The sequence below is a fragment of the Sylvia atricapilla genome, chromosome 1, assembly GCF_009819655.1.
Source record: "Sylvia atricapilla isolate bSylAtr1 chromosome 1, bSylAtr1.pri, whole genome shotgun sequence".
Lineage (NCBI taxonomy): Eukaryota > Metazoa > Chordata > Aves > Passeriformes > Sylviidae > Sylvia > Sylvia atricapilla.
Window position 1 is genome coordinate 14317412 of NC_089140.1, and position 72089 is coordinate 14389500.

At 39.1% G+C, this 72089-nt stretch overlaps 1 protein-coding gene and 1 long non-coding RNA gene across 3 annotated transcripts; one reads left to right on the forward strand and one right to left on the reverse strand.

Moving 5' to 3' along the window:
* Positions 1-2291: 2291 nt before the first annotated feature.
* Positions 2292-45900, forward strand: ITGB1 (integrin subunit beta 1). 2 transcript variants are annotated; one of them, XM_066315179.1, is made up of 17 exons: positions 2296-2459; positions 21970-22039; positions 22287-22372; positions 23879-24101; positions 26155-26325; positions 26643-26881; positions 28103-28258; positions 29268-29363; positions 30190-30279; positions 30917-31057; positions 31187-31389; positions 32356-32594; positions 33994-34216; positions 34987-35219; positions 37359-37525; positions 38240-38320; positions 44629-44683. In XM_066315179.1, exons 1-16 carry the CDS (start codon positions 2451-2453, stop codon positions 38312-38314), a joined length of 2421 nt encoding a protein of 806 aa, XP_066171276.1. In that variant the 5' UTR covers positions 2296-2450; the 3' UTR covers positions 38315-38320; positions 44629-44683. The 2 variants fall into 2 exon arrangements, with proteins under 2 accessions (XP_066171267.1, XP_066171276.1); XM_066315170.1 differs by lacking the exon at positions 38240-38320 and having other exon boundaries at positions 2292-2459; positions 44629-45900.
* An 18413-nt stretch (positions 45901-64313) lies between these two features.
* Positions 64314-66398, reverse strand: LOC136359080 (uncharacterized). The gene is made up of 3 exons (XR_010743222.1): positions 66056-66398; positions 65160-65559; positions 64314-64324 (listed from the first exon to the last, which is right to left on the reverse strand). It is a non-coding gene; the product is annotated as an uncharacterized lncRNA (long non-coding RNA).
* Positions 66399-72089: the final 5691 nt, after the last annotated feature.

Here is a 72089-nt window from a genome sequence, read left to right on the forward strand (position 1 = left end):
CTCGTTAGGAGCTGCTGCAGCTTCTCCTACCAACCAGTTCCTGCTTCTCTGGAGGCAGTGGCTTCCGAGGCACCCAAGTGACCCCCACTCCCGAGGTTCCCAGCCAGGCACTGGGAGGGATTGCAGTAGAGCTGTCTGGCACAGGGATTCTCAGCCCCAGCCCCGGAGCTGCAGCAAGGCACCCCTGATTTACAGAACTGGCTGCTTTACAAAGGCAACACTGGTCACACCAAAACCTGGTTTGGGATTCATTTTGTATAGAAGTTATAATGAAATCTGTATCTGCAAGGTAAGTTAACAGTGAACCAAACACTTCTCAGCTTCCCACTCAATCCGTAAACCCTCATCTTTTCTAGAGCCCTCCTGTGCAAAACTGTTCATTCATTCTCCCAAATGTCATGTACACTGCAGTATAGAAACGCTACATTAAACATTTTGACATCACCTACAATTGTGTCTCCTGGCTCAGACACTTCCAGCACTTCTTTTTTTTTTCTGACATCTTTAGTACTTCAGAAGTGTTGGAAAATAACAAATGATTTCCATACCCATCTGTGCTCTCCAAAGGAGTCCAGAAAGCAGCCAAATAATTCAGTGATTTTTTTTTTCCAGCCATTTGTGAGACTTTTTCCTGTCGATTTCCTATTGCTCAACACAGTCAGCCACTGGCAACTTGACACCATAAGATCTGAGCAGAGCATTGGGTAGCACTTGAACCAGTCTATTGAGCTGTTTTATTTACTCCTCAGAGCCCCAGTGATCTCGGTAGCACATTTTTACCACCACTTCTTTGCGGTACACTCTAGTGGATGGGTGCTCACTATTTGCATATTCTGGCAAAATCACATAATATTCCAAGTTAGAAGAAACCCACAAGGATCAGAGTCCATCTCTTAAGTGAATGGCCCATACAAGGATCAAAACCCACAACCTTGTCATAATTAACACCAGATATGCTTTTTTCCCCCACAATAAAGAAACAGAGAAGAATATCTTGGATAAAAGTAATTTTTATCTTCCAATACTTAAATTTCCTACATTTTTGGCAGACCACTATTCCTCTGGCATTTGCTTTTACTTTGCATGGCATTAATTTTTACCATTTTTAGAACTTTGGCTTTCTGGTGACTTTCTTCTTTCCTGACAGTACTAATATTATATATTGATTTACCTGTTGAAACATATAGTCCCTGCTATCCTTATTTCTGCATGTCAAAGTTATTTATCTACTATTTCATTTGTCCAGTGCTTGCTTTTGATGGAGCTGCTTGGAGCAGCAGTCTGTCGTTTCAATCTCATCTTCCAACACCACTATAACAGTTTTGCAATTACAGCTGTACCAGCATTAAAAGCTTCTGCTAAAACAGCTGTTACAAGACTGCACCCTAAACCACTACACTGCCCAAGTGGAACACGGGGTTGAATCACAGGCCACACTTGAGTAAAGTAAAAACATCATTCCTTTCTTATTTCAAAATGCAGATGGAAAGCAAGCAGGGGAAAAGTGACTAAAACTATCAACAAGTTGCAGCACAGCTGGTTAAGTTAACAATACAAAAACAAGAACTGACACAAGCTCCAGTTGTCACACATAAAGGCACAGTGCTTAGCGCTCTGAGCTGTGAGTTCATAGCTTATGTTTCCCAACACCTCACCTTCAAAAAGGTGTCGAATGTCACGGTTTTTACTTTTTTTAAATCGGTAATTTCCCAAGTACCCACTTTAGGGAGCACTTTAAAATACCAAGGGCACGCCCCGAACACCAGCGGGCTCCGGCCGAGGGTCTCGGGGAAAGCCACTTTTTAGGTGGGAGAGTGTGTTAGCACCAGACAAGCCTCACTCATCGCTTAGTGACTTCCACATCCATCAATCACTTAGTGACTTCCACTGCTTTTGGAAACAGCTTGCCACCAAGAGAAACGGGGGATCCTCCCTTGCCCACATTCCCCGCTGTCGCCGCGGTGGAGCCAGGCAGGGAAGGGAGCAGAACACCTCTGGAGAAGCGCTGGGCTCCGACAGCCCGGCGGGGCCCGGAGGCCGCGGGCAGCCCCAGCGCCGTGCGCACCCAGCGGCCCGGGGGCTGCAGCGCCGGCCCGCTGGCAAACCCCGCCAAATAAGGCGCTGGCGGGCGGCACGGATGGAAGCGGGCACCGAGCCCCGCCTCAAGCGCGGCTCTCCCGTGCCTGCCCGCCGCGCCGCAGACGCCTCCCCGGCCCGCTTGACGGCAGCGAGGAGGAATGTGTTTCCGGGGCGGGTAAGCGGAGTGCGGACCTCCCCTCCCCCGCGGGCCGGGCTCCGCAGCGGCGAGGAGCAGGCGGCGGCGGGCAGCCAGCGAGGAGCGAGCCCGGGCGTCCCGCCGCGCCCAGCCCAGCCCAGCCCAGCCCAGGACGCCGGGGCGCAGGGAACCGCAGCGAGCCGGGCGGGCCGGAGCGCGCCCGCTGCCCGGAGCCATGGCCGAGGTAACGGGAGGACGGGCGGGGATCGCGGCCGGCCGGAGCGAGAGGAGCGGTGCCAGTGGCCGCCCCGGGGCTCAGCGCCTCGGGCGGGCTCCGGCGGGCGGCTCGGGACCGCCAGCGCCGCTTCCCGCGCCGGGAGCCGCCGCCGCCCCGTGTGCGGGTCCCTCGGCGCCCGTCCCGGGCGGAGGACGGAGCGCCGCCTCCCGCCGTGCCTGCCCGGCGCTGTGGGCGGGAAGGTGCCGGGCCCGGCCTGAGGCTTCCTGTGGCGGCGGGACGGCGGCCTCGGGCCTCCCGTGCCGCCGGGGCCGGCCGGGCCTTTGTGCGCTCGGGGCCGGCCCTCCCCGGGCAGCGCCCCGACCCGAGCCATCCTCTCCCAGAGGGACGGAGCCCGTGCCGGTGCTGTGCCCTGTCCCGGCCGGTGGTTCCCGGGGAAGGGGCAGCACTCGGTCGGGAAAGTTTCGGGCGGCTTCCCGGGAGGGCGGGCGGCCAGAGGGGGAAGGCGCTTTCCGCGGGAAGCGGGCGCTGGAGGTGCAGGAATGGGAACGAAAGGAGTGAGGCCGTGCAGGAACTTGTACCCCGGGGCTTGACCCGCACGTCTCTGCAGAAGGCGAGCGCCGAGAGCGGGGTATGGTCACTTTGAATGACGGGATGGTCGCAGTGCAGCGTTTGCCTGCTCCATCCGTCCAAACTGGCTCGGAGCCTCTGTAGCTTGCTTTAAACTTATGTCAGGATGGCAGTGGGAATGTGAGGCCTCTATGTCTTGTCCCGCATGGGGATTTCTGAAAAATCTTTCGGCAATAGCGCAGTGCTTTGTCTCCTGTTACTGCCTTCATTTACTGGCGGCTGGAAGGAAACATGAAGCGATGGGAAAATCATTCTGACTCACTGTTCAGGCCCATGTCAGATGTCTTTATGTTATGGAATAAGTATCTGACTGCCTGTTAAACTCATTAGGTAGTCTTTGTGACTGTTTATGAAAAAAAAGTTGATCAGTATTCATGTTTGCTTGATTTGTCCTTGATAGAATACAACAGTCCATTCATGCCAGCACATGTGCACGTAGCTGTTGGGTGAAAATGTTGATTTTTCTGGTAGATTTGTCATTGCTGCTGCAGTCCTGTTCATGCCAAGATACACAAACCTTTAGGAGTAAGGATTGTCTCCATTTAGATTAGTGGAGCCACTCACGGCTAACACTACTTGTGTGCTAAGTTGTTGAAATGAAGCAGGACTTCGTGTATGTGGAAACAGATTTAAATAACTTGTACTCCTGGCGCACAGATCTTTTGGTAGGTGGTGGTGGTAGCGTGAGAAAAATTAGTTGTGAGAAATGAGACCAGTTGGTACAGTGAGGGGAATTTTTTGTTCTTGTTTGTTTGTTTGTATGGGGTTTTTTGAAGTAGTATACTACTAGAAAGATGTAAATTAGACTAAATTAAACAAGACTAAGAGTAGTAAAGACATTCATTGTCCACATCCATCCCAGCGACAAAACCGATGATTCATTCTCCTGTCACAAAAAATATTACTTGCCTCTGGGAAATGATTAAGTAGCATTTTGCAAGCTTGCCTAAGGCTCTATTTATAAGGGTTGCAAAAACAGTGAGCCATTGGCAATAAGTTGGCAAGACAAGACAAGTTTAATATGTGAACACCTTCAACTTTTGTCCTTTTCAAAGATGTTTCAGCTGAAAGGTGAAAAGCTGACAGGCATGCATAATCTTACCTTGATCAAAGTTGGAGCTGTTAAGTGCTGTATCTGTTTGCCAGCCACATGATAAATAAACCATATTTATTTCAAAATGAAATGTCAGCAGTTAAAACTCTGGTGTTCTTTGTGGGTGCAGCCAAGGAGCTCATTCTGCTATGGTCAGGCGTCTGATGTGTACCATCTCCCCAGTAATGGCCACCCTTGTGATGGACTGTTTTGGAGGATTGCTTGTCTCTCTAAGAATATGCATGAATTTCTGATGGGAGTGCAGAATTTCAGTGCTTTGTCTTGAGTGTTTTAAAAGTCTCAAGTGGTTTGCCTTATACCACTTCCTTTGGGAAGTGATTCCCAAAGCTGAAAAAAAACTCTGAGAACTTTTCCTGCTGTTCTTTCTCCCTGATTCATGATTTCGTTCGTCTCTCTATACCTCTCATTAAGTAGCTCTGCTGTAGTTCAGGTTTGAAAAAAGCTTGTTTGCTATAGCAGCAGCTCAGGAAGTAGATAACTTGGGTAGCAGAAAGGCAAACTTGGGGAGAGCCAAGCACACATGGGGTGGGCACGTGCTTTGGTCGCCCTTGCCCTGAGTATAGTTCCCTTGCTACTGCTGGTATGAGTGCCCATCAGTTGTTTATAAATTGTTGTCATGCCTACCTTTCCACCCAGTCTCAAATTAGTTGAGTTATGTGATGCACATTTAGCTTGTGGTTCTCCCAGCCTCTCATCAGTCTGCTGTAGGCTTCATGGTTGTCTGTGGTTCTTGGTACTGAAACAAGGTGCTAACAGGCTGTTAAGTACCTTCTCTTGGTGGAACCTTTTAGTAAGCAAAGGTTCTGGTTCTGCATCGGGCTCCCATTCCTTCTGGTGGACAGCAGTGCAGAGCCCTGTTGTTCCTCTCCTGCAGGTGGTCCTGGGGCCTGGGTTTCTGCAGTGTGGACCTGCTCATGGTGCCTCGTGCAGCCTTTGCTTCTGTCACCTGTCATTGCTGCACAGGAGGTGGATATGTGAGCTGTGCTACTTTCTCTGGTAGTTCTCCTCATGGTGTGGGAAGTGGGTTTTGTGGAGGAGGAGGGCTGCATGGAGTTTGCTGGCCATTGGTATACCTGACCTTCCTCTTCCTCATTCCTTTCCTAATGTGTGTTGTACCCCTTCCATGTAAGACAGACTGTTGTAATCAGTGAGACATTGCACAAATGAAGTTAAATCAGTATTAATCACTTGCTTTAAGATTGCTCATGCCACCTCACGTGGCACTTGGAAAAGCATAGATACTGAAAAGACAGAATCCATACTTTACAGTAGCAGAGCCTATTCTGCCTCCTTTGTTTTTCTAGAACATCAAGTGATTTTTTTTTCCAACTTTTTTTTAGGATGGCCAATCCCCTTGGCATCCTTCTAATTCCTAGGAGCTGCCGTCAGCCCTCTAAGAGGGAATCCTTGTTGGGAGTGACTTTTTTTTTTTTTTTTTTTTTTTTTTTTTTTTTCCTTTTGAGCTGCTTCTATTGGTAGAGCTCATAAAGCAATTACATAAATTAAATCAATCTTAAAAATGTAATTAAGGCTGTATGTAGTTAGATTTGTTTTGGAAGTGTCATTAAAAAGTACTTGCCAGTATGTGTGCTATTCCCCTGTGACTAGATTTTTAAGTCAGCTGCTATATTCTGTGCCTGGTAGAAAATTTCCGGTCTCCCAGCAGCAGAAAACTCGGAGTTCAGTCTGTTTTCCTGCCTCTCATCTCCCATCTGTCTTTATATTGCTGATTCTACAAATTTTTTCGCTCACCCTGCTCGCCTTGCCTTGTAGTCAGGTTCTAATAGCAGCGTTCTCTCTGCCAGTTATAACATTGCTGGTTTGATATAGTCAAGGTTTTTCAGGCTTCTGCTCTGGCATAGGTGTGCAGGGATGTTTTTTAGACAAACGCATCTCAAAGCTGCACATGACAATAGGTTTTTGTTGTACGGGGGAGTTAGCTGTTTTTTTTCAGAAGAGGATGTTTGTTTGCTTTTCAAGAGGGAAGGTGTATCACAGATTTGAGAATAAATGAATAGATGAACAAATTCTGCAGCTCTGTCTCCTGGACATATACTGGCAATATCTCTGTCTGATTTAATGTGTCAGAAAATTAAAATCTGTTGGATAGTTCTAATGCTGCTGAATATTGTCATTTATGGTTGCAGATATGTTCTCCTTTTTTCTGTGTAGTTCCTCCTTGCTCTGCTCTGTGGTGTATTGTGTTGCCAACTTTCTAAAAAGGATGATGTTTCTTGTCATGCGGTAACCAGAAGGGACCACAATATTGACCGGTATCTGTCAGTTTTTGTGGTTTTGGCGTTTCTGGGGTAGCCTACAAAGCCATTTGTGTGTTTACCCACAAATGGGAAGACAAATTCTATTTCTTTTTTTCTTTTCTAATTTGTCTTGCATAGGTGTGGTCTAGTAACCTAAACTCCTAAAACTGTAACTCAGAATAAATTTATGAAAAGCCTCTTTCTCTGAACTTTTTTCTCTCCCACCATGTGGATTATTATCATAAGTACCAGTAAAAAGTAAGCTTCATTGTAAGAAATTGTCGTGTCCTTTAGCTGTGTGAGTTTCTAGCCCGATTTAGGACACATGTAAGCTTGCTGAACGGCTTCTGTTGGGAATGCTACACAGAAAATGAAAATTTTGACTTCTGTGAATGAAAAATGAGATACAATGCACCTTGTTATGTACATCACTAAATAATATGATTGCCTTTTTCAGTATTGAAGGTGCTCTCTTTAGCAGAATGTTGTTAGTAAACATCCTGTATTTTTGTAATAATCACCTTCTCTTACTTTTCTCTTCATAAACTAGTGTGGCTAGTGGACTTCCTGGGCTATTGTATTCTCCCATTAATGGATTGGATATGTTCAGAGAGATGGTAAAGTCTCTAACCTACAACAAAATTTGCACATAGCCAAGCACATGGTAGGGGAATTAGCCTGATGAGACTATAATATTAATGTTTTCTTTTGCAAAAGGTGTTAGAATTCCTATTTGTAACCATTTTTGGGTTGTCACTGAGCAGAGGCTCTTTAATATATTAGTGATTTTTTTTTTGCTATATCTTTCTTATTTCTCTTTACAGTCAGCTGCAAAATAGGTTATGAAACATGCTTTCTGTCTTAAAAGCAGTTTCATGTTCTTTTTTTCTTTTCCAACAGCAGCAACAAAATACCATTAGTATTCTTGTGGTTTTATTAGAGGGGAAAGTTTTGAGTAACAAAGCTGAGGCTGGAATTTTAACTCTGTTACTGCATGTAAGAGCTAAGAAGATGCTGATCTTTTCTCACCATCCTTTTCGTTCCCTTCTATTGCAGGAAAATGCTTTATGAATCTTTGTTAAGTTAATGCAATTCTCACATTTTGTCAGCAAATTATTAGAGTATAAAAGTCACTTTCTCAAAAATTCAAATCTGTAAGACCATGTTTAAGTGCAGACTCCTCTTTATATTGCTCATAAACTGCAACATACATGATATCTAATGCCAGTACTTCCTCCCCCAAATGATTGGCATAATATCTGTAGTTCTCTTATTTGTGCTCTGTGTTTTGTATGACATCACTTACTTATACTTAACTTAGTCCTAGTTTTGATTCACTTAGTTTTAACTTCTGCTCTTGGTACATTCTAGTACAAAAGCAGGAAGAAGGGCTGTTGTTTGTATGAATTCTTGTTTTAAACTATAAATTTCTCTGCTGTATTTATACTACGATGCAGTACTTGCATGTAGTTAATTTTCTTCTACAGCTATTAACAATTTTTTTAAACTTTATAAATGTACAAATAAAAGCATTTTTTATATGGAAGCTGAACAGTGAAAGGGGTATCTTTCTTCTTCTCTCATCCTTTGTGGTAGAATGAAAAACAGTAATTATATATTGGGCTGAACTGAAACACTGAACTTACCCTCATTTAAAGATGACTGATCTGTGGTTATTTAAAAGAGAAGAAAAGTAATTGCGTTAGATGCATTTAGAAGGTGTCAGTATTTCGCTGAGGAAATGGTGATGAGTCAAAGGTGGTATTTTGGATATCAGTGCATACTTGGTCTCCGGGAAACAAACCTGAAACTGGGATGTGTAGTTTGGCATAATCTTGCTCTTGAAGTAAATATTGAGATAAGGATGTGTCCATTCTGCAAGGGGAAAAGGAGGTTAACCTGTCATTCTGGTGTTTCTAAATTTTCTTTGGTGGAATTGTAGTTTAATGTATCTTAACATGTGCTAAAACCTTGGGCAGTGGCACTGAGAGTCACATCTTCCCCTTGTGCAGGAAGCTGCTCTACAAAGCCATCTGATCTGTCCTCATCTGCCCTGGGTCCTTGTAGGCTGGCAAGACTTGCTGGGAATGATCTTCCACAAGGCAGAGGATGCTCTCCCAGTGAGCAGTGGGGTAACCAGAGCATCCTGGGGACCATAGGAGGTCGTTTGAAGGACCTGGCATTCTAGCAGCTTGGCCAGCATCCTCCACAAATTCAGCTGCTTAAGTATTAAATTGGCAACATCCAGCTCTGCCTAGACCCTCAGCTGTCTGGTTTTCCAGATCTTGGGTAAAGAGGTTTTGTATAAAGATGAGTACAACTAGAAGGAAGACCTGTTTCTGAAGTGGAGATAAATATGAAAGAATATAATCTTTTTGATTTTAAATCAGAGCACTTTCACAGATGTCAAAAGATGACACATTTTAGCAGTTGGTTATCAAGAAATTTGGACTTCTGATGGTGACTTCTGATATTGCTAACACATCTTTACGAATTGAGTGGCTGAAGACTTTATGGTTGTCCAGTCAGCAAGTGAAATGCTCCCTCTTCTGTTAATGAAAAGGAGAAATGAAGAAATCTTTGCTGTCATTATCCACAAGGTTGGCTAGGGTGAGCATGGTTGATGTGCTGCCAGTGAGTTCTGGCTGGGCTTTTTTCTTATTACACTGATGTTTTATTTTCTTGTGTTTTAGGGAATTAGTTTTAGAGGGCTTAGTATAAAGTCAAGAATTACCTTCTCAGAGGTTTCTTTTGTGCTTTTGCAAAGTTGTATTTAGTGTGTGTTACTGTGCTGACTCTGTGATGCCAGGTGGATATTGTCCCAAAGCTGAAAGGCATGCTATAGCCCATCTGCATAAAATAGAAGGCTTGTCAGTTTTTGAATTGTCAATTTGCTGATTTTGTGTCAGAATAAATTCAAAATCTGTCTTTCAGTTACATATGAATATGACTTACGTGCATTTCCAAAACATCTGAAAGTGTGACATTTTAGAAGATAACACTTGTTCTTTGCTTTTACTGTGCAGTTCAAAAATGGAGAGTGATTTTTTTTTTTGTGTTGTTTTTGTCACTTCTATGCAAATACAAATCAGTGTGAGAAATTAATGTACAAGAACTTCAGTGTAATTTTTCCTGGGTGTGGGCTTCAGCATAAAAAAGGAAACAGCAAATTTCCTTTTTTGGAAGAACATGCTGTGCATATCAGCTATAGGTTGTTAAAAACGCATAATAAAATCAATAAATAGCAATAAACATTTTTTTTCTATGTGCTATCTCCCTCCATTACACATGTTGTTTACATAACTTTTCAAAGGCTAGACTGAAATGTTACACAGCCATGTTACAGATACCTTGTTTCGGTGAAAAACTCAACTACAGCTTTAAGGAGACTGTGTAAGATTGCTGCCGGCATTTTTACCACTGCCAGCTGTCGGGTTTGGAGTGTATCTGGATAGTAATAAAAGTATTTGCACAGATACTGCCTCTTTTTGGTGCATAATTCACAATGCAGTTTCGCTTTCTAAATGAATAATATCAGTATTTAATATGATTAACATTTGTTTGTAGCTGGAAGCAGTTTTACTGCTGCATCTCTGCAGAATTAGGAACAAAAGTAGCTCGCTCATTAGTGATAACTCAAAACTTGGTTTTCAAATTTACCAAAATGTTCCAGTGGCTTTTGAACCATGAATTCAACTAAAATTGTATTTAATTTTCATAGGAGTCTGCAGCAATTTGTACCAGCTGTAGGTCTCAACTGTCCCTCCTGCCTGTAGCTGTGCAGCTTTGCCATCCTGCTTGCATCAGCTGTGGAGGTTATAGGGCTGTACCTTGAGATATTGAAATAACTTTTCTGGTTGAAAAATAGCTTGGCAAAAAATTAATTTTCAGCTAGTTCAGCTTTTGCAGCTGGGAGACCACATGCACTGTGAGGGACATGCTTCAGGGCCAGGGGAGGAACGGGAAAACCTGCAACTCATAGCGAGAGCGTGTGGCACTGTGGCAGTGCAGAGATAAGTTGGCATAAACTGCCGTGGAACCGCACGGCATCTGCTCGTGCCTGCTCTAGTGCTCTTCTGACTTGAGTAATCCATCTGAACTTGCTAGATGAGGTGAGAAATCACTCAGCAAGGTGTTATTGCTCAGCTTGTTCCACTGGCTCAGCCAAGAGGTGAAAGTATCATCCGCAGTTGGCACCAGAGAGATGAAGGGGGCAAAGTGGGGAATTCTGGGGTCTGGAGAAGTTGAACTGTCACCTGGGTTCACTGGTAGCAAACTGGCACGTGTACTTGGCTACTACGAGAAATCTCATCTTTTATTATCTTTTGCAGTGCTCTTAGAAGCAGGACTCCAGGCTTAAAATCTTGCTCTGGAAAGCAGCAGAAGTGTATGAATAGGCAGATTTTTCAGGCAAGGACTGCTTTTTATGAAGTACTTTGTCATGAGTCTGGGTGGGTTTGGGTTTGATTTTTTTAATTAAAAAGTCTTTTAAGGTTGAAGCTATGTTTTTTTTCCTGAGATCGGTGAGCTTTTTGCAAGTGCTCAGATTTGCATCGAAATCTGGGTGAAGTCCACTGTTTTTTTCAGTTTGTGCCTCTGCCTAACCAGTTATCACTGCCGTTGAATTAATAATCATTGTTAGTTATCTACACAAAAATATATAACATATGTACAAAAAAATATATATAGAATTAAATTATATTCAAAATCTCATAGATACAGGTTTATAAGGCTGTATGTAGTTCTGTGGGATGACCAGTTTTTTTATTATTTCTGCATGATCATTTTTCTGGACACTTACCTGGCATTAAAAGAATGTTGAGGATGAGAGTTGTTTCAGTACAAGTCTCATTCTCAATTGTGTTTGAATAGGGAATTTATAGTGACTCTTTTTAAAAACTTGATGTTAGATATTTGAATATTATCTGTAACTATAATTTCGTGTGCTTGCTATTTAAATTCTGAAGTAAAATATGAACAAACAAACCTAAAATGCTTCAATATTTTGTTCTTTGCTTGTGTTATTTTTTTTAGCCAAGTAATTTATTCTGATAACCTATAAAAATAAAATCAGAGTAGTTCCCCAAACTGGCTGGCTGTGTTATGGAGCATTTATAAAGAATTAAGTCAAAGATCAGCTTAGGATAGTTGGCCTGTGACAGCCTGAATTTAGGCTGGTTTAGCAGCAGAGAACCCCATGTAATTTTGAAGGGCAATCAGTCTGACAGCTACCTGCCCCTTCTTAGAAGCTGTTTCCTCAGCACTCCTCTGTCCATGTGGAGGTCTGGTTTTCACTGAGGCTTACAGAAAGTGGCTTTTGACATGGAGGGGAAGGGCTCAAGGTCCGAGTGGAGCTGGCTTGGGGTAGAGGTGGAGGAGGTCCGTGAGTGGTAGTGCAGAGTCAGAGGTTGCTCTTTCGGAGATGCTGCAGCACTGCTGATACTTTCAGCTGCAGTTAGCTTTCATCTGGGTTTTGGCTGTTGAAACTGTTGTACCCTGAGTGTTAATGATAGCTCTTGGTGGGTGAACTCTGCCATGTAACGACAGGCGAGTTTCCGCTGAGTTTGCTCTTTGCGGTGTGCCAGCTGCTGGCTTCCTGCAGTACCTGCAGCAATAGCCAGCAACACGTTTGCAATTGTTTTTTCTTAAAGAAATAGATGAGCAAGACATTGCATTTTTTGAAATTCTCTAGCTTTTTACTTAAGAGCATACTTGCCTCTGTTCTGCTTTCCCTTTAACAGAAAAGCTTGGATTAAAGTAAGTTTAGCCAGATGTTGTGGCAGTCATGGAAGCCTCGGAAGCATCAGTTACAGTCAGCTGTGTAAGAGCTATATTTACATGCTTAACTAAACTTTTCATTTCCCCATGTGGATAAATGTGAGGTTTAAGTTGCACAAAATTAAATAGTGTCTTTATGGGAGTAGTAAGTGGTGCAGAGTGTGCAGGAATTTAATACCGCCACACAGAACAGACCCCCATGTTTTCTACTAGAATGGCTCAAATTATTGTGTGGTATTCCTGATTGTAATCTGCCTGTGCTAAACTTAGCCAAGAAGTCTTGTAGGCTGAAAAAAAAACTACGTAAACAAGTTGAATATCCAGTTCACACTTTCTCCCACAAAAAAAAGGGTGTTATATTTAGACTAGAGAAGAGATTAAGTTAATTATGGCAAAAAACAACTCATGGTTCTAAAAGCATTTGAAAAGTACTGAAACAATAGATTTTTAAAATTATGTTTAAATCAGAGTTATGTGAAGAGATGCTTGTAATAATAAAATCCTGAAATATTTGTTACAGAAAAATACTTACTCATAATAGCAAGATTGAGTAGGGTGATAATTCTTACAAATTTCTGGAGACAACATGCTTTGAGTCAGGAAGGTTGTGATGAGCTATTGGAAGCTTATGTTTGAAAGAGTATGGAAAAGGGATATTTTTGACAGTGACAGTTTTAAAGGGGAAAAAATTACATATTTTTGTTATTGGCACATGTACACATTGTATATTTATCCTTCAAGAGGAAGCTTTCTAGGTGTGCATGTTCAGAGGTGCTGTAGATGCAGCAAACACTTTCAACCACAGTATTGGGGTAGCAATGGGCATGGTGTGTTTTAGTGGTTTAGGTTTGGAGAGGTGCCTTTGCAGGGTTCTTGCATGCCAGCATAAGCAGCACAGGAACAGATTTTATTGTTTTGTCCTTTCCTAAAACTCAAAGAGCTTCATAGTATCCTTGTAGGAATCCCCAGGTTCTGTGGGCTGGGTGTACCAACATGGGATTTCACAGGCACAACAGCTTGAAAAGTGTAGAGCAAGATGTAATTGCAAACTGGATTGTCAGAGATGTAAATGTTATAGCTTAAACTAGATATAAGCCATAGGTAATTAACATGTAAAGCACATTGCTGATGTTTTAATGAGGTGTAGCTGCAAGTCTGAGTGCTCTGATGGAGAACATGCAGAGTTGTATTTCTCTCCTAATTTAGTGTTGAACAGTAAGCACAGTACACCTGTTTGTTAGTCTCGTTTTCCAAAAGGACCTGTCAGAGTTTATGTTTACGAGTTTAAAATTGCAGTTTGTGGATAACTGTCTGGTAAAAATATTTAAATAAAAAGGAGTATTTTCATGAGAAGGAGTACCTGACTTGGCTCTTGAACAGTTTCATATATGTGGTTATCCTGCACAGGTTGCTTGTTCTTGTGAGCTGTGTCTAAGTACTACCTGCCTTTCAGGTGTTGAGGTGCTTTCCAGAGCAGCTCCTGAACTGTGGAATCTCGGCTTCAAATTATGATTCAACAGGTCAGGAAAGTGTTATACACATAGGCTTTTCATGTGTGTAAAAACCAAGCCAGGGACAAAGATGGTTAATACAGCAAAGTAGTGTTCTTAAATTAGTAATGATTTGTGGTATGGTAGTACTGTGAAGATATAGTCATGAATTACCAGCTGTCTGTGCATGGCAGTGTGTACACACACTGTTTGAAAAAAGGTTCTTCCTTCAAAAGTAGTGCTGACTAACCAGTGTTAATCCTGCCTCCACCACAGTGCTCTCCAAAAGGCCTGAGAACAAAGGGAAGAGATCAAGGTTGCACTTGGGGTTTGCTGACTAGAAAGAGGAAGGCTCTTTGTCAGTGACTGCATCTTCAAGTTGGCCCTCGTGCATCTTTTCCCCATTCTTTTACCTCCTGTCAAAATCGTTAGCATGAAATTTGGATGTGTGTGTTCTGAAATAGAAATATGTCATGAAAAGACAAATCATGATGTGATTCTTGGGACTGTCCTGTGTAGGGCCCGGAGTTGGACTTCGGTGGTCCTTGTGTGTCCCTTCCATCTCAGAATATTCTGTGAATAAATTGAGGGGGCATTAGTAGCAGTAGTCTTCTTTACAGTTTGCTATGGCACTTGTTTTTCTTGTGATGAGTATTACTTAGGTATGCAGCTGATTGCAGGAGTTGTTATTAAGAGAAATTATCAATAGATTTTACTACTGAAAACACAGAAATACAGTGAAACACAACTGAAATACCATGAAATCAGGCATGGTATGTAATTTACCCTGCCTTAATAGGTTTGCTGTGTTCCATAAAAGTCTACATTCTGTAGGCTTTTCTGGCTTCTGGAAGCTCCCTGGCTGCCTTGGTTCCTTGTATTCACTTTTAACTTAAGTCCCTAGAGAAGTCCATATGGTTTGGATTGGTCAGGTCTGCAGGTAGAGAGAGATTTCAGCCCAGTGTGCACTGGTCAGTCATCATCCATGACACAGGAGGTTTGCAGTTGGGGCTCTCTTATGTGTTCGAGTGTGAGCATATATCTGTTTCCCTTCAGTTTCCTTCAGGGTAGAGAGCATTTGGTGGGGGGAAAAAAAAAAAAAAAAGTTCATACTCCAAATTATGAACCCAAGTCTCTGTTTTTTCTGATGGACAATAGACTGTAAATCTGTAAATATTACAGGGAACAGTAATTGGAACCCCACTTATGCCTTTTTATCTACCTCCTGCTATATGAGCCCTGCTATATAGCCCCTCCTGTTATATCAGTAGGTAAACTAGACAAAACTATCAGTTCGTTTTCCATCTCTGCCTTTTGTTCTGTGTAGCAGCTTTGGTTTAATTAAAGCTTTTACTAGTATATCCTAGGATGGATAGACCATTCCCAGGAAATAGGAATGCAAACCCTCTGGGGCTGAGGAGGGACCTTTTAAACCCTGTTACCTTACATCCTGTGCATGCCACAGTACTGTAAAATATATGGGATCCATTACCACCTTCTGTCATTTCCCAACTGGATCCACTGCATTTTATTTTTCTCATTGTGGAGAGATGTCAGATACCAGAAAACTTTATCATCTGCAGTTGTTCTAAAACCACTACCTCTGTTTTTTTCTGATTATAGATGAAATTTATGTTTTCCATTAAGAAAAATCTTCCCCTCCACAATTTCCTACAGCCAGGCACCTAACTTGGGCAGATGTTTCCATTCTATAATTCAAATCAAAACCAAAAAATACTTTGCATAAAAATGCCCAGTTGCTTTTCATTCCATTGTTTAGAACTGTCAGAAAGTTGAGAGCTGCTGTGAAACCCAGACACAAATACCAGTAAATTCTATGTAAAAGCAGCAATGTGTTCAAACCATGTAAGTGCTTGTGAAGTTAGTGGTTCAGTCTTGAAGCAGCTGTGTCCTGTATAAACTAACAAACACCCCATACTCCGGGGACACAGGATGATACCATGAAGAGCCTTCCAGTTCTGTTCTCATGAGCTGTGGCCTCAGCCTGCTCATAATTGTACTTGAACATTTTCATTTATTCTGCGAAAGAGGCTATGTGATGTAGGTGCCCATGCTGGGATTTCAGCAAAAGACACAAAGTTATTTTAGAAACTAACACCTACTGATTTTTCCCCACTGCATTCAGGCCTTTTTGGTGAATTTTAAGCTCTTTGATTTTGTGGGAAATTTTTTTAGAGCTGTATGAATAAGTGGTGGGGTAGTAATGTAGTGTAACTCAGTCTTAGCAGTTGCATTACTGTTCATGTTTGTTGACCTTACTGGGCACAGAAGCGGGGCACAGTAGTTTCGATGTCAAACTTGAGGAATTGTGATATCTTTTCTCATGGTTTGGGCATGCAGAAATATGTATTCTCATCTCGTTTTGGAATCCCAACCGTGCCAGGGGAATCTTCTGAACTAACAGTGACATACACTAGTTGTGGCAGGTGACCTTACAGAGCCATGCTGGAATGGAGGAGCTGGTCTCCCTAACCTAAGCAGAAAATCAGTTTTCTGTAGATTTTAACTCTCTTGTAATTGAAACTTAAATCCTAATTGGTTTATTATATATTATTTTAATATATGATGCCTTGATAAAGCAGTGTTTGTGGAAGCGATTCTCATAAATATCTGGGGACTTTTTTTATTCCATTAACTTAGAAATAACTGACACAAGTCCAGTGTGAAATACTGTTAATTTTTTATGCTGTAGCATCATGGTAGCTGAAGTGGTTATGCATTAAAATTTTCTCAGGAAACATTTTGAGTAAGCAGTCTTGATGTGCTGAACTTTTTGTGTAAAAGTTATTTCAGTGCTAAAGAATTTTTTATTTTGCACTTCAGTCTGGGATAACGTCCCATTCCTTCCATATTACTGCAAGCAGTTCAAAACCTGCTGTGTTCATGTCTGTGAAGTTACCAGGGACAGAAGGAACATTGTGGTCTTGAGCTGTGCTGTTAGGCTGGTAGATAGATAGGCTGTTGAAGGAAGGCTTACCTCTGGCATTCCCATTTGGATTGGTGTGTTGCAAAGTCCAGCTCTTGGGACTGCACTTCAGTTGTCCATCTTGACTTTTCCCGTCAAATTCACTTTCCCTACATGGTGGTGCTCTGCTGGCTCATCCCTGATGATGCAAGGTCAGGAGCTGGGCCTCTGTGCAGGGCAGCCATCACAGGGCTGGTCTGCATCCAGGGAACAAACAGTTTTGCAGGCTGAGTTTAGGATTGGGTTCTTTGATTAAAAGAATTGCTGGCAATTCAAGCCCAGTTTTTATCCCAAATCTCTGCTTGCTTAATGAAGAATGCATCACGTAGTTTCTTAATGGTGGTCCTGGAATTTACTGTGCAGTGTGTTCCAACTATACTTCAGTATCACAGTAACACTTGATTAAGTAAATAAGGTAGCTGTGAAAGTCATAAATGAAAAATTACCAATTAAAGATTTGTGGGAAAATCTATACCACAGGCTTGAAAGCTTTCATCAAAAGTAATTCCATGTAAAACTTTTTTTTTTTTTTTTAATACTGGTGCCTTACTCAGCAATATGCTTCTCTGAAACAGAACAACGAGATACCATTTTACTTCTTTAAAAGTGAATTGCTTCTTTACAGTACAAGCAAGTATGTTTAGAGTTGTTTCATGTGCAGGCAGCTTGGGAATTGTAATTACTGACATCTGTTGTGGGAGTTCTGCTGTCAAGAATATTTGCAGGTCATTGCTAGAGGTTTATAGTGTCTGTGTGATTGCTGTCCCATGTCACTAAGGTTGTTTGGTTCTTCAATCCCTTCTTTTTCCCGATTTTTTTTTTTTTTCCAGAAATGTCAATCGGATTAGTTCTGCCAGTCAATAAAATTCACACTGAAAAGTATGGCCCTCAGCTAATGCCAGGAAACCTTCTGGAGGGAGGGAAGAAGGAACTGTTTTAGCAGGGTAGCCATCGAGTTCTGAAACAGGCATCTCCAGAGACTATTTCATTTTGCTTATTTTAGAAACTTGTCTCTTCCTGCTCTTTTTTTAACCAGAGCCTTCATGCCTGGGGGTGGGGGCTTGGCTGTGTGACCAGTGCAGTCCAGCACACAACCACAGGCTGTGGCTGAGCAGCACGAGCTTTTGCTTCCCCACTTCCTCCAAGTTCTCTTGTTCTGCATCCTCTTCTTACCACTTCTGCCACACCAGGATAAGAGATTTTGTACCCAGGTAGAAGAAACAAGGCACTTTCTTTGTTGGATTAATTTCAGAAAGATCTTTTCTTGCTCCAGCCCTCCTGGTGGCCGTAGTAATGCTGGCATTGATCAAAAAGGAAAGCAGTAAGAATAATCAGCCAGGAGGCTGGTTAACAAGAGTGAATAATCAACAGCGAGGACGGGGCAGCTCTCCTAAGTGACTTTCTATCCTTGCACTACATGAGAGTGGCTGTAAATGTAACATCAGCTCTAGGAGGAATCAGTTCCGTGCAGAACCAGGATTTAAATCCCTGAAAATACAGCTCATGCTAAGAGGCGTCAGGCTGCGGGAAGCACGAATACGAGTCCAAAAGTGTGAGTTGTGTATTCATTCCTAGGTTTATAAGTGCAATTCGAGTGGTGTGTGGGGATATGAGTAAGCTGACTGTCTGGATACTGCCTCAGAAAGGTGGTATGTGCACAACAGCTCAGCTCTTACTGCGCACTGAAATGTTTCCCCCGTGGTCTGGTTGCATGTTTCAATGGAAAGCTTTGCAGCAAGGCACAGTTCAGAATGCAGCAGGGGCAGATGCCATGCAGTGTTTTCCTGTGCTTGCCGTCAGCTTGGTGGGTGCTGCATTACTGGGTGAGACGAGGAGCAACTCAGCTGAGGGGAATAATACTGCAGGAACTTAATATGTTGTTAATATTGCTTTAATATCTGTATAAATTGTGGCCTTGTGGCAGTGCTGAGCTGGAGAGTGATGAGAGGAGAGCAGCATAGCCATCAGTATTTCATTTCAAAGAAATAAATGTGTGTATAGCTCTTACCTTTCTTCCTTGATCCCATTTGCCCAGTTAATTTTCTGCAGGGATGCTATTGCATTCTAATAAATAAATTTTAAAAGGCTTCAGTACTGTGGAGTGGTTAATTTCTTAAATATCTCTTTGATTAGCAGAATGTGAAGGTTCTAAATACTTAATTTACAAATTCAAAATTCTATGGAGAAATAATCCTTCCTTCTTTCTGTTGTCACTTATTGAGTCTCTCATCTCAAATTAAAAGCTCCAGAAGTTTCCATCAAAGCTGACTTTATAAATAAAAAACCTTCTTCAAGCATTACTGTGTCAAGACAGTTAGCAAAAAAGAACAACTTGGAAAGCATTTAATCTAAACATTGAAGGTTATGTCCATGTTTGTTTTTCTAAAATATTTAACAAAAATAGAGTATGGTTCACAAATGTGCAGAAATTATTTTAAGATCAGTTTTTCTATAGCACACCGTTTGCAGACTTTTAAAAAGGATCCAAGTGGTGATACAGTTTTTATTAAAGAGATTGCAATCACTTAGGCTTTGAGTTGCTTTTTATTCAGGGAGGAAAAAACCCACTTTTTCAAGGATTCTGTAATACTTTTCAAAGATTTAGAAAGAGGAGAACAAGTATAATAGAAAATAGTTACATGTTGCATAAAAATCGTTACAAGAAATAAATTACTATTGGAGTTTTTTTTCTATTGCCGTCATGTGTAGTTGAATATTGACACGACATTCAGTTGTAGCCCCACCAAGGATTTCCAAAGGCTTCCTTTGGCCATCCAGTGTACTCAGGAGTTATTTGTTTGAGTTTATTCCCTCATGGAAAAATCTGCAGGAGGGCAGTTCCCAGTGCTGGCTGGGGACTTGCAGGGGAATGCATCTGACACTGCAGCAGCTGGCAGGAGGGTTGGAGGATGAGGGTGTGCATGGCTTTGTCTGCATGGGACAGCAGTCAGGGCTGAATCCAAAGCAGCAGATCTCTGCTGATGTTTTCCCAGCCCTCGGCAGCTGGAAAAGCTGTTGAGCTGTGGAGGTGAAGGAAGCGAGCTGCGTGCGCCGCTCCGGGAGAGGGATTGCCGCAGCCAAATATGGAAAAGGACATTCTCCTTGTTAACTTCACCGGGACTCTGCCCAGAGCTGCATTCGTCATGCGCCTGCATTTCCACTGGAACCTTTCTCTTCCAAATGGTCTTAATCATAGCTTGAGCACTGTGTCACATCTTTGCTGATTTATTTATATAGTCTGTGTGGACTTGCTGCGCATCCACTCTTAGTCTGCCCTAAAAAGGTGAACTGTTTATCATTTTCTCATCTAGGCTGACAGAAAAGATGATAATCACCTGTTGCCAGCAGCTTGGCTTTTTTTCTTACTGAACAAACCCACCCCATTCAGGGCTGTACTAAAAGCAAAACTGCTTCTCGAGCAACAAAATACCCTTTCGCTTGAGGGGAAGCAAGCTTTGCTGAACACAACATACCTACCATAAAGCCAGGAAAGAAGAACCTAAAAGTTGAGCAACCTGGTAAGGACTTGCTGTCCAGACTCCTGCTCTGGTAGGTGAGCTCCTAACCATTTAACCCCTGACTTTCCAAGCCTTGGTTCAGTCCCTTCATCTGTCTTCCACCTGCTCTTGTTCCTTGGGTCACCATTCTCCTCCAGTCGAGGTTTGTGGTTGCACAGGTTGAATTTAGGTGATCACTTATAAAGGAACTCTGTAAAATAGTGTTCCTGGAAGAGGGCTTTTGTGAATGAAGGACTGGTCACTTGCAGCAGAGTGCAAAAAGAAATTTGAGTTGCATATATGCAACAAGTAGTGTTCAAAAGTTAAGTAAGATGCAATTTGCAGTTCAATTTTTTTCCTCTTTTTTAATCAGTAATTTCTTTTGTGCTTATGCATAACATCTATCAAAGTAGTTCAACAGCATATTCTCTTAATTCTTCTGTGTCTAAACTCCACTGCCTGTCCTTTCATCATAGCATCCACTGAAAAGTGAGCCAGAATGATTTATCAGAAAAATATGAGCCATCTGATACTGTTGTTGGATACAATTTGTTAGCAAAGGGTTGGCTTCTGTTTGAAATGTTCCCCATCAGATTTTGGAGCGGCCATCCCTTCTTTGATAGGTCTGGCTGGATGTGCAAAGTAAAAACCATGTTTCAGTGTGTACAAACCAAAGCTCAGCTGCTGTGCTAATTTGAGCATTGTTTACTTTGTTGCTAATTATTACGAAAAGTAATACCTCTTCTAGAAAAATTACATGTTCAGGTTAGGAGATCCTGCCAAATTCACTTTTCCTTGGCTATACTGCAAGATATTTTTTAGAACAGAAAGTTATTAAGAATACTTTTGTTTCCAGGATGTCTGGAGAGGCTTTAATTAGCAACATTTCAGGGTGTTCAAGGAAACTGGTCGTTATCATCTTAAGTTTTCAGAACTCTTATAATGAATAAAAAAGAAATAGAATTTAAAATAGTATCAAAATTTAAAAGACAACTGACCCTGGCTGATAACCAGCTATTAAGGTAGAAATTATTTTTTTTTTATATTTAGCCTTTCATTTATACTTAAAGCACTGAACAAAGTGGTTTTTTCTTTGACATGGGTGGTATCCATTAATTTTCTGTTGTCTAAAGAAGAAAAAACAGGTAGTTTATCTCAGGGATGGATGCTTTATGTGCATATTTTGAAAGGAAATTTCTGGTTTGTTGTATAAAGTGCAAAGTTAATCTGTAAAATGCCCTTTGATGATTCTGAAGAAAATGTTTTGTAAAAGGCCTTGGTGTTTATCTTGAAACAGAGATGTGGGTATAGAAGCTCTGTTTCCGTCCTGTATTGCTGTGGTAGCTTTATTTAGAAGTGTCTCTCTGATAACATTCACAGCATAAATACGTTTTTATAAGGTGTTAAAAGATTGGTCTGGGTTCTTTCCCCCCAAGAGAACAATGCTCTTCTGCAAGTAAACCAGCAAGCTATGAGATATTTATCTCATAGCTTGCTGGTTTAGCTAGAGAAGAGCATTTCAAAGTAATTTAAGAAGCTGCCCTGTTTGATGATGTCTTCTAAATACGGTGTAGCCCACAAACATGGTTTGTATTAGGGCAAAACTGTCCAGCTGGTACAACTAAGGTAATTAGATTTACATTTGTTCCATGTTCCTTGTCTCCTCTAAAACACAGTTGTATGTCCCCAGCTTCGTGATTTTTTTTTTTTTTTCACTTACTCATTACGTTTATTCATCCAGTTTGATTTCTGGTTTTGTCTTCCAGACTAATTTCAAATTGCTCACGTGTGCTGGCGTCCTCTGCTGTTTGATATGGAATGGATTTGCCCAGCAAGGTAAGGCACTTGATTGCACTGCAGTAGTTAATTGCTGCTTTAAAACTGTATCTGTTTAGCAGTTATTTGTTTGGATAAATGCAACCTCATTAGACAAATGCTGATGGCAGTAGGTCAGTCATATCTCATGTTAATAACCTGTTTGTAGTGGGAACTTAGTTTACAAAAGCAGAGTGAACCAAAATGAAATGCTGTTGTTGTAAACACCTTTTTATAAATGAAGTGACAGATTTGTGTTCCTCTCTAGGTGGAAGCGACTGCATAAAAGCTAATGCAAAGTCATGTGGGGAATGTATACAAGCAGGACCAAACTGTGGCTGGTGTAAAAAAACAGTAAGTGTTGCAAAAATCTTTTTATGGTTTGGTTTTTCCCTTGGTTTCAAACTTCAGTGAATACTTTACCCGTATAGAAAGTCTGTTTTCATTTATAGTAGTTTCCTCTAGTTCCTCAATTCAATACTTATCTGTACTTAAAAAATCAAATGCTATGATTTTTCTGATTTGAGTAGAAATTTTTTTCACAATGTGTTTACTTCTCCTTTTATAAACCCCAAGTGTATACAGACCCTATAGGCTGTCTCATAGTTATTTAAAATTACTCCAATGTGGGCTCTGTCTGAGTATGCTTAATAATATTCTGCCAGTGACATTAGAGTAAGAGCTAAATTTAGACAGATGTAGGTGGAGTAGGGAAAGAGATTGAAGGGGTTTTTTCTTCTGAAAGAGAGATTTTCAAATTTTAGTTTTCTGTTGTTCGTAGACTTGAAGAGTAGGAGATAGGTTTGTGTGGGTGGATAGTTTGTTTCATTACAAAACAAAAAGGGTATGTTCTTAGGTTAAGAAAAATTAAGTTCGGGAAACTAAAAAGTATAAGATATAACCAGTGTATGCTGACATATCTTCTTCAGGTTAGAAACATTTTCAGAAGAAAATGTTTTCTATGGCTCTTCTTTGGTTTGTTATTGGAAACTGAGAAATTTTCCTGTTTCTTTTTAGGAGATGATAATTTATCTTTATTTCTATCTATTGCCTACTTACTGTTCTCCAAACCAGCTTATAAATTTTCAACATTTTATTAAACTGACTGATTTTATAATTTGGCCTTGAGCTATCAGATTTCTTGTAGGTCTGTATCACCAAAAACTGACAAGCTTTGGTATACATTTATTTATATGCATGTTTTGGGGAAGGAGGCAGAATCCGAATCAGCCAAGTTTCTCAGTTAGAAGCCATATTTATTTATATTTGAGGTTAGAACTCTTTAAGGTTTGAGGTAATGATACTTTGTTGTTCAGAACAAAGTCAAGTGTTGGTTTTGCTTATGGGTGTTACTTTCAGATTGAATTTCCCCAAAATAAGAGTTGTCTTTCTTTGCCCTGCTCTGTCAGCATACAGCTATTACTTTGTTGTGGAGTACCAAGGTACACTTATATAATCTTAATTAAAAGGAAAGAATGTTGAAAGCAGGCTGTATAAGTAGGTTCACATTTCACATTATTAGTAACTATGTGAAAATGAAAGATTTTCCTACTTGCAGTCACTTTTAGAGTAGCCAATTTAAACAGATGTCCCACTTCTGATGGAGGTGACAGTGGGCTTTATTTTTGTTTTTCTTCTTACTTGCATCTTATACACAGATAAGTTTAAGCAGACGCAAACTCCTGGAAGTAAGTAGTAATCACCGAATGTATGTAGTGTCATTTCATATATTTCAAGACCTTGTGTTTTATTACTGAACTTTGGAAAAGATGTGATCGTTGTAGAAAGAGCAGTTGTGGGTACAATATAACAACTTGCACATAGCTTTAAACTAGATACTCCTTTGCCTGTATTTTCTAGGACTTTTTGCAAGAAGGAGAGCCAACATCTGCCCGGTGTGATGACTTGGCAGCCCTGAAGAGTAAAGGCTGCCCTATGGAGGATATAGAAAATCCCAGAGGCAGCAAACAGGTGCTCGAAAATAGAGAAGTAACAAATCGTAAGAAAGGTGCTGCAGAGAAGCTGAGACCAGAAGCCATTACACAAATCCAGCCACAGAAATTATCACTGCATCTAAGAGTTGGTAAGGACAGTTTCGTTCCAGTTTTGGGATGATTCTTCTGTCACCACCACGTCTGTGCATTTTTTGATTTGAGTGCATAACCATTTTGTTACAGAAATGACTATTTTTCAGATAATGTGAATGATAGCAGAGCCACTCATTTCAGCTCCAGGTGTTTAGGTATGCCAGATACTGTTTGATTTTTAAGAAAGATTAGATACTATCACTTGTTCTATTTTCTCAATAGAACTGAGGAGAAAATTGATACAACATGGATTGTTAGATATATCAGGAAGGTAAAATTGTTTTGTTGTCAGTATTTTGTAGCTGATTTTCTACAGTGTGCCTGTAGGATGAAAGTAGAGGAGTCAGCAAGAACTTTGAAGTTATGAGAGCATTTACTTTTGCTTTAAGTACTGCTGTTGACTGAAGTGTGCGTGTCTGAACAAAGTGGTTTTGTAGTTATGCAGCACAATTTTTGGATTGCTATGTGAAATACCTTCCAGAGGCTAAAGATGTGGACACAGAACCACAGTAATGAAAAAACAAAGTAGTTATGTACCATTTCTAGCCCCTAAAGAGAACTTTATCTCATTCAAATGAGGGGCCAGGGAGGAGCAGGGTTAGTGGCTCACTTGAGCACAATGGAGATCGTCCTCTAGGAGAGTTCTCAGGTGCTGTAGAACCATTGAAGAGCTGCCTTGTATTTTCCTGGAAGAAGAGGTTGTACTTGGGGTCAGCTGCTTGTGGTAGTTGCAGTAATAATTGGAAGGTAGGAAGAGAGGAGAGTAATGAAGTTTTGGTATGCAGTTTTTTAATGCAGTTTTGGTATGGCTCCTGTTTATTTCTAATGTGAACTTTTTTGTTTTAAACCAAATTATTGTTTCCTGTGTTGACACAGAAGTTCTTCATCAGAGCATTGCAGGGACCTGGGCAACCAGAATCTAATTATCCAAAAGATATTTGTAAGCACTTGCATTTGTGTAAGTTCTCTGAAAGGCTGTGTACTTTCAGAGGGGGATACTTGGCTTTCTGTACAGGCTTTTTGAAATACTAGCTGAGGAAAATTTAAACAGATTTTTGCGGTATTTTTTGTATTATGGCATTTTTCCCCTTTGTTTTGTTGCTTGGGTTTTTTGGGTGGTTTTTTGTTTTGTTTTGTTTTGGTTTGGTTTTTTTGTTTGTGTTTTTTTTTTTTTTTTTTTTGTTGTTGTTGTTGTTTTTTGTAAAAACTATGTTATACAGCTATGTGATCCATATTCTATTCAACTTGACCATTTAAAGTTTTTCTCACTTTACTAATTTTGCTGATATTACAAATGTTTCCTAATTATTAGGCAAACTTATATAGCAGCAATACTACCATTTAAGCTCAATGACAGAGGGAAGTGGGAAATCCTGTTGATTCAATTCTTTATTTCATGTAAAATAGGCAAAAGAATATGGTTCCAGTTTCTGGGAAAGGGGATGTGTGGTATGTGTGTGTAATCCTTCTGCACTGCCTTTCAGCATTAGAGTAAGACTACATTCTGCTGTTGGTAAAATGCAGGGTGTGGTCTTACAATCACAACAAATACTAACTTGTTATTTCTGGGCTCTGAGCTTGGTAGATGCAAAGTAGCTTACAGTATTCCATCCAGAACTAATTTTTCTTTTATAAGACTATTAAAACAATGTGGATTTTTAACTTTTGAGAATTATTGAAATCATCTTGGATGAAAATAGGTGTTGAAATTTGTGCTATTAAGTCTTACAGGAACCTTGTTAGAATGATTGCAAGTATGAAGATTTGAAATTGCAGCAACTACAAGAAGCTTGGGTTTTGGCATGCTAATTTTTGTGGGGGGAGATAAAGAACCTCAGAAATATGAAGTTGAACATTTGAAAGAAACACTTGTTGACATTTTTCCATCATAACTTGATTTCATTTCAGTCAACAGGAGAAAAAATAACTTACCTGTAATTCAAAACCTTCGTAAGGACTTACAAGCCTTTCCTTAGAAAGGCATTTTTCTTGCCAGTGCAATTATGGAATTTGTAATGGTTTCTGTTTGTTGTTTTATCTCTGAAACAGGGGAACCCCAGACATTTTCATTGAAGTTCAAGAGAGCTGAAGACTACCCCATTGACCTTTATTATCTTATGGACCTCTCCTATTCTATGAAAGATGATTTAGAGAACGTGAAAAGTCTTGGAACAGCTCTGATGTTAGAGATGGAAAAAATAACTTCAGACTTTCGGATTGGTAAGAAAGATTTGCCTGTTCTAAAAAAAACACAAATTAAGCCCTCCAAGTTTCCTTCCTGATGTTTTTCGCATGATTGTATATAAGAGTATCTTTTTTTCAGTTTGGCAGTAGTATGGCAGATGTTCTAATAAATAGGTCCTGTTGAACAGCATAGAAGTATTTAGCATGGGTGGAGAAGGTGGGACATAAACAGTTTTAAGAGCTATTTTTTACTATTATCAGTTCAGCTATAATGCATTTGAATTCTGTTGTGAGGTAATAGAAATGAGACTTCCACTCTTCAACTAACACAGATTTCATTGTTCTTGTCCTAGGCTTTGGGTCTTTTGTGGAGAAAACTGTGATGCCTTATATAAGTACAACACCAGCCAAACTCAGAAATCCCTGCACAGGGGACCAGAACTGTACAAGTCCATTCAGCTATAAAAATGTGCTCAGCCTTACTAGTGAAGGAAACAAATTCAATGAACTTGTAGGTAAACAGCACATTTCTGGGAACTTAGATTCTCCTGAAGGTGGATTTGATGCAATAATGCAGGTTGCAGTTTGTGGGGTAAGTGGTTTTTGTTTTGTTTTCTTTCTTTTACTGTTCTATTAGATGAAATTGTTTGAATGCAGCCTTTGTGTTTCATGGTGGCTGGCATTTGAATATGTAACCTCCTGCAAGCAAGACAGGGTAGGTGAGGAGGAATTCAGTGAGTGAATGAAACTGGGAAATGTGAAAGTGCTGAGTAGAGGTCCTGATCATAGCACGTAGAGAGAAAGCTTTTGAAGTTTGCTGTAGAGGAAGAGTCAGGTTCTGCTTAAAAGTGTATGAGATCCTGAGTAAGCAATTTTTCTCACATTATTTTAAAGATCTGTAAGCTTCTTGTGGTTGTGGTTGCAGAAATTTGGTGTATTGTGACTTCTACTGTTTTCTGAGAAAGTAGATAGAAAACAGGTTTTTTACTTATTTTTGAAGGCCTAAAGATTGTGTCTGTCATTTTGACAGACGTTTCTATGCACCTGTACAAAATGGACTCCCAAAAAAGCAATACCCAAGTTTATTGCTTTGTTACCGTATTATTTTTGCTGTTGAACAATGGATTTGAGACTTTCTGAAATGATCTGGAGCCTTAATTTAAAAGTACAGTGTTTATCATAAGCCTTCTAGAGTTTTTTTTGGTGGTAACTGTCAGTATATGACACTTTCACATGGTCTTCTTTTGTTAAATTAGCTATGGCTTCAGGTCCATGGAAAATTTTAAAGAAATAGGAAAGGCCAGTTTACATAATCAGGCCCTGCAGTTGTGAGCCATGATGCTCATGGGCCAGTCCTCTGGCAAGCACTGTGCTGGGTGCAAATCTGCACTAGGCTGCCAAAGCCTGATGATTCTTCAGAGTCTAACGCTGGGCAGGTCTGTACTGCAGCAGTGCTGCACACCAGTGTCCTGGGGCTGCTTGGTCATGGGAGTGGAACTGGCACTGAAGAGCCTCATTTCTAAACCCTGTCACTCTCAGATACCCCAGTGAGAACTGAATAGGGTCTGTCTCGAAAAGAATCTTTTTGCCTTTGATGAAAAACCTGTGGCAGATGTTTTGGAGCAGACATTTAATGAAACACAAGTGTTTCCAAGGTTTGCATGAATTAATGTTTTCCAGGGTGACACTTTTGCAATGTGGCTTCTCCTAAGTCCGTCTCCTTTTCCATGCACTTCTCTCTCAGCTGTTGGTCCTCAATGCCTTAAAATAAATTGGTATGAAATACCAAAAATCTGTTTGTGTTTTTCCCAAGGAGCAAATTGGCTGGAGGAATGTTACAAGACTATTAGTGTTTTCCACGGATGCTGGATTCCACTTTGCAGGAGATGGTAAACTTGGTGGGATTGTTCTGCCAAATGATGGGAAATGTCATCTGGAAAATAATGTGTACACAATGAGCCACTATTACGTAAGTCTTTATATCATCTTTTAGGGAAATGAATATTTTATGAAGCTTTACCTCAAAAGAATTCATTGGGTCATCTGGTATAGTTTCAGATCTCTATGTCTTAGAACATTTATCTCTTTACATAAAGTGACTTCAGCTAAACAAAAGCAAAAGTGCAAGAATTAATCCAGTCTTAATTGGAAAATATCAAGAAATGGCAACTTTCATGCTGTGATTATGTGTTTCTGGATTGTAACCTTTCTGACTAATAATCCTGTATGCCACACTGAGTCACAGAATATTCTGAGTAGAAAGCGATGCACAAGGGTCATAGAGTTCAACTCCGAAGTGATGGGCTTGTATGTCCACTGGAAAACTGTGGTGACTTGTTTCCTTATTTTATCATTTCACCAGTCTTCATTTTCAGAATAGGTTAATAGTGAAAAATATTGTAAAATATCTGCTTGAATAGTTTTTTGAGACTGAAATCTTACGATGCAAAGTTTATGGTAAGAGTATGGTTATAATTGCCTTTGTGTTTTACTGGAAGGGAGATCAGACAAAAAATGCAAAGAGAAACATTTACCAACTGAGGTAACCACAATAAGCTTTACCAAGTTTGTGTGTTCATATATTCCTAACTTTGAGCGAAAATTGTACAATAAAAACCTGAAATTAATTCAGTTTTATTTCATCATTTCTTTCTGAAACAGGGCAAAAAGTAGTGGATTTGAGGGACTGAAGATAATTTTTCGAGAACATTGAGATTAAGGATTTAACCTTTTATATGACATAGAATTTGATAATGTCCATGTGACGAAGTTCCTATCTTCATGAGGCATATATGAAATCTTACCAATGTCTGTTTTCAGAGGTTGTTTTGCTTCAGAGCTGTGACATGAACTGGGTAGTTAGGAATTGTATGTATGTTTCTAAAGATGATTTGTATTTATGATGTCGGAGTCTTTTTGATTATTTTCTAGCAACATGTCTCAAATTTGAATTTAATTTTATGCTTGATTTTTTTTAGGATTATCCCTCTATTGCTCATCTGGTACAGAAACTTAGTGAGAACAATATTCAGACAATCTTTGCTGTTACTGAAGAGTTTCAGGCAGTCTATAAGGTAAAGAAATTACTCTGAAGTAATTAACATTGACTTAATTGAAATTAAAGTAGTTGTGGAAGTAAGTGATCATGGAAGTAATATTTTGCTACCCACATACTTTATTATTAAGCTTTTTTTTTTTTTATTTCTTCAAATCAAAATTTACTCTGTGTGTAATTTCCAGTGAGAAAGTGCCCCTTCTCCTTGCTGCTGTTTATAGATATGAGTGAGTGGAGAACACATTTGCAGTTCTAATTTTTGTGAACATTTTTACAGCAAAATAGCTGAAGGGGGTGTGGACACTAAATCAGGGGACACACTGGTGAAAGAACATATTTTGTCTCTTGTGCTCTATTTATATACACCATGTTTAAAATTAACTAAACTGCTGGATGTGATTGTGCAATAGGAAATGACTGTGAAGGGCATGCATATTTTTCCTTCTTTTAACCTGTTTTTTTGGTTTTGGGGTTCTTTTTCAAACTGTGTTCAAATGGTTTTTTTTTTCCTTTTTTGTTGGAAAATGATGCCTGCCTATTTTTAATGAATTCCAAGTGTGGTTGAAGAGAGATTGTAGTCAACTAGTACAAGAGGAGGGCTTAGTATTCTGTTGCCAAATGCAGAGTTAGAATGCAAAAGAGAAGAAAAGACTGGGTGTTCATTTATGCTAGTAGGGCTGTGTATAACCTCAAAAATTATGTTCATTACTGGCAACACAGCTTTGTTTCCTGAAGTACTTCACTAGTTAATCCACTAACATATTATATTACCATTTATACTGTGAATTATACTTTGTTTGGTAGTAAAACTGTACTTTCCCTTCTGGTTTTCTCAATATTGAAAGGAACTGAAAAATCTGATACCAAAATCAGCAGTGGGAACGTTGTCTTCAAATTCCAGCAATGTGATTCAGCTGATCATTGATGCATACAATGTAAGTTCAGATTTTATGTATTAATTTTTCTTGCTCCTAAGTTTTTCAAGCAGAGACCCCAAGGTAGATTAGTTAGTATTCTACATTATAAATATACACCATTGCTGTAAAACCGTACTAAACATTCAGACTCTATGGCAGTAAGAGGTTAGATGAATAAAGATATGCTCTTAAAGCCATTTAAAATGACACACAGAGAAAACTTACCATCCACGTTTTCCCTTTCAAAAGATAAAATTCACAACTGAAATCCACACTGTTTCTTCAGCTTCTTCACTTTCAGCTTCTTTCCAAGTGTTAGCAAAAAAGGCCATTTTACTGGCCCCACAATATTTTCTTCACTGCTGCATTGTGTGTAAATGAGCCTCACTTCTCCTTTGGAGTACATGGCATAAACGAGTGTCTCCAATCTGTGGAAACCTCTCCAGACCTTGTAACAAGTTCAGACATGAGAAGGGGTCACCACAGCGTGACTTTGGGCAGCCCTGGGCTTGTGTTTCTCAGCACATTGGAGCTTAAATAATTCCAGTGTGCCTGTGGGGTTGGTGCTCAGAGTGGGCATAGTTGCATAATGTCTGTTCTTCAACAAAACACTTCTGCAACTCAGTTTGAAGTTAGGTAATAAATGTTGTTTCAGTCCCTTTCTTCAGAGGTTATCCTGGAAAATACTAAGCTGCCAAAAGGAGTGACAATCAGTTACAAATCTTTCTGCAAGAATGGAGTGAATGACACTCAAGAGGATGGAAGGAAGTGTTCTAACATTTCAATTGGAGATGAGGTAACTCAGAGTATATGTGCTACTGCTCAAATATAAAATGCACTTAGTGTCCAACACAGCATTTCCTTTTAATAGTCCAGACAGAACTCCTTGTAGTAACATGACATTCCATTTTTTTTTTTTTTGCAGGTTAGATTCGAGATTAATATAACAGCTAATGAATGTCCGAAGAAAGAACAAAATGAAACAATTAAAATTAAACCACTGGGATTCACTGAAGAAGTGGAAATTAATCTCCAGTTCATCTGTGAGTGTCAGTGTCAAAGTGAAGGAGAACCCAATAGTCCAGCCTGCCATGCAGGAAATGGAACATTTGAATGTGGTGCGTGCAGGTAAATAAACAGCCATTTTCTTTAATTTTGCAAAAAAACGAAGATCTTTGTTTCCTTAATTAGGGTTTGCTTGGGTTGACTAATTTTTTTCAGTGAAAAAACAAGAATTGCTCTTATAGGCCTGTTTCTTTTAGGGTACTTTGAAATGCTGCCCTATCTCTGCAAATAATCCCTTTGCTTAAATATAGATCATTAGATCAGCATTGTTGTATGACTCAGAATTCAAATTTGGCCTTGAGTCAGTACTTTAAAGGATATAGATCAGATTTTGGTGTTCTTTTTGAATAAAGAGAACAGATTTTCTCACTTATGTGTAGAAAAACTTCTTACACTCTGTGTCATTGTCACTGGTGTCCACTTGGTTTCACATGGCAAGAACTGGCCTGTGGGTAAGCACAGCCTTTTGTTTCTGTAAATGCAGCAGTTTCCCAGTGATCTGTTGTCTCTGATGACAGTGGTGACACTGGGAACAAGAGCAATCTCCATTTGCTCGTCAATATCTTACCCTTGATAATGAGAAGTGCTGATCTCTGAAGATCTCAGTTTGGCAGCTCTGAAGATCATCTACACTCCTGCTTAATTACTGTTCATAGGAAACCTTTTCATTGACAGATGACAGCAGCTACAGGAACAGTTGCTGTCACTTAAGAAATAATTATTGTTCTGTCACATGAGAGAGGGATTAACAATGATTATGTGACAGTTTAGTTAGAGGGAGTGACACATAGCCTCTCACCTGGAATATCAGATAAGATAATCAGCATAAAAGCAACTTAGTCCAGTTTGCTCCAGTGCCTTCCAGAACTCGTACATAGGTGTCAGCTGGAAATCTCATTTGAAGTTTAAGTTGGAACATCCCTTGAGAGTGTAGTCGCTTTTACTCCTGTTCTTTGTACTAATCTTGTGGCCTTTTTTTGTGTGACTTTCAATTTAAGTTACATTTTCAGTCATGTTTTTACCTTGCAGATGTAATGAAGGACGTATTGGAAGACTGTGTGAATGTAGCACAGATGAAGTAAATAGTGAGGATATGGATGCTTACTGCAGGAGGGAGAACAGCACAGAAATCTGCAGTAACAATGGAGAATGCATTTGTGGACAATGTGTGTGCAAGAAGAGGGAAAACACCAATGAGGTGTATTCTGGCAAATACTGTGAATGTGACAACTTCAACTGTGATCGATCAAATGGTTTAATCTGTGGAGGTGAGAGGTGCTTCAGCAGTTTACAAGTCTGTCTTCTCTACCCAGCAGAATAGGGATACTTAGCTAAAAGATCAAAGCCACTTGATAACAGAGATGAGGATACTCACAGATTTAGAGATTGTAAACACTTGTCTGTTAATAAAACAGCTGTCCAAACGTGTAGTCTGTTAATGCACATTTCACCTTCCTTGAATCACAGCTCTGAGAAGCATGTAAAGTGAACTTGACTTCTGCTGTTTATTGCAGAAATACCCTCAGGTGTTACAGTAAAGAAGGCTGAGACAACTGTCCTGAGATTGTAATGTACTAGCTCAGTGTAACCACTGTGTCAATAGAAAGAGAGAATGCCCTCAGCTTACTTGTAATAGTGAGTGCTTGACTTTGGTGCTTTACAGGATAGCAGTGAACTGCTTGACACTGTTCTGAAAGATAAGTGAAGACTAGAATGTGCAAGATCCAGAAAAGCACCTTAAGCACTTGAAGCAAGACTTTGATGATAGTTAATTCCTGAAATCAAAAGTAATTTTAAAAAAATTCAGCAGCCAATGTCTTAATTATTTTGCTGCTTTACATGTGAAAGTATCCAGTAGGAGTATAACTACTACCTCAGTGTTGTCTATGATACAGAAATAAACCAGAAAAGCCACTAAACCCTGAGCAATGAGAATACCTCATTTGTCTGATTTGGTCAGAATCCATTGTTGTTCCACAAAGGATGGCAGCAGTGGTGGTGATGTTCCAGTATACATGGTGACAGGAAAGTGTTGACTGAAACACTTCATTCTCATTGGAGAAGGAGGAGTGTGGCCAAAGATCTTTCCTTGTCATCCAGATCAGTGTAAAGGCATCTTGTTTCTTGTGCAGAGAGTGTAAGGAGCATGAAGTTGGGTTGTGTATGTGAGGTCAGAAGTAGAGCAGCTGAACATTGGTGTCCATGTGGAGCCTGTTTCATTTTTCTGTGTTTTAAATACTCAGTTAGTGCACTTCTCATCTTTTTAAATCTTGCTTTGTACATTTGTATAATGATAGATATGAAGACAGAAGTGGTCAATTTATCTGACATGATTGGGAACTGAAGCAGTGCTATAATGTTCTCCACCCAGGGGATATGGTCATCACATTATACTGTTCTTGGTCTGATATTCCTGAGTCTTGTTATTTTGTTTATAAAAGGAAATCCAGATGTATAGGAGAATGGGAAAAAGGGACAAATGCCTGCAAGTAGTCTTTCAAGGAGCTAAAATTTATTCTGTACCTCTTAATTCATTAGTCTTCATTATCTCTCCACCATGGTTTCTTTTTCTTCTATCTACCCTGTGGTGATAAACATTTACTTCTCACTGTCACAGATTTTTTTATATTAGACTTGATTTCATTGCAATACCTTTTCACTGCACAGGAAACGGGATCTGCAAGTGCAGAGTGTGTGAGTGTTTCCCCAACTTCACTGGCAGCGCCTGTGATTGTTCCTTGGACACCACTCCCTGTATGGCTTCTAACGGGCAGATCTGCAATGGAAGAGGAACCTGTGAATGTGGCACCTGTAACTGTACAGATCCCAAATTCCAGGGCCCCACGTGTGAAATGTGTCAGACGTGCCTCGGTGTCTGTGCAGAACACAAGTACGTACCCAGAAAACCAAGTCCCAGCTTCTGTGCATTTTGGGTTTGTGATATGTGAATGGAATTTTAAAACAAAGCTTTTGATACTTAAAACTTCAGCTAAGCTTTTGGCTTAAAAGAAATATTATTGAAATTACTAACTTGACAGTCAAAAACTAAGCTGAACCTGTGTGGGCCAGTGAAATTTGCATCCTTCCCCTTGGAAATCCAGGGTTTTAGAAACCTAGCATTTTCTGCATGAAAACTTTGAAATAAGTTTAGGATTAGTGGCTGAGCAGATTTCTGTGCAAGTCACTTTATGCTGAGAAAAAACCTTGGTCTTTTTAGTGTAAAAATCCTGTTCAAAGTGCTTTTTTCAATGAATTATTCAGTGATACCCCACTGTAAAACTTGTCACTGAGTTTGTTCTTTTTAACTTGTGTGTGTTCCACTGTGAATGCCATGTTCTTACAGTGCCTTCTCTGAGAGTATTCATTTCCCAGGCAGAAGTGTTGAAAAAGTTATGGGTTTTTTCTGTCCTGGAAGCCTGTGGGTCATTCAGGGAAAGAGGAATTTATGAAAAGGGCATTTGTTAATCTCAAGGTATATAAATGTTCTGACTGGAGCAAAGCCATGTCTTGCTTTATTTTTTTCCTAACCTTTATGGCAAAAGATTTGGTTTTCTTGGCCTTTTTTCCCTGTGTATTCTCCTTAACCTTTCTTTAGATTAAATGCTAGCAATCTTTCATGAACACATCCAAAAGCACTGCTGCTGTTTTGTTCTTGCCCAGGGACTGTGTTCAGTGCAGAGCCTTCGATAAGGGAGAGAAGAAGGAGACGTGTTCCCAGGAGTGTATGCACTTCAACATGACGCGCGTGGAGAGCCGCGACAAGCTGCCGCAGCCCGGCCAGCCAGACCCCCTGTCTCACTGCAAGGAGAAGGATGTTGATGACTGCTGGTTCTACTTCACTTACTCTGTCAACTCAAATGGTGAAGCCAATGTCCACGTGGTGGAGACTCCAGGTAGGAACACAACGTTGCCTCTTCCTCCTTTGTTGTTAATTTGTGCAGTTGTTTGGTGCTGCGGAGTACCTCTGGTTGGTTTGGGTGAGTTAAATGTGTTCAGAAGCAGGTCCCTGTTCCCCAAGTGATAGTTGTGCATGTCTGAGTGGCTTTAGAAAAACAGAAGTCTCCATAGATCTAGATTTTTCAAACCCTTGGGCTGATAGAAACAGATTGTTTTTTAAAAACAAAAGGTAAATCAGATATGTATGTTTGTTGAAGAATTTCCTGTAGGAACTTGATCTACTCTCAGGCTTATTTTGACTCTCTTGTAGCAAGTCCTATTTAGATAAATTTTGATAAGTTTTTTTTTACTAGGCTTCTGCTATAGAGTATAAACAATGGTGTCTGTGGGGTTTTGTTAACTTTTTTGTTTTCCTTTTCTTAATAATTTTGTATCAGTCTACATGAAATTGTGTACTATGCTTGAATTATTTTATGCTGAGAACCTTTGCTTTTACTTGATTGTGGTACCTTCAGTAACAGAGCCCAAAATCATTTTGTTTATTTAATCCTTAAGAGATCAATCTTGTGATAGAAAAAGAGTGAGAACAATTCTATAGCTCCATCAGTAATTTACCATTTATTTACCAAGAACATTGTTAGTTTGAATCACTAGATATTACATCTAACAATGCAAAACTTATGGTTCTGGACATTAGCAGTTTGTGTCTCTTGATTTTTAAAAGCCTGATAGAAAATGCACACCTTAAAGATTTAGTGCTGTATTATATACTTGAGGAATTTTCAGAATTGATCATTTTGATGGTCATGACATAACACAGTCCAGTGGCTAGTGGCTCTTAGAAATAAATACTGCTTCAATTCAGAATGTTTTAAATTCTCTGCAAAAGTAGTCCACAATATAGAGGAGGAGCTTGAGCTCTTTCTCCTAGGACAAGCCATATGTACTCTACACTTTTGGGATCTGACCTTTTCTTTGTGTGTAAACTTCTGCTGCCTTAGCTCAGAGGTGAATCAAGCCCGTCATGCACAAAGAGGCACCTTAATTTGTGCCATACAGGTGCTGAAGGAGCAAGCTCTGGCCAGTAGAGCTGTGTTCTGTGGAGCAGACACTTGTTCCTTACTGGCTCCCAAGGAATTCCTGTTGTGTCCCTTCCCACTTCCCTCACTCTTGGAGAGGCAGCTATAAAGATAGATAGTCTGCAGTGTGAGAGAACCTGTGTTCTGTCCATTGTTGTTCTATTGCACAGGAACTTGGATTAATTTCCTTCGGACTCCTTCAGTCTGTGCACTGAGCTCTATACAATCCTTTCTTCAGTTTGTGATTATTGGGAATTTTATATTTATAGTGGAGCTGGATTTTAATTTGGAGGATTATTATTTCTGTGTCAGCCATTTGAAATCACCTTGCATGTCATCACAGGCTACAGCTTCCTTGTGAGGGGAAGAGGAGGGGCAGACACTGATCTCTGTTGTGACAAGTGACAGCACCCAATTGAATGGCCTGAAGTTGTGTCAGGGGAGGTTTAGGTTGAATATTAGGAGAAGGTTCTGCACCCTTTGGGGTGGTTGGGCACTGGAACAGGCTCATCAGGGAGGTGGTCACAGCACCAAACCTGACAGAGTTCAAGAAGTGTTTGGACAATGCTCTCAGGCATATGTTGTGACTCTTGGGGCTGCCATGCGCAGGGACAAGAGTTGGACTCAATGATCATTGTGGGTCCCTTCCAACTCAGGATATTCTGTTTCTGTATGTGGGGCCTGTTCTGCTGGTCAGCATTTGTGCTCCAGCTGCCACAGTTTTGACTTGGAGCTCTTGCATGTTTAAATACAATTGCCAGTTACTTTACTCTTAATACTGTGAATAAATAGCTTAGACAGTTAGCAGTGTATAAACATTATCATCAGAACAGGTTGTTCTGTTGCTAAGATCAAACATGAATTAGAAGGATAAAAATAAGCCAGAATGTTACAGGATGTACATATTCCAAAAATTCTATTATTTGAAAGAAATGTAGTATTGGCCTCTCTGATATTCAAAATACTGAGTTCATCAAAATCAAAGGTTAACAGCTTCTGGATATGCATTACCTTTACCATTTTGTAAAATCATGTTTCTCTTGCTTTGTTCCCCAGAGTGCCCCAGTGGTCCTGACATCATTCCCATTGTAGCTGGTGTGGTTGCTGGAATTGTTCTTATTGGACTTGCATTACTATTGATTTGGAAACTACTAATGATCATTCATGACAGAAGAGAATTTGCTAAATTTGAAAAGGAGAAGATGAATGCCAAGTGGGATACGGTGAGTCAAGAAGCTTTTCTGTGTATAAAAGCTGCAGGAGTGGAGGAAAGATAGAAGATTTTTGTTCATGTGCTTTGAAGTGTTTCAGATCATAACCAGTCCTCTTAGAGGGGTATTTCTTGAGGCAGAAAAGAGATTAGTGGGGTTTAAGTAACATTTCAGAGAGGAAATGTGATGGTGACAGAACAGTTCAGCTTTGCAGTTCTACCAGGCTTTACAACATTTGATTAAAATGTTTATTACAAAGATTAATCACTTCTTTAGAAAGCAAAGAAGAAAATTTTGCTCTTATTGAGGAAATCTTGTAAGTACTCACACAGGTTTAGTTGGGAGACTTCCATAAAGTCACAAAATTGTGGCTGGTGCTAGTTTGTTGAAATCTTCCCAGCTCTTTGTCAACAGAGAAATGTGCAAGAAAAACAAGCCTATGGTCTGTGTAGGCTTTCAGAGACTACGGAGTTGCTGCCAGTCAAGAACCCCTTCACTACAGTTCTGTAGAAATCAACGCCCCATGTGCTTGATAAGAATTTTTTTTTAATTGTCCTAGGAAGCCTTTTGGTTTTATTTAAGAGAACTGATTAATCTCATACTGGGGAAAAGAATTACTAACACTTTACTTTATATATAGCATGATTTTCTTTCAGTGATAGTTGAGAATGTTGTTTAGTTTTTTCCTGTTGAATTACTCGACATTGACCATTTCTTTTACTTCAGCAAGAAAATCCAATATACAAGAGCCCTATTAACAATTTCAAGAATCCAAACTATGGACGTAAAGCTGGTCTCTAAGTCTCAGTTTGTATCTCCTTTCATTTTCTTTCCTTTTTTTCCGCTTTGCATGTCACTTCAAACTCGCTGTGTGTCTCAGTCAGTTAATCACAGTTTGAGTCTTGCTCAGTGTATCTACTGCTGCTTTGATTGTGGGGTTTTCAGAAATGCAGCTTGAAAATTTTTAACTGGTTTTGACAGAGAGATTGCTTACTTACTAATACTGCCAGGACTGGCTTAAACTATTCTACAAGTGATTTTTAAATTTTTTTTGTAGATGTGTGGATACATAATAGAACAGCTCCTAGGATTGAAGAATATTTTTGGATTGTAGAGAGACACACAGGGGATGCTTTGTCTTCTATTTCTTCAAATCAGCAGTCAGTTTGCTTAAAATCAATATTTTTACTAAGCTAGATTAGATACTCCTAAAATATCCCAGCCTATAAATATCACTGTTTTTATTAGAATATCTCTGTGAACATGCAGAGTAGCATTACTTTATTTTTGTAAACTGCCTTGGCTTATTAACCTAGTATAGACTTAGTCTGTAATTAAGGTATGAAATGCATATACTCTACTAATTTTAAAATCAAATATGCACCTTATTTTTTCATCCTTATTTCTACTGAAACTGGCAGTATCACAGTCCTTGTAACCTAGACAGCTTTAGAGTGTCCATAGAAACAAAACATTAATAAGAGGAAATATTATTGTCCCTTCTAGATGCATTTTTCACTCAATTGCTTGCTCCTTCTAAACTCAGTCTGAGCACCTCATTTGATTGGAATTCAGTTGATTGAACTCATTAGTTGAGTTCAGTTCTCTTCACACCCAACACACCAGAAGTAACAGCAGTGTCCAGGAGAGGAAGTCAGTGAAGCAGAAGTGATGAGGAGATCCCTTCTGCAGACTCTCAGATTGCCCTTCCATGGGTGCTCGAGGTGTTCTCTGTCCCTGGGACTCCCAGCTGCTGGGGAAGGAGTGAAAGGGAGGCTGAGGTGGGGAATGGATGCCACAAGAGCACTGAGAGAAGGTAGTGAGGAGGTGAGACAAGAGGGAGAGGAATTAAGAAGTTGGGAAGGCAGCACATCTATTAAACATCCATGGGGTTTTTTTCAGAATCCAGTGGAAGGATCTGTATCTGTAATTTTATACTGTCTTGTCTCCCTTTTTCAGTGTTCAGCATTCAAAAGATTTTGTAAAGAAAAACTAAGGGGAGGAAGCAGAAACTGAGAGTATTTAAGCTCTTGCTCTCACTTGACAACAGTTCCAAATACTTTATGTAGCATTCTGAGCCCTTCATGATGAAATATACTTTCTTTTTCTCTTTGCAATCATTTCACTTTCCAGTGTGTCCAAAATGGATTGTAAAAAATGTTCCTTTTGCCTCCTCCATCAGCCACATTCACCTCCTTTTCATTTTTCTTCCCAGAGCCAATTATTCTGGGGAGGAAATTCGGCTTTTGGTCCTTTCTAACACTTCACATACTCCATCTGATTAAGTCTCTGTTACCTGTTCCTCTGCCATTCACTTAATTGTGTACTTTCTGTTGCATGCAGGACAAGCACCTAACAAACCATACGGTGTGTAACTTCCATTCTGTGCTCTTGTTCTCTACCCTGTGACTCTTCAGGATGTCTTGTCCTTGGTGCTGCCATTTCTCCTCAAAATGTATTTCCTGAAAAAAGCTTTCCTCTGGTGTAAATGGAAGGATTGCCTTCTGCCTTTTTGGTTTGCTCAGATGTGAAGGTTAAAAGTGTGAAAGGGCGTGATTTGGGGTTTTTTAAACATGACTTTATAATTTTTAGTATTCATAGAAATAAATACTAGAAGCCTGGGGAGAGAGGGAGGTGGGTTTATTCTTAAGGACCACTGGAAAGGGAGAGGTCAGAGTAGGTGAGCCATGAGGTGTTAAACAAGGTACTGCTTTTCCCTATGGATAAGATTTTCTGATGGCTTTAGATTATTGCCATAGCCTCTCATTTAGATTAAGAGTTTCCTTGTAATGTCAAGGCAGGAAAGTTGTCTGAAAACCCCATTATATTGAAATTACACCACAGTGGATTCCCTCCAGGTGTGTGCATACACAAATTAACTTCATGCAGTTTGTGTGACCTTTCCCCTCTCCCACAGCCGTCGTCTGCACACAGGCTGGGGCTCTGTGGTGAGGGAACTGCAGCACCATGGAGTTTGTCATGGACCAGGTACTCAGATATTTCCCTGGTGCTGGTCCGTGGTGGTACCGATGATGCCGAGGCATCCTGGTGGTCCATGCTCAAGACAGCTGGGTCAAACAGAGTTCTGTTTGCCCAGCTTCTACCCCATTCAGCCAATCATGCTTGTAACAAGTCTAGGGATTAATTTCTTCTGGACTGAAAAGTTGCATCACAAATTTAAAACACAAAGGTGCTATTTGCAGTGAATGCCATTACCACTCCTGCATGGGGATAGCTTGTGCATTGCTAAGCGTCTTCAAACAGACTCCAAATTCAGTCATCTTGAATTTCACAAGTGATAAACACATTTATATTAGACACTAAGTCTGTAGTAATTTGGTTAGCTTTATTAGCAGCTACTGGTTAAAAAACCCCACAAACAATTCAAAGCGCTCAAAACTGCAGAGACTTGTTCTGTCCTGACTTGGATTTTATGCCTGGAACTTAACTTCCTGCTGAGTGATGAACGTGCTCTGGGTGTGGGAGCAGAGACGCCGTGTGTGCAATCCCTTTCCTATCAATTCCTGTATTCAGTGAACGCTGGGCTGTGGCTCCAAGGATGGATGGAGATGGGCTTGGCGGTGCCCTCTGGCGGCCAGCCGGGGCTGACCACAGCCGAGCTGGGTCCATCCATGGGGCTGGGTCCATCCATGGGGCTGGGTCCGTCCCGGGGGCTGGGTCCATCCATGGGGCTGGGTCCATCCATGGGGCTGGGTCCGTCCCGGGGGCTGGGTCCGTCCCGGGGGCTGGGTCCATCCATGGGGCTGGGTCCATCCATGGGGCTGGGTCCATCCATGGGGCTGGGTCCATCCATGGAGCTGGGTCCATCCCGGGGGCTGGGTCTGTCCCTGGAGTGGCCACTGCGGGGCCGGGCTGGACACTGCCCCATATTCCTGGGAAATAGCACTGGACATAAGCATGGGCTGGAAATAGTCACAACCAGCTCTTGAACAAAGTGTGTGCATGAGTTTAAATTCTGTTTCTTACAGTGACTTAGGTATTAAACCCACTGTGGAGGTAACTTCAATGACTGTTGAAACAGTGAGCCCCTGGAGCAAAAGGAGTAAGGTTAATCAAACATCTGTGTAATAGTTTCATCTTTACACAACACCAGAGTGAACTGTTGTCCTCTGAACAGCCCGGTCTAGTTGAAAGGGAATATTGTTGCAAGAACACAGCTCTTTATTCTTGCCTAAAGGTACTTTTCAAAAGTACCTCCATCTATATTTTACTCAGTATTTCACTGAGTCTCGTATGTAGTTACTGTTTGTTAATTTTAATTTTGGTTTAAGTGTGCATGGAGTTTTCAGTTGTAGGGGCATGTGGCAAATGTGTTTTCCCTAACTCTGCATGCTCAAACCAGTGTATTCTTCTGAAGTGTCATAAAGAAAGGAAGGTATTTAAAACCATACTGTTTGTCTAAGATGGAAAGTTTGGAATCCTGTGTTTTAGTGGTGAATTTAAAAGCTGGAATGCTTCTAAATGTTTGAAAATGTTTACCCTCTGCCAGCTGTGAGGGGCCCTGAGCAAGGGGAGGGGAGCATCATGTTGGATTAGTGGATATTTATTTTAATGAAGAGCTGTCTGCAGGAGACCCTGCCAAGCCAGGCCCAAGACAGGGCGGATGAGGTGTGGCTGGAGCAGCCAGAGCTTTACCAGAAGAGAGCAGGGAAGGAACCTGCAGATCCATCAGGTGCCTGTGTTGCAGTTATAGGCAGCAGAGCCTCAGGAGCCATTTAGCTGATCAAATGTCAGGTTGGTTTAAGCTGAAGAGTTGTGAATATTGACTAAATCTCCATTATTTGTAATGGGAACTGAGACACTGACCTGACATGGGGAGACAGCTAGTCAAGGGCTTTTTCCAGGATTTTTCACCTAAATCCCATTGTGTGCTTCTGAGAAGTGCAAGTACAAGGGAAGGCAGGACAGAGTTTTCCTTATAGGGCTTATGCTACATCATGAGCATGAAAACTTTAATTCTGACTTCTCTTCAAAAAGCAGTATAGCAAAACTTTGCAATCTTACTTTGCAAATTGTATTTTAAGCCTGATTTCAGGTTCAAATGAGTTGTATGAGTAGCATCTAGCAAATTTCCAAGTTTTAGGCTCTTAGGCTTACAGACTTCCTCTGCACCATAACCTTTATTGGTTTATATTGGTATTTTTAAGAATTCTCCATTAAAACTTGTCAAAGAAATAAGCAGTGTGCATTGATTGCCGAGAACTTTGAGGCATAAAAAGATACTTCAGTATCAGATTAAATCCCTCATCCCTGGATGTTTTTCCCATTTCATTTGCATGTTACTGTTGGAAACCTTTTGCTAAAAATATTGGGGAAGGTCATAATTTTGCATTGATTAATTAGTCTGAGAACTAGCCACATCACATCATTTTCCATGATTTAAAAAACCCAACCAAATGTTACTCCTCATCCTTTCCCAGACCAGTAGGTGATAACACTTTTAATCAAGACAGCGTTTGCCTGGGAACTGACAGAGGGGAAAAGGGACTTCTGCTCGTACTCTGTGTTTGTGAAGTACTGGCAGCACTGAACACCCAGCTCATCCTTCACCTCTGTCCAGGTGACATGGACTCAGATCTTGAGAAGACTGAACAGAGAACTTTGACTTCCACTCTTTGGCAATCCAGGTTCCGGCTGGACAAGTCTCTTGGATGTATGCAGGATTGGATGTGCCTCCTTGTTCTTTGCATGTTAGGGCAGCTGGCTCTGAGGAGAAATACCCTTTTCCTGTGCAAGGAACCATGGCAGCAGCTGCAGGGTCACCCTCAGCAGCAGCCACTGGTGCTGGGGTACACCAGTTACTTGTCCTGTGCTGGGCCTTGCCATCAGAAGGCAGCAAACTTCCCAGGAACCATGATGGGAAAATTTCACAGCAGATGAGGTTCTTGCTTGCCTTTGGCACATTCTGTGGTATTCCTAGCAGATTTTCCATGTTTATGGCCCTGAAAAATAGACACCTGATGTTTGTGTGTCCTTTAATTGAGTGTAGGAAAAATTGGTTTAACCTGAAATAATATAAATAGAGTCAAATATTCATAGAGTTGAATGAATATGGTTATATAGCCCATCTCCAACTGGGGGAGGAACTTTGAAGGGACAGAGATTCTTTTACTGCTGCTGAAGGCCAGATACAGCCCTGGCCAGAGCAGCACTCGAGCTGACATCTGCACTGAGCTGAATTTTCTCAGGAATCTGCTGTACATGCACAGAAGAGCTTCACGCTGGCACAAAACATTCATTTAGGCTGAGGTTCAGGCTGTGATAAGAGCTCAGAGCTGCAGCTCCAGGCCATTCTAGCAGTGATCCTTTCTCCTGTGAAGATTTATCTGTTAATTTTGAGTTCAAGCTATTCATCTGAGGTGTGCAAGGATGTCATAAATGGAGTAAGATTTACTGAAATAGAAGGAAACTTGAGGGAAAAAGGAAGCTTTAAAGTAAGCTTAATTTAGGGGGTTTTAAATCTCAGCAAGAGAGATGTAAGCAGTTGTTCTGTAGGTTTGTCTCGTATCAGTAGAAGTATTTTTTTTTATTACAGCATCTGTACCAGTACAGAAGTTTCTTTATCTGTACATTTTGCCCTTATGGGGTTGGGGAGACCTGCAGGAATAAAATGAGAATGATAACTACTGAATGTTCACTGTAAATATTGACTGTGTGTTAGCAAAATACTAGAAGTTTTTCCATTTTGTTCCTAGAATTCAATTGCAATGTAAGATAAGCTATTTAAATGTTTATTATAGCAGAATGTGGTCTGTGGTCAGTCCTGGTGTCAAGCAATGTTGTTCACAAGTCTGATCTTTATAAAATGCCCTGGGTGATGGCTCAGCCCTGAGATGACCCTGCAAGGTTCAGCTGCCTCCAAGGAACTCTGTGGTGCAAATGGAAACCGGATCCTGCTAACCCTTTGCTTTATTTATTAGCTGTGCATGCCTTTGTTCAAGTTGCTAGAAGGAAAACTAGTTTGACTTAAGCTGTTTGTGTGTACAAACAAAGCATTAATGGGTAACTTCTTATGCTAATTTTTATGCTTCTTGCAAACATGTATCTTTTTTTCATATCGTAAATGTTAATATAACTTTTTCTTCTTTTTGTAGGGTGAAAATCCTATTTACAAGAGTGCAGTGACGACTGTGGTCAATCCTAAATATGAGGGAAAATGAACACTGCTTGTATAACTTCACAACACTGTATGCAGTATAGCAACTTTTGTAGTCACAATAAGATAGATTTAGGGCAAACTGCAGTGATTTTACTAATTCATTACATATAGGTTTGTTTTCCTGTGTGAAAATGTACCATATGTAATTTTTTTATTTTTAATTTTTTTAATTTTTTTTCTTTTTTTTTCTTTTTTTTCTTTTTTTCTTTTTTTTTGTTTTTTGTTTTTTCAAATAAAAGTACTTGGTGCCGGAAGTTGGACAAAAAAAACTTGAGACTGTGTAGCCTAGTAAGCCCAGGTCACATGGTGCCTTTCTGACCTTTCCCGTTCCTGTGCTGTGAATCCAGGTCTTGTGCAGGGCGTGATGCTGCATGGCATGACTGGGAGGGAAGGGTTAAAGCAATCAGCATGAGGGCTCTGCCTAGCCATTTAGTATTAAACTTTTTAGCTTTACAGGGAAATCAGGGCTTGAGTTTGCAGATGTAATGAAACTCACGGTAGCATGGAAGCTGGTGGTTAGTTGGTCTTTGACTTGCTAGATGTGTGATTAAGTATTTGGTAAGTTGAGTAAGCTGGAAGGGAGCAGTGTAAAAGACTGAAAAGTGTGTGCATACTTTTCATTTTCAAGTTGTATGTTGTCAGGTTATAGTTAAAATTAAAGGTTTTGAGAAGAATGCTAGAAGGAAAAAATAGCTTTAAAATATGTGCCATTACTGAAGAAGTTGCTGACTGGTAACTTGCTTAGTTTTTCTTTGTAAATTCAAGCCCTGGGTGGCAGTATCATGAAGTACCTTACCAAGACATCCTCAGATCACCTAAGGGCCTTACGTGATGCTGTGTCTTTATTCTGTAATGTTTCTTTGCTTTCAAGCCTGGTGCTTTGTCACCTTCTAATCTTTCTAACGTGTTTGGTTGCGATCCATTTTGTAATATTTTTGTATCAACACAAGCTTTTTATTCCTCTTTTTTTTTTTTTTTTTGAGCAGTCTTAGCTGTAAATTTGCCTTTACCCTGTAGCTAAGATTGCATAGTTTGTCATGTGACTAGTCACACATCATTCTTGACATGTGCCATGTATATTTGCCTCTGACCATTCAAACTGCATCATAGTCATATTCTTGTTTTAAGTGCCTTTTTATTTTAACAGATGTTCACTTTTTACAGTGCTTTACTGAAGTTATTTATTAAATAAAAGTACCTTAAAATACTTGGTCTCGTTGCTTTATCTTGTAAAAATTGATAGTATTCAAAAAACCTGAGAATTGGGTCTCTGCAAGGTAATAATTGTAATAATACCAAATATGCACTGAAAGGAATTAAGTTGATCTTGGTTAACAAACACGAGCTGTTGTAAACTGCCCAGGGGTTGGACGCAGCATCCTGTTATGTGCAGGGGCTGTTGGTGTAAAACCCCCTAAGCTCATTTGCTTGTGTGCTAAAAAAGTTCTGTAGTTTAATAAATAAAGTCTTCTGATTTTTTTTAAGAGTATAATGCTGTTAGATAGATTATCAAACAGTCATCATTAAATATGAAGTATATTCATGGAATTCATATGATTCTTTGGGGCTTTTTCAGCACTTGGTACTCGGTTGTGCTGAAGCTCTGCAGGGATCTGTTGTGAACGTCCCTTTTAACACCCGTCCAAGGGCAGAAGGAGCTGGTTTCCATGCTGTGGGAATGGGGAGTGAGGGCAGGATGGGAGGTGTGTGTCAGTCTGAATCCTGTCTCTGTGAGGGAAGCAGAGATTCAGGAGCAACTCCAGTCCAGGCTGAGTGTGCCAGCCCAGCAGAGCGAGGGATGGGCACTATAGGGGTCCTGCACTTCCCACCCATGGACCTTCCTTGTGGTCAGCAGAAGGGGGCAGGGAGGAGGCTGTTGTCCCTGTTTGTGTGCCCCAGGGCTGTGTCTTGTGTGTGCGCAGATGTCCTGTGTGTGCATTGCCTGCACAGCCTTGCTGGGAATGAACACTCCAGCTCACCTCGTGGTGGACCTGGGGATGCAGAGCTGCTGCAGTCTGGCTGCTTGTGGGCTCCTGGATTTGGCAGCAGGAGCATTTTTGGATAGTTGGTGACAATGAGAGCAAACTTACGGATTGGGAGGTGTGCAGTAATTTAGCCTGGGGTGTTTAATGACAGAGTCCCAATCAGGGAACCAGAACAGCCTGAGAACCATCTAACCTGGCCACAAGATCAGATGATACAAGTGGCAGCTTCACCTGCATGTGCAGCTCATGTTGTCTGCTCCTCTTGATACTGACTTTACAGAATTCCCTCCGTAATGGATGAGATTTTATTTGGGACATCTGAGAATTTGCCTCCCTTCTTAATGCTTTGGTCACTTCCCCAAGAACATAGAGGATTTTCAATATGTGCATAAGAAAAGATGCAGACATTTGTTGTAAACACGTTCTGTATTATTTGTCCACAGCAACTGAGACAAAGCAGCTTGAACAGAAAGGATAGGTTCTGACACTTTTGGCAGTTGGTTTATCAACCTTGTAGAATGTATTAATCACAAATTTTTCATTTGGACTGTATCAAATTCTCCTTCAGATCAGTCTTTTTCCCATACTGCAGAGTTATTCTGAACTATGCGAAGTTATTGTCACACAGGAAGCTGACCTTTAGGAACACTGACCCCTATACAGCATTACCAGTGCTCCCAAATTAGTCAAATATTTAATTACACGTGCATTAACCTGGTTGTGTGTGCTCATTATGTTACATGTTCTGCAGTTTCCTTAACAAGTCTGGTTTCAAAATGCTTTTGTGGATTGGTAAGCTGCTTTTTCACAGAGATCTTGAAGGCTTTGAATTTAAGTGGCCCATTAAGAGAGCGTTTCTAAACCCTTGTCTGAACTGGGTTTCCAGAAGACGCTTCCAGGCAGATGGAAGCTGCTTAATATCTCCAAGTGAACAGTTGCTTAAATGAGAGAACAGCTGCCATCATACACACCAGGATCAGATTCAAGTGTCACAGATTGTGGGATTTGCTTTAAAGCAGGATTGGATGATCCAGCTAAGAGAAAAGATGTAGTTCTAATAGGATAAAATTTAGATGCTGGGAACCAGAAGTAGTTGTGAATCCTGCTTGGTTTGTAAATAATGTCCTCAGGTACTTCCTTGGGTTCTGCCAGTTGACAAAGCAGTGAACTCTGACAGTCAGTAGCGGTGCATTGACTCAGAAGACTGTGATCCCACACAAGACTCATGAAAGATCCCAGCAGTTTTAAAATAATTACAGTTAATATACTCATAGTTTGCTCTCCTTAATCCATCCATTTCCTCAACTCCTGTCTAGTAACTAAAGAGCTGAGCTAGAATTGTTTTATGGAAGTTGTAATAATCAGGGGTTTTTATCCTAGATAGAAACCAGCAGTGAAAATGCAAATCAACTAAAGAAAATAATCCTTCGTAATCATGTGGTTTGTTAACTAACTAATTTTGCCGTAGTATTTTGAGCCTCCTGTCTTAAAACTACCTCTAAGGCTGCTTGGAAAGTAGTCTTAGCAGAGTCTTGAGCACCTACACATGAGGAATCTGGACTGATAAATTGATGCCCTTGGGGTGCTGATGGGTTTTTTCCCTTTTCTCCAAATTCTACTGTATGTTTTCTGTAACAAGTAAAAATTCATTCTCAGAGGAGCATAGAATGTAAGTATGATAAAGAGAAGCTTTTAGTTAAGTAAAATACTGATTAAGTGGAGATAGTGAATATGTTCTATCTACGCAATTCTACTATTTAGAGCATGTTTTTCAAGCACTTCTGGTTTTCTTTTAGAAAAATCAATTGCTGCCAAAGCATTTATCTAGCAGAAAGAAAATATTTATTAGCAACTATGAATACAACTACCAGAACACAGATTGCTGCAATGTAATTCCAGTGAATGTTCATTAATGATAATAAATACATTAACCCCATCTCAATAAAATGGCTAAATTGCAGATGGAAAAAAAAAACCCACTATGACATAATTTTAAAGTACTCGAGGATGTTTTTAATGAGGGTGCTGACATAGCATAGTATCAGAATAGTAATAATACAATCAGAATAATAGCAGAAACTCTAAAAATATGGCAATTGTTAGGATACTATCAATGCAAGACTGATAACAGTCAAATCATCTACTACAGTAATGCCTAAGTGCAAAATGGGAAAATAAAATTAATTCAAGGAGGTAACTGTACATGTGTTTGAATGGAGCCACCAAATTTTTCTTGGGCACAAGAAAAGCTGTTCAAGGAAGATTTTAGAAAGATTACACAAACAGAAAGCTGGATTAAACAGGCAGTAAAAGCAACTGATCAAAGTAAGATGTCCTTGAAAAAGCTGAAAATACAAAAGAATAGAAATTTAAACATTAGAAGTATGCTAAAGAGGATTTAGTTCCTCATGAAAGGCACAAGAAATAATAAATACATTGTAACAAGAAGTCTGACATGGAGATTAAGAAGCACAGTTGGAATAAAAAATGACAATACGTAAACTCATTCTTTGCTTATGTATTCCTTGTGGAAGATTCTTGAAATACTCTAATGACAGAGTAACCTAACATTCCCCAGCACAGGGCCAATACCCGAAAAATTATTCAAAATGAAGAGTCAAAAAAATATTCCAGTGAGGAATCAACAGAAGGAGTAGTAGCAAACTGCCAAAAGGCAATGCTAATCATTTGAGAAGGCTTGAGGAACTCAAGGACGAGTGCCAGGTCTCATTGCCCAATGACTGGGAAATGGCTAACACACATAGTATCCATTTTTAAGAGGCTTTCTGGGACTTAAAAAGGAGTTACCCAGATGTTTCTACTATTATCTGGTAGAAATTGTAAGTGGAGACAGGGATAAATGGGACATACTGTGGAAGAATCAGCATGGGCAGAGGGATGTCGTATCTCACAAATGTAAACTTTGAGGGAATCAGCAGCATGCAAAGAGATCATGTCATACAACTGGACTTCCAAAGCCTTCTAACAATGCTTTGTATCAAGGACCACTGCAGAAACTTCCAGGGGATCTTAAAGTCTTTGAAAGAGTAAACAGAAATTAAAGACAAAGGCTAAAAACACAGCATAGGCAATCAGTCACCAGTTGTCAAAACTGAGAGGTTCCAGTCTTTGACCTGCTGGCAACACCCTTGTCCCTGCAGTCTAGGACCTCACTGGCCACCTTTGCCATGAGGGCACTGCCCTGTCCTTGTCACCAGGACCAGCAAGGTCCTTCTGCAGGGCTGCTTTCCACACACTGGACTGTGTGTGTGCTGGCGCTTGGGGTTATTCCTCCCCAGGGACCAGTCTTGGCACTTCCCTTTATTGAATGGCACAAGGTTTCTTCCATTCCCAGTCTGCCCAGGTCCCCCTGCAGCACCAACCCCGCAGTGAACCAGCCACTCTCCCCCGTTTTGTTCATCTGTGAGGGTGCTGAGGGAGTGCCCCATGGTTCAGGTCATGCTAAGGGATGTTAAACTGGGAGGGGCCCAGTGTCAAGCCCTTGGATACACCACTGGTGAAGGCCTCCAGATCTGTGCCACCAGTCACTGCTCCTTCAGCCCTGGCACTTCAGCCAGTTTTCAACCCTCCTCACTGTCCTCTTCTCTGACATCTCCATCTCTTGACCTCCATCACCATGTCTGCAGTGATGCTGTGGCACAGCATCAAAAGCTTCACTGAATGGGAGATAACATGCACTTAGAAAACCATATCCATACATTTAAACCAGGCTAAAGGGTGCAAATCAGTCGTTACTTGTATGCATTCAGTGACAATCTCTGAACTACCTGGTGACTACTAAGGAAATAAGGTACAGACCATTATGTTCAATGCTCAGTAAAACACAGCATAAGTAGGGATTGCTAGAAAAAGAGTAAAAGCAAAACAGAAAACAGTAATTCTGTTATTTTAAAGAAAGGAAAGGACCGGTGTAACTAAATCCTGCGTATCACTTCAGTTTCAGCCTTCTCAGCAAAGATAAAGTAAAATGAGAAAAGACATAGAAGAGGATGACATAACAAAAGTTGCATAGCAGTTTCTGTACAGGGAATTACTAAATACAAAGGGATTTTCAGCCTGGAGAAGACAGGAAGGATACCATAGTGACTTACCAGGAGAGGCAGTAGAGAAGGTGAATTGGGGAAGATCAAAGAGTTATCAGACAAAAACAGCCCCAAGAAATAAGTGTAAGGTACATCTTCCCATAACCCATAAGTTGCAAAAGATTCTGAAGTACTGTGTGAAGTATGTATTTAAAATGAGCAGATAAATTCACATGAAGAGGAATTCATCATGGGATATTAGCTACAAAACCTAGCAAGTATTGCTTAGCTTGAAATTCGAGATTATGCTGGGAAGAATCGTATTTTGTTCTCTACACATTTGCTTATGAACACAGATGGAGAGAGGACACTGGATCATATGAAGCCTTAAACTGACCCAGGAAGGTCAGAAACCTTTATATTCTTTGGCATTTACCATTCATGTCCCAACACTGGCCAGCTGTAACAGCCCCAGCTTCTTGCAGGCATTTGCAGTTTGATTCCAGTCTTGTAAGCAAAAGCTTACCTTACCTCCTGCATTTTCTTTTCCAGCACAAGAGAAATACTTTGAAGCAATAATTGGAAATAAATTACATTTACTGTTTTAAAGTATGAATCAAAAGAAATAATGGAGTTATTTCAGTAAGGCTGTCTGCCTTGCTCCTTTGTGTCACACTAATGGGCTCATCAAAACCTCCCTCCCAGAACAGAAAACAACAAATTCTTTTAATTTTCAGACTCTCCACTGATGTACAACTAGAGCACTTTCCCATCAATCTCTCAAACAGCAATAGGATATAGTGTGTATTAAGAGATCTGGGAGCTGTTGCAGAAGAGATTCATGGCAGTAAGAGACACTTCACTTCAGTCTGATACATCAGAAAAAAATATCCAGGCTGTTACCAGAACCTGATTAAGGAGACACTACCAGCCACTGCTTCTTGTTCAATTTTTTCATGTGATGCATGAATTCTACTACCAGAACAGAAAGTGCAGCCATTTCGAGGTAGTTTACAGACTCTGGAATTATCAAAGCCACCTCTAACTTGGAAGCATCCAAATATATCTACATTTCTGTAAAAACTGGTGTTTTAGTGAAATGATACAAGTGCCAATTCATTTAATCCCCAAACTGAAATACAATCATTCCCTGCTTTTGTTTGAATTATTTACAGTGAGCAAAAAGAATATATTTAAAATGAAATTTTATGTCAATTTTCTTTCACTGGGAACTTCATCCATAGAGGATCCAGAGCCCTGAGCCCTGGGTGTGGGCAAGTATGGTACAGTTCAGAGGCTGGAGAACACCACAAAGAGAGTTTTGTTGGATTCCATTCCTTGTTGAAACTGGATCACAGTGCAGTCAGAAACCTGGAAACTTTTTGGACAGTTGAAAAACAGGAAGATATGTTACTCTATTAATAGGTAATTATTTAATACATTCAGCTTTTGCTGGACTGCTCTCTTTGACTTGGGCAAGTCAGTTTTCTGTGGAACATTCTGCCTTAAGAGGCAAAGCAGGTAAGGTCTGGCCTTTGCATTGAATTTAAGGTCCTGCATAATATTGGCCATCAGGTTTCCCTCAATTAAATCCTTTTAAGATAGAAAATTAGAATGAAAATAACCTATTTTAATTTTACATTGCTAAGGAACACACTACAAAGCTGACAAATATTCAGCTGGAATTATTTGGCAGAACAGTTAATTTCATATTTATCTAATTTTGTAGTAAAAATATCTTTCTGCAAAACACTACCATCTTGCAGATCTCAGCTCTGCCAGCATTATAAATGCTATTAATAAACAGGGTAACTTCAACACTGCTCAAAAAAATTAATTAAGTTTGTTTTCGTCTTATATTCTATGAAACAAGAATGAGTGACATCAGCTGTATTTCCTTCCCTTAGTTTTCTATTAATATTGCTGTGCTAAATGATTCAATATCAAACTGATACTGTCCCCTGCATTCTTTTAAAACACTAGCACAACCATTGGTTTTAAAACACTTGCACAACAGTAGCTCCATTACAGCTTTCTGGAAACTTTCCACAGTTTCAAGAATAACAGTAAATTTTCTGCCCAAGCAGCTCCTTGATCACCTCATTTGTTCAGTACCTTTCTGAGACAATCTTCATCTCACAAATAAGCACTGTTCATGCACATGCACTAGTGTTAATAATATGTATTTTCAGCTAAAATAAAATTAAAAAATTAAAATATACTTTAAGGATCCATTCTAGGACTGTCAACCAAAGCCATGATTTTTTACTGACTGTACATGGAGATGAATGCCCATAGAGGGTCTCACCCTCTGACCCATGTGCACTTGGCTGATCTGCTACAGAATTCCTCGCTTGCTGCAGATCTTTCAAATTTTCCTTCAGACTTGCAGCTAAAATTGTTTTCAGCTCATATAATTTCTTCCCTATAGAAAATGAGAGATGTATTACTCAATTTAAAGTTTTACAATTTTTGTATTAAGATCTTAAGCTAGAGTGCTTACTGTTGAAAAGTTGCCTTTGCAGTCTCGTAGTAAATACAGTGTACTGAAATTAGACACAGAAAATATTAATACTAAAAATATTTAAAGTGAAGGTTAAAACAAGACTGTAAACTGAAATATACTACGACAAAGATATAATGCAAGTGTGTAAGACCCTCTCTCTGTACTGCTTAGAGAATAAAAGCAAGCAATTCTTACCTGCTGAAATTTATACCTTTGATAACATTTTCCATTTATTGTAACAATCTAGTATTGCAGACTTAGATCACAAGTATATTTTTATGCATAATCAAATAAAATGCTTCTAGGTTATCAGGCTTTTAATGTTTTTCTTTAAAAATGCTTAAGTAGCTCTCAGACAATCTAAAATATCATTCCCTCATGTCAGAAATTTAGTCAATGACCATTTTCACTGATGTCAAAATAGATATTCCCTTCAACTTCCTTTCCTTCACATCTCAAGGGAAAGAATTCTAAATATTAAAAATTACTAAAAATAATTTCCATGTTTATGAAAAGCCAGTTCTGCACTCTTACTCCTGAGAGATATGAATGTCTCCATGATTTTACTCCATGGACACACATGAATAAATAATACAGCATCAGACTGCAGCTGTGTGTTACCGTTTGTGCTGCCTGCTTGGCTGCCTGCCAGACCCAGGCTTTCCTGCAGGTCTTTCAAATTTCATTCCAAAAATGCAAGGAGCCTTCACTAGAATGATAGCTCCTTTAGCTGGAAAACTACATTCACATTTTTTTCTTTAAAAATTGAATCTTAACAGATGGATCTTGAGCTTAAAATTTATTTTATGTTGGAAAAAATGTCCATGATATATTATTAGCCTATACTGTGAGTGATGTTTAAAAAGAAATATCTAAGCCTTGAAAAGAAAGCTCTCATTTAAACAATACCAAAATTAAAAAGTGCACAGGGGATGGAAAACCATAGCATTTCTATTATCTTGTTATCTCTTCCCTCCTGAATGTGTTGTACTTTATACCTAAGCCCTTCAAAACACAGATTATCTTCTTGTTTTTATCACAATGCAGCTGTGATTCTCATTCCAGCCTCTAGATCATAATAATTTATTTTCCCACCTTACACATTGCAATAGCAAGGAGGAATTATGGTCAGACATAGGCCTGGGGATGAGTTCCTGACTCTAATTAAGCCAATCACAAAATTCCCATGAACTGTGCCAGAGTCCGCCACGAGTGATTGAATACGGTGAATTACCTGCCAGGGGCTGAGCTGCCCGTGCTCGAGGCTGGCTCTGCAATGATCAGCTGGGGAGAAAGCTGAGCCAAGCTGTGCCAGAGCCAGTGGTAAGTGGGGGGTCCCCTCTCCCCAGGGACCTGTGAGTCCCCAGGGCCTGCCCAGGGCTCTGCTGTGGGTTTGTCTTTGCCTGGCCGTGGCCTCACTGACCTGGCCCCCCTGAGTTGTTTCCCTGCCATGACTTTGGGCTTGCCCTGTCATTACACTCCTGCCTATCAATCCCTGAACTGTTCATTGAATTTGGCTGCTGTCACCAGCCCTGATTCTGACCCTGATTTTGACTTGACCTCATATTATGTCTCCTCATTTTGGACATGTGAGCTGGACTGTTTGGTGACAGCAACAACCATAACCTGACCAGCTCAGCTTGCCTTGCCCAGCTTCTGTGGGATTGTGTCCCTGTCAGCACCTCTGAGCATCCTGCTGTCATTGTCATCTCCCAGAGGGCCTCCCCATATGGGAAAGCCTACTCCTGCTGCTCCTTGACATGCATAATCACCTTGTCCTTCATGCTTTCTTTTACCTTCTTCCAATTTTTTATGCCATTGATCATTCTTGCCTTCCTGGCATTTTACACCCACTAGACTTGAAGACTGGTTTTTTTGCTCCAGTTCTTTTCAAGACTGCTCTTCTAGTTGATCTTCTGATGAGTATTTTTGCTCTTTCTCCATTCTCATTATTCCCCAGGGCAGTATCTACAGCCTTTTTCTCATCTTACATTATGCTCTCTCTCCAAGCAATTTCATCAGCTGACACATACTCAGTTATCATCTCCATGCTGATGACTAACAAATCAAGCTCAGCATCATTAATTTTTCTTCTAGCAATATCCTCCATCTGTCCTCTCAAATTATGTAATCTCAAGGTTTTATCAGCTTTAACCAAACTTGAGGGAAAAAAAAACTAGTATCTTTCTTCCCCAAACCTTGCCATACCTTTACTTTCTGCACATTCAGGTACATGTTCTCAGGATACTTTCAAGGTTTTTTCCTCACATTGCTCTTACAAAAGAAAATCCACATGCCATTTTGGGATATTTATCTACTCAACATCTTCCTTCCCACTTTGTCCAAACAGAAGGGGCTTCCTTTAAGTCCTAATAAAATGTTATTAAAAAACGTTTTAAAAACCCTTTCAGTTTGTTCATGCAACACCCTTGCCTCAAGACTGTACCATCTGCATTCTTCCACCAGGGCCCAGTTCCCTTTGATATCAAACTTACATTTTTCAGTATTGATTTTAAATGTCCACATGACATAAATCTGCATAATAAAAAAATATTAAACTGAACACTATACAAGATAAACTCTATCCAATTGCCACATAGAAGAAATCACTGAGCTAGTTTTAAATTAGAACCAGTGAAGTACCCCCATCAACAGTGGTACTGAGCTTCTTGGCAGGATATATTAATTCATGCACAATTCTATGTATTTGTGGGTATTCTTCCTGTTCATCTGTATAGCTCTACAGTTCCCTCTCCCTCCCTACAGTTCTCCCATTTCCTCATTAAGCTTGATGCCTATTTATATTTTGTACATTCTGCCAGTATTCCCAGTCTTGTGTCATTTGTTTGACAGTCTGTCAGCCATGTAAAAATAAAGTGGTTTACCCCATTTAAATTCCTCTTAAAATAATTCTACTTTTCACAGCATCTCCAGTAACTTTCACCACTCTGTCTCTTCATCCTGAGACTGGGAGTGGCCATAGCAGTAACATTTCTTGAATAAGTGCATGTGAGGTGGTAGAGTAAATTAAACATGGACCTAAATAATAGAATACAGATCTCTGTATCTCTGCTGCATTTAGCGGTGCTTCTGTCTATTTAGCTGTCTTTAAAAGCTCCTTTGTCTTTCAGATCTTCTGTACCTGATGACAGCTTAGCAAGTTTTACTGTGCCAAAGCTCCAGTGTTTCCTTCGCAAAGATAAAAGCTACTCAGAAAAATGTTCAATAGAGAAAACATCTAAACAATAGAGAAAACATCTAATCTTTTCCTCAAGAAACTGGCTCACGGTGGTTTCTGAAAAAAGTGAAGAAAACTTTTGATGACTCCTAAGAATTGGGCTTTCTGGCATTTCGTGCTGCAGGCCCATGCAGCCCCTGATTCTCACTCAGTGATGAGGACAATGTAAGAACCAGTCCAGACAGAGGAATTTGGGCCCGTTTTGGAAAGCACTCGCATAGCACAGAGTTTGGCAATTCCACCCCCAGATGAGAACTTTACATTTCACTGCAGCATATCTTCACCTCATCCTTTATTATACCCTTACCTCATCCTTTAGTAGCCATTTCATACAGATAGACGAGGAACTGGCAGAAACTTAAGATGTTATGGAGTTGGTCAAGTTTCAGTAATAGCTGGGGGAAAAAAACCCACAAGAAGATAAATAGCACTTCACTGAGGGCAAACTGTCAACGTCCTCATGACGTTTAATGTTCTCTAATCAGGACCTTACATGAGCAGCTTTCCTTTACCAGTTTCCAGGCCAACTTCTGCTGCTGCTGCTTGTTGGATTTTACTCACTTGATTTATTAATGGCAGCCTTTTGCCATTTAGTAGAAGTTCTAGTTCCTTGGGAATGGTGAAAAAAGAGCAAACATTACTTTAGAAAAAACACATAAGCTTTAATCTAGAACATAGAGTAACATATTTTATTTTAAAACTATGTTCTATATTTAATTCTGTGATCTTTTTGGACTATAGGATCTAGTGATCTATATTGGATATAGGACTCTATGTAAATACATGATACCTTACAGCCTTGATAATAATTTATATTAAATCTACTACATACTTTCCTGCTAATATAATGAAGCTTTAAAATAGCTGAAGCACAACATAGCACAGAACAAGCTCAAAAAAAGATTAATATAACATGTTTCTGTTGTTATATATTTACCTAAAATGGAGACTTAATGATTCTGATGTCTGCAGATAGCTTTGCCTGTTTGGGAACATATTCTCATCTTGCAAATAATTTTGTAACAACATAACAAAACTTCATCTCTTTTTACAGAAGCAAAACCTCCAGGTTCAGGGGATAGGGATGCAAAAGGTTAAGAAATAAATTAATTACCAATGTGGAAGTATAAGTGCAACATCCAAACAGTACCTTTTTTACAGTCTGAAAAGACTAAGAACACAGATAAATTCCAGTTTTCTTGGCTAACTCTTGAACAAAATTATTTCACTAACTTTTAGAATTTTAAAAAGTGCTCAGGTTGCCATATTTTTAGCCCATAAACAAGCCCATTCAAAACTGACAGTCATTTCAGGAATTGCACCAGAAACTTTAAATGGCCAGGTGTATCTGATTTCTCCTGTCCATTCTGCAGGTTCAAAGCATTTAGTAATTAAGGAGACATAATGTCATTCAAGGAAAACTGCCACAGAAAATAATCCTAATAATTTATAGTGTCACTTTGAAAGTAATCATTATCATTGTACGGACCCTACATTATTGTTTGTCTTAGACCTAATTTAATTATGGGTATTTTCCTCTTCTGGTGTAGGCTCTTCATTTGACAGCTATTACAAAAGTATAACCTTTACTTGTATAAATATTCCCCATACAGCAAAAATATTTTTAATGGCAAAACACATTAATGCACATAAATTTTCATACCATTTTCATCACATATTATGTTTTACAATTATTTAGCATTCATACTTTCCATTTCAGCATGACTGAATATCTTTTATATACAACCAGCTCAGGTGGAAATGTGTTCATTGGTATGGCAAATTCCCAGTGCATCAGAGAGAAATTCTCCTCAATATTGTTAAAACACTGGATTTGGAAAGTGTATTCCAAGGTCTCTGGTGAATTTCGGCATGATGGCAGTAGCTACAATCAGATAATCTTCTTTCTAAAGAAAAGAGAAGACTTATCTTTAACATCTACTACTTCCTTTCAAAATAGTCCATGGAAGATTTTCTTCTTCAGGTAAGATGGTTTCCAAAGATGCGTTCTATGATGAGAAACTACAACATTATATGATATTGTTTATTCTTATTACAACATTAGTCAGCTGATAAATGTTTTTATTTTAACATATCCAAGTCCACATTCAAACTCATTCAAACTACAAATTAATGTGCTACCTTTAAGAACTCAGAAGTAGCTAAGTTAATAAAACTAATTTCAAAGCTGATAAATTGAATAATGTTTCCCTTTTTTCTCCTCCATTTTATTTATAGAAATTCACAGAGCCTTATTCAGAAATAGAGTTCCTTCTTCACTTTTTTCCATCTACATTTTCATGAAACCAATGAAATGCTGGCAGTTGATAACTTAAAAGAAATTCTTCAATATCTGGAAAGCTAGAGAATATATATTATTGTGGAGGTATTGGTATGTATTTTGAACTGCTGCATATGGGAAGAAATATGACAAAGAAGAGAGTTCTCACGCAGTAGTGCTGGATGGGCCATGTCATCTTCCAGTGCTCAAAGGAAAACAGAGATAATAAAGGGTTGCTGTAGGTTACCTCCTGCTGTAAACCCCTTTAGAATCCTATTCATTGTTTCCACATGGCTAGCAACCATGGAAGTATTTTGTTCCAAATATGTCATTGATTATATTTCAATGCTTTTGTGGATAATTCTATAAATTTCAATCTCTGTGTTAGGTTTTTATCTCCATCCATCAGGAGATTCTTGTAGGAGGCTCTGAAATCAAATACTGGACCATAAGTGTCATGTACCAGTCCAACACATTCCACTCCAGTCTCTGTTACCGTCATGTAGAGGAACTTAGGAAGTCCAAGACAGAAAATGTTTTCATGCAAAAGTCCCCAAAAGCCAAACATGCTGTGTTCACTGCTGAAAATTAATTTATGGGAGGGTTATGTGGTTCACTACAGTTTAAGGAAGCAAAACTCATTAATATGTTTGAACATGGAAACTAAGAATACCCAAGAGCCAACAGATTGTCTTGGAAATAGAGGAAATACTTTGTTTCACCTTATAATCTGGATTCAGCTCCTTTATATTTGTATTTTCCTCTCACAAAAGAATGAGAAAAGTTAAAGTGAAACATTTTTGATCCTGGGAATTTCAATAAACTTTCAATAAAGACAGGCAGGAAAACAAAATAATCCTTTCTCCTGCAATCAATTTTTCCAAGTTTAAACAGCTGCAGTTCAGATTATGAACAAGACAGTTTTCTCACTGAATTAAGCTAAGTGTCAATTGCTAACAGACAGAGAACACTGAGACAGTAATACTGTAGTAATAAAAAATTATTAATTTCACCTGTCCAGTGTATGAGAAAATTTAATAACATCTATCCCCATTTGTTTCTGTTTCTTCTGGAATATTTTACTACTATTCTAAGTTGACAAAACACACTTCAAGAATGGAATAGGTAAAATGCAATGCAAATTTGCAGGTAATGTGGTGACCAACATCTTGGAAAATGAGACTCTACCATCTCCTACCATTTAGTTCCTTTAGACTAAAACCACCAGTAAAATATATCTTGCTGTAGGTAGACTGAATTCAGTAATTTGATCAGGTTTTCCTGTATTGAGTTTCTGCTTATTTACAGTAAAACAAAGGGAGGTAGTTATCATGGCGGATTCTTGATACTGTATTGGCCAGAAGGAAAAAAACCAAACCAAAACCAAAACCAAAACCAAAAACAAAAACAAAAACAAAAACAAAAACAAAAACTATTACTTCTTTGAAAATGGCAAGCACAAGTATCATATCCCATTCCATCCCATCCTCCTTCACAAACACCTTTTTTCCCCAAGAATATGAAGGAAATCTGCCTGAAGGCTGGATGAATTTAGAGTTTATATGATTAAATACAAGGCTTTCTATTCAGATGGAGAGGAAAGAAATAAAGCAGCCACTGAACACAGACATAACTCAGCACTATCATTAGAGGTGCTGTAAATTGTCATGACATAAGGTACTTTCATGGCAGAACCTAAAGTATTACCTATGAGAGCCTGGCAGAATTCTTACCTCTCTGTATCACAGATTTCACCTGCAGCAAATGGATAAGAATGCTTATCTATTTTTAGAAATATTTGTCATAATTTCAGGTTAAAATTATTGTATGAGTCAGCCCTGTGAATGCCAAAAGCCTGGAATGAAGATGCAGCAGTTTCCTCTTACCTGTCTGAGATTAACTGGGGTGAATCTAATTCCTTAGGTTTATCCAGCTCACCCTACTTTGAAATATGATCTTTTATCTTAACTTGCCTGCTGAACCCACGATTGCTACACTTCCTTCTCTCTGCTAATCATTTTTTTTCATAATTTAGCATCCTTTTTTGAGCTGGTGCTCCAACTTCTTCAGTTTCTTCCAATCATGCAGGACATTTCTTTTTTTTTATTTTTTTTAATAGCTTGTTTTCCTTAATTCACTACTGCTGTAGTGAATTTCTGTACTAATTCGTCAGTTTCAGTAATGAACTTGGAAGGTAACACTGTACTGTTGCTTTCACTTTTAAGTCACTTTTTTGTCTTTTCTCAGGTAAACCTTCAGCTTTTTTTTCACAGTGAAGCCAGAAACACCAATAGTGCTCCTCTTCTACATTTTTGTAACTAACTTTTCTTGAAAAATTTGTGTCTTGAATATGAATAGATTTTGCTAAGTTCCTTGTTAGCTTTTGAAGCTTCCTATTAAAGTATATATTAAAAACATATCTGCATTGAAATTCTGTTGCTCTGGTTCACTACAATACATATAAGTACTTCCTAAATCCCTTTTCAGCTGAAGAATTCTTTAAATGTTAATATTGTTTAAGCTTCAAGTCAAATATAGGCTTAATATCTGTAGCACAGCTACAGCAAAGCAAATTTAAATACAAAAGTTTAAAAAAAAAGTGGTTAAAACATTATTTACATTATTTAAAGCTTTTCATAGCATGAATTGATAATAGAAAAGCTGAATTAAGCTTTTATGAGAAATTACCGAAAATTTTCCCTAATTTTAAAGTTCCTCGATTTTTACATTAAAATTTGTTTAATACTTTGATATAGAACAACTTCCATAAAAAGAATTATCAAACTTGCGAAATGGAAGTTTAAAATCAAAGCTCAGAAAGACAAATGAATATTCCACTATGTATAAAAATTTGCCATACTTTTAAAATTGGACATTGGTACATTTACAGAAGTTAGTACAGTGGACACGACTGATCAAATTTCCATTTCTTGCCCTTTTTTTTTTTTAAGCTGCTGTATTTTAACATTCCATCAGTGCTTTCGGTGCATAGGAGATATTTCTCAGTGTTCCAGTTAAAAGTATGGGCAAGCTGTGACCTTGTGTAAGATTACAGAGAATCAGTAATTCATCTCATTCAGTTTACATGTCTACATTTGTATTAGTCTCTAATTAAACTTGTTTGACCTTCTGGCAAGTGGAAAGAAATGGATATTTCTAAAATGCAATTAATCTTGCCCGAAAATAGATCCTTAAAACAGTTCAGATAAATTAGTCATTAGAAATGCCTGATTATCTCTGTTAACTATGAAAGGACTTTAGTAGACCAGCTCAAACACAAATGTCTGTGTGACAGACCTCCAACGTTATGAGAAATTAATCTTATGCTACATTTCCCGTTTCTTTGAAAGAGGAATAAAAGAGTCCACTAAGGTGATTTTACCACCCTCTAGGAATTCATCCATTTCCTTTTCCAAATTTAAAAATTGTTGTTCCTTTTAAGAAAGGTATCAAACCAGTAAGAACAACAACAACCCATAATAAGAAAGTAAAAGTAATACATATATTGATATAAATACTTTTCCAAATTCAGTACTTATAATGCTTCTTCAGCTTTTCCTCAAGGATTTTTTTCCTCTGATTCAGTCACCTTTGGTGAGTGAAAACTGTGCTGCTGATATACCAATAACAGGAATGCCTTGACAAACCAATTTATTTTGAAACATTTAGATTTAGTTTTACCACAATACAAGCAACAGACAGCTTTGCCTGAAGTAGAAACATTTTAATTTGTCTTGAGATAGTTTTGTAGGTAAATGGATCAGTAAAGATTAATATCTGAACATACACTGACACTAATCTGTAACTGTCCTCATGTAAAAATAACAACCATGCTGCTGCAGAGATTAAAGGTGATCCTGTATTAAAGGCCTCCACTGTCTCAGATCTGCTATGTGATTTTAGGTCATTCAAATAAGCTTTCCATGCCTCAGTTTCCCCATCTGTCAAATTAATATGTCTGCTACTTCATAGAGGTGTGGCAACATTAATCAATATTTGTAAGGTACTCAAATACTATACAAGCCATAAATAAAATGCACTGTCTTCTAGTTAAACATTGTGATGTTCACAAACTGACATTTGTAATGAAAAATGCATTCACAGAAAAAAGAGCCAGTACCAGTGAATGATGTCTTTATAAGCTCACTGTGAAAAACCCTCTGTGCTATTATACAAAAATAATACAAGCACACTGCTATGAACAGAAGTCATGGCTATAAACATAAATAATACAAATCAAAAGCATATTTAAGGTATAGAGAACATTAACAGAATGAGATATGATCCACTACCTGTGTGAAAATATTTTTTTAATGGAAGGGAAATTATCCTGTAAAGAACAGTAAGTGGAGCATCCTCAAGTTGTCCTGCTTATGTCTACAATGAAAGAGTGAATGTCTAAATAAAATAATTATACTCAGTGTAACCATAGCAGGATTCAGATTATACCCACTTTTTTCTCTTTCTGTGTGTCATATATGTAACATAACCTATTTTGAAACTAATGAGGCAGGTTGTGGGCATGGAGGATGTGATGGTCACAGGAGCAGTCTCCAGCCTTTCAGCAATTTCTTTCCCCAGTCTCCTGGTCAGAGACTCCTAGGTCTATTTGGGTAATTTGCTTGCAGAGACCATATTGTCCCAGTGTCTGTGCAGCACCAAGAACCACAAAGCTTTCCATGATGAGTGTGGAGGAGTCCAATTATTGTATTATCTGCATAATATCTAATCATTAGTGACTAGCAGCAGGACAAGCTTAAGATACAACACTACAGTGCAGTAAACTCATTCACTGAAAATTTCAGTTAATTCCTTGACACAACCATGCTTTTTCTATTCTGAGTACTCAGCTCCAGTGAGAGAGAAATCATCCCTGAATAATCAGAAATTCCATCCCTCTCATAATGTCCACAATAAAACAGAGTAACATTTGCACAATAAATTGGGTAAAGCAAGAGCAAGCCATCACAGCCAATTATTTTAAAATGATATGTAAGAATGAAAAATGAAAGAATATGTAATCTTTGCAAAGGCATGTTTATTTTATCCATTCACTCTTCATTGTAGTGTATCTTTACTAAGACATAAATCATGCAACCAGGCAAAGAGATGAATGTGATGACTCACTTTAAAAAGGTGATTGCTGAGCAGCCTGTAAAAACATGTGGACTAGATATTCAAATTTCATATTTAATACAACAAAGAGCATAATCCTGGACAGATTACTAGGCTGGATTATAAGCATTGAACTTGGACACATACTGTATTTAAATACTTATTGTTGTGTGATAAAGTACTTGCAGGTTAGGAAATGCCATAACTTAGTTTGCAGTTACAACTTCAACTCCTGCTTCTTTGTACTTGATAAGTCAGAACATCTCATGGGAAAATTCACGTCATCATGTACCTGAAACATCTTGAATTTACACAGTGGGAATCCCTAAACCAATTACTGTTGATAAATTCATTCAGATTGTTGATGCACATTACACAACTTGCAAACAATGCTTTGGAAATGGATTTCACTTTCTGCTGGCTTTTCCCTCTTTTTTTAGAGGGCAGGTCACCTCTGTGAATACTTTAAAAACATTAATTCATGCATTTTCAGAGACACTTTGGATGATGGATGATGTGTAATTTTATACATGAGTGTAAAGAGAGCAAAGTCAGTAATGTCAACCTATTCTGAAAGTCCAAGGTGAGCTTTGATTTTTTTCCAGTGTTAACACTTTGTGTGTTCTGGGTTTCCACTGACTTCACTTGTGACATTTCCAAATTGTACCTTCCACCACTTTTCCAGCTTTTATTAGAATAACTGGCCCAGGATCATACAGGAAGACAGAATTTCAGTCCTACTGGGCAGGGGCTGTGCAGCTGCCTGAACCCTTTATTTTTCTGAGGCATATTTCTGCCTCATTTACTGCACATTCAGTTTACATATTCTGAAAAGAAATTATCTGGGAATATCAGAGACAAATTAATTCCATGAGGAGCAAGTTTCATGCACTGTAGGAAGCAGGGATCTTGTAGAAAAAGTACAATGTAACCTCCTATTTGCAAAAGTTCTCCAAACAGGTTGCACACACAGCACTTTCTAAACAAGAAATTTGCAACTTTAACATGTCTCAAAAACTGGGCTTCAAGTGTTGGTTTTTATTTTGCTTTAATATGAGTATAGCTTCTCAATTACCTAAAGGAAAAAAAAAAAAAAAAAAAAAAGAGAGAGAGAGAGAGAAGGATAGATATGTGCTACCTTCTTTGCCCTGCCTCTGCAGAAATTTCGTCACGTGTAGATACAGTTATACCCACATAGGATCTGAACAATACTGGGCCATTCAGAATGACAACACAAGGAAACTGCCCAGAAACATGTTGCTGTCCTCTACACAAAGAAATCAGGAGAGGTCACATACCTTCTCATGGATATCAAAGCTATTTGGTGATAGCAGATACACACATTGACGCCAAGAATTATGGACTAATGCTAAGATCCCTGAGGGCTTTCTCCTTCTTCCTTTGCCTTTCAGCTTTTGGTTTTTTGTCCTGCTAACCCACATTGTCTTTGTCTTCTTTAATATGCAGCTGCCCAGCAGACCTGTGCACCAGTCAGTCTGAATCTGCAAGCTCTCCACTTGATAGTGTTTGAACAAGGAAAGCCTGAGACATGACACACAGTCTCAGTTATAGCACCACAGTGACTTTCAGTTCCATGACAGAAATGCTGGGCATTCTGCTGAGCTCTGGAGTCCTCATACTAACCCAGAGGGTGGCAGGGAGAGAGAAAAAGCTGTAGGGATCCAATGACCCCACTTCCTACAAGGCACAGCAGAGTCAGAGTGTCATTAAGATATAGGAGCATGTAATGGAGAATGCTACATATAGATTCAAGATTTCCAAAAATTATATGCCATACCCAATTTCCATCAAGAAGTCAAAACAATAAAATTGGATTACTTATAGTTAAGAAAAATCTATTAGTATTTACTGAACACATAGTATTTTTTTTTTTTCCCAGACTTACTTGGCCAAAATTTGACAGCGGTCCTAAAAATACCAAATTTACATCATTAATATCAGAGAGGTTCTGCTGCCAAATTCCAAGTCTCTGCTCCAAAATGTGACAATAATAGACCTGATCATTCTAAAGTCTCAGTACCAGGGAAACTGAATGTGACAAACATAATCTCTTCACAAGGTGTCCCAATATGATCACAGAAACTCTAAGCTTCTGAGTGTGACCTCCATCTTGGGAAACTTATTGGCAGAAACTGTTACAGATGTAATGTTGAAAATGGACAAATATAGTTACCTGGAGAGAAATCACCATCATTTCTGTAAGTGCACAATGAGAAGATAAAGTGCAATTGCATGTATATAACAATGGGTTCTAAGTTACCATAATTCCTCTTGCTCCTCCTGGGGAAAAAAAAAAAAAAAGCTGTTATTGTAGTAAGTTCTACAAAGGGAAATAACTCTTAGTATTAAGTGAATAATGTTAAAATCTATTGGATTATTGAAATAAAAATCAGCAGAGGATAATAAGCAAAGAAAAATAAAATTCAGAAGAAAACATCGTTGTCCTGCTGTATGCATGGATAGTATGCTCACACCTTGACTACTACATCTACCTCTGGCAGTCCTACCTCAGAAAGAATAAAAATACAGAAAAGGAGCAGAGAAAGATGACAAAGATGGCAAGAGGCATGGAATTGCTTCACTTGAGTCAAGAAATTGATTGTATTTTTCTCCAAAACACAACAGAATCCTTCTTATCTGACAGATACAGTAAAGCCATAGAATTAGGAGTGATGGCAGAATGTGAATTAAAAATCATCAGTTTCTAAAGTCAGGGCAGATTAGAAAATCAATCAGCCATTTACAAATTTAGTCCAAGCAGAAATATTTGCTACTATAGGAACTAAAAATATAAATGGCTTTTAAATATACTTCACAAATTCATGGAGGGCATATCTCTTGGTAAATGATGAGCATTGGGAACCAGATGTAGAAACAACCTCCCCCCCTCACCACCTGTGGGCAGCTCAGGATGTGTCCACCTTGCCAGGATCACCCTGCAGGTGGCTGCTCCCCATGTCACTCCCCAGTGTCTGCTGTCCTTAGGAGCTGCCTGACATTTCACTTCCCTCCCCGGCTGTTCTCACTTTCTCTCCTTACTGACCAGACACACATGCCAGATAACCAAGTGGGAGCATTCCCAGATCTGCACAGGGCTAAGAGTCCTGTGCTCTTCTCTGTCTTTGATTGTGTACCAGCTATGTTTGTACCTCAAAGAAAACGTTTCACTGGTACCATGAAAAATCTCCTTTTCCCAAGAAGCAGAACTACTGATTCATGGAGATGCCTAATTCTCCAACGTGTTTAAATTCTAATTTATTATGCTATGTTGTTTCAAATCATATTTAGTTGAACATGTAATACTACCTTTATCAGAAACCACATTTTACTTCCCAGAGTAAAATAACTTCTCATTGATTTCTCCAATTCCACAAATGGGGTGAATTGCATATGAGAAAGCATTTTATTCAAACCCTTTGGTAGCTCAAGATATGATCCTAACTAGGCAAGCAAACTGTTAATGGGGTAATGGAGCTAAAAGAATATATATTACACAAAACTGATGGCACTTTCTTATAAAACCACTGTGAGTAACAAAACCTTAAAATTATAAAAAAATACTAGAAGGACTGAAGCCAAGTCTCCACTGTAGAACTTTTCTGTACATTTATTTTCTGTAAGAATTTATTCGGAGAGGGTATTAATATGATATTTCTCTGTTTTAATGGAATTAGTAGGAGTTGAATGCATTTACGTACATGAATATCACTGGGAGTTCACAAGACTGACTGTGATTAGATATTTGAATTATGAACACAAAAAGCAGACTGACATAAACACAGTTTCTTCCTTTGTCAGATATGATTGAAACTGGCCAGCAGGTTCAAAACTGTATTAGAGATGGACTGCAATACATGACAGTAAGAACTGAATTTCCCCATGAAACCTGCTACAAAGCCCTTTTGGAAATTTAAGGGAAAATCTGTAGAGAAGGAAAGGAATTCTGGGTTCTACAATAATGCAGATGAGCTGAAATGATGGCAACAAAAAGGCAATATAAATTGAGTAAAGAGAAAGGCCACAGAAGTGGCCTTTAAGAATTTAAAGCAACTATTCACTCGAAGGAACATCTCACAGTGGCCTTACTCGGAATGGAAAGGAAGCTTTGCTAAAATAAGACATTTCTGGAATTCAGAAGTAGTATCAAATGTCATGGCTCATTTAGCAAATCACATGTAAAATGATGAATTGATGATTTGAAATATTTGTCAAGTGCTGTCCAAATATCAATCAACTCCAAGAAGGCCTCTGTAAGCACAGACATAAAAGAAAGCTTAGAAAAGAAAATCTTGCATTTACCTGTAGACATCTAGTAAAGATACTTCAATACACATGTATACTGCATTAAATGACTAATTTGACTTTGATCTTTTTTACAAGTTTATCTGAAATTAATGAGATCTTTCATGTTGGTACTGGTCTGGGTGACTACAAAGGGGCTTACAAATTGCTCTTTATTTCTGAATTTTATTAAAGAATCTTCCTTTTAAATTGTATTGTTAGAGAAAAAAGTATATTCTTAGCAATTTTACATCCAAGTTTACCAATAAAATCAGTACATCAGTGAGAAAACGAGCATAAATGATGTATTTTAATGTAGGATTGTGCCAATTTGATCTGCAGGCCCTCAGTTTTCCTACTTATTCATTGAACTTGTTCTGCAAAGAGCTTGAGTTGAAAAATGTATTGACTTAATACATGGAAATTGTAAACAATTATCATATTACATAAAATTCATTAAGCACTTTCAGTTTAAATATAATTAATCTTTCATGAATTACATAAATATGCAATTTATGCATTTCTAGGATCTAAAACTATACTTATGCAAAAATATGGTATTACCTACTACCTAAAATCTTCAAATGTAGCTATACAGAATAAAAGTGTTAATCAACCATCAAGTACTACTAATCTGAAGTGTTAGAAAGGTGGAGCAAAATAATTTATAAGCAAAGTCACAAGTCAAAAAAGCCCAAATAATAAAATGAAACTAAAATGTTCTTTTTTTTATATATATAATATTTAATCTTACCTGAAATTTCCCAGAAGGACTAGTACTTTTATTAACAGTTTTAAGGCTCACGTAAAAGAATATTCCTAACATTTCCAGCCCTTTGACTAGTAACACTTCACTACAGAAACAAACTCCTTACTCCTGTGCTTTTTAAAGCATTAGATTCTTCTTCCATTTTATATCTTACTCCAGGAGAATTCTTGCTGTTAGACTTAAATATGTTCAGTCTGTTCTTCTTCCCTTTCCAAGATGTTAATCTTATTAATACTGTAGTAATAAAGTCCATTTGATTCGTAGTAATAAAGTCCATTTAGCTCAACAGTCTCCCAACTCCATTTGGTGTGTTGTTTGATAAATGAGGAAAGTCAATGAAGTGTGAGTAGGTTAACTGGTGATTGATCAAACGATATCCAATAAGTAAAACCAATAATGTATTAACAGTGGGGAGAAGGACTTCGGGCTCAGAAAAGAAAATGAGACTAAAACCAAGTAACCCATCTAAGCTGCTTTTTTTTTCATAGTGACAGAAACATTTATAACTATCCTCTCTGACAAATGTCTTAAGTCTACATGAAATAAAGGTCTGTGCTAAAGCTTTATAAAAAGCAACTAAAAAGACCAGGAGATCAGTTCTCTCTTGTGTAAAATAATAGAGTTCAGCTCAGTGGTAAGTTCATAGTGCTTGTGAAGTACTTTGCATGAAAGTATTACCAGTCTTACAAAGTACTTCCAAGCAATATGAACTTAGGTCCTAGTTCACCTTAATTCTTTACTAGAAGGAAGAGATATAAATGTTGGTGAAACAACCTGATATTTTTGAGGCCAGCTTCATCATCATCATTATTTCTTCATGTCTGAACAGAACCTGCTGCGTCTCTCTTTGCACCAGTTCATGTAACTTGTTGGCCAACAGCAGATGCTAGAGCTTTACTGCTGATTCTCACAGCCCTCCTCTCTACTACACAGAATTTACCAGTCTGCATGTGGGTGTTCTGGCATTAGCCCAGATATACCCCTTGTGGCAAACACACAGAAGTTACTTTGCTGTTTTTAACGTTTTGTTTTCAAGTCAAGTACTTGTAGTATGCACCTGATGCCTTCATCTGCTTCCACAGAACTGTACAGCTCTAAATATAAACATCTTCTTTGTCATTCACATTTGAAATAATGTTACTACGTGCTGCTAAGTACAGGAGGGGGGACATCAGGGCTCACTTTACAGTTTGAGAGGTCGAGAATCCTCCAGCCCAGTTACAACTCAGTGGCCAATATTTTGGTGCAGAGATTGATTAAGGCAACCACTGCAAATAGGGATAAGAAAGGAAGTTTCAAAGCTGTTACCCATGATCAATATATATGGTTCACACACATTGCACCAGGCAATATTTGCACAGGACAGGGGCTGCAGCAGTACTAACATCTTCAGCAAATCAATAATTATGATGATGTACGTCAAAAGAATACATAACTTAATGCAGCAGAGAGTATTTCACCAGTCAATCATGGAATGAAAAGCTGTGGTATATGATTTCACTGCAAGCTGAGTCAGAAATAATTTTTTGGGGACTGGTGGGATGGCAGCTCCTTATGAAATAAGACCATGCTCTAATGCTCCAGCCATTTTCTCTCACTACACATCCCAGGCATCAAACTGTTCTTCAGCAGCTGTAGTTGGCATGGATGCCAAGCCAGTACTGAAATGTGACAAAATGGGGACATAACCCAAAGTCATTGTTCTTACTCTAGAGCCACAAGGTCCTTTTGATACATTTAGCTGCCAAGAAAAGACTGGAATATTAGGGTATTTTTAACAGTTTTATCAAGGGAGTTTTTCCATGTGAAACCTATTAATTACATCAGCATACATTGGGGTGAGAAAATACTGTGTTACAGGTTAGGAAACCTACTCAGCAATGGCAGGTTTCTTTGGTTTTTTGGGTTAGGGTGGCACGATATATTCACAGTAAAGTAGATACAATTTTAAAAAAAATTTACCAGAGAGATACTAAAAAGACTTTCTACCAGATACTAATGTACTATCTACAGCCAGTCACTGGCCATGTGAAACCACACATAGAACAGAATAGTGACTTTAATGTTAATGGGCAACAAAGCAGGCAAAAGTCTACATAATGCTATATTTAATGTTTAAAAAGTATCATTGGGTTCAGTGTAAAGGTCACTGAGATATGTTTTGGCAAAGATTCTTCAAATAGATGCTTGAGATTGTTTTGTACATTTGTGCATGTCTAGAGACGTGGGATGAATTTTAGCTCATTTTTCCCAGAACTGTTGCTTCAAAGACTCTGAAGCTGAATGAACAGAAGTACAGCATGGTATGGATTTTCTGGGCCATTTTTCAATCTAATTTTTTCAATTTTGATTTTTTGTCTCAATATTTTAAAAGCTACTGTTCTTGGCTCTTCCTTTGATTGCCAACATTATTGCTCACCTTTTTATTTGAGTCGTACAGAAAGTTTTTTAAGACTTACACTAGTGCTTGTTTTTCCTTGCCATAAAACCCAGGAGTCAAAAGTTTGTCTCTTACATAAATTAATTTTCCTTCACGTTTTCATGCAGCTATGAAAAAACAGCACTTAAAGGAGTTATAAGACTTGGCCTTTTAAAAAACAGGCCTAGAGGAAACCTACAGCATTATAAAAGAATAGAAATTTCAAATGAAAGACGCTAAAATTCATTTCTTTCTAGGCTGCTCTCAGAGCAAGACTCAAGTTGAAGGGGGCTATGACTCCTAAGGCCCGAGTCAGCCAAAGGAGTGGGTTAAAGCAGCTTCAAGGCTCTTGACTGTTCCCTGGAGGTTGCTATTATGCCGTGTTGCCATCTAGGGATCACCAGAGTGCAATACCCAGGGTATTGCTCCAACACATTCAGGGCCTGGAAAAATATGGTTTTATTTTGTTTGTATTAATTTCAAGGATTACTTAGACAGCAGTCACATCTGCAATTCTCCCTCCTGCTCTTGCATTATATGAAGAAGGAGTTGGGACCAAGACTGACCCAAAAATATGTTGTCAGTTTAGGGAACATTAGTTATCATTCAGGAGTGGTAATCTCTGTACTCAAGAACAAATGAGAATCCTTCAGAGTTCAACTGAAATAGAACATAAGTATTTAATTCCCTCTGTAACTTGAAGTTTTGAACATAACATTATCCAAACTTTAGGTCTGC

Bases quoted from the DNA above. Each gene is read 5' to 3' on its own strand.
- ITGB1 (XM_066315179.1), top strand. The intron at 26,882-28,102 runs GTAAGTGGTTTT...GTTTTTCCCAAG, and splicing joins TGCAGGTTGCAGTTTGTGGG to GAGCAAATTGGCTGGAGGAA. The intron at 28,259-29,267 runs GTAAGTCTTTAT...GATTTTTTTTAG, and splicing joins ACACAATGAGCCACTATTAC to GATTATCCCTCTATTGCTCA.